Here is a 72,089-nt window from a genome sequence, read left to right as displayed (position 1 = left end):
AATTATTGAAATAAACATACCAGTTGTAAAATATGGTAGGAAATCGACAATTGATGAGAATAGGATGAGTTTGAAACCAAGTAAGGATGCACAGTGGTTTAGGTGAGTTTGAGAGGTTAGGGTTCGTAAAGTGTGAAAAGTTTCAAGAACTCCTATTTATACTTAGAACCCAGTGATCCCACTGCCTTACCTGAGTGCGGTCGCAAACTTTTGTCGCGGACCGCACTCTTTACCTTTCTATAGATCTACCTCAGATGCACGGGCGCGGTCTACGAAAAACTGGCCGCACAATTTGTACGGACCGCGAAAATTTGAACACGGCTGCGAACTCTGAAGGAATTTTGACAGGTCAACTTCAGAGAGTTGGCATTTTTCCCATTTCAGCTATGCGACCGCGTGCAGAATTGTGTGTCCGCGAAGTGCTCATGCGGTCCGCGAAATTTTGAGGGCGGTCCGCGAAAGTTCACCACTTAGCCAAATATTTTCCTTGTCAATTTCCTGCACTACACAACCAATTCCTACATACACTTCACAACCAGTTAGTCCAAAACAATGTCTAATCTACGAAGAAAATTAAAAGAAAGAAAAACACATGGGTTACCTCCCAAGAAGCGCCTGATTTAACGTCGCGGCATGACGCATGTTACCATCATCATTTGAAATGGATCAATGCCAAAACGTGGCTATAATCAATCTTGCCAAGTTAGTGCTTCACTCGGTGCCCATTAACTATAAAGATCTCACCATTCTTGTTTTTCAAATCTAGAGCACCGAAAGGAGTCACATGTACCACTTCGAAAGGACCACTCCACTTCGACTTGAGCTTTCCCGGAAATATCCGTAACGAGAGTTGAATAGAAGAACCAAGTCACCTTCCTTGAATTCTTTGTTCTGGATATACTTATCATGTAAGTACTTCATCTTGTCCTTATACAAGGACGAGCTGGAATAAGCATGGAACCGGAAGTCACCAAGTACATTTAGTTGCTCTACTCGGAGATTGACAGCTATATCCCATTCAAGGTTCAGTTTCTTCAGCGCCCACATGCCCTTGTATTCTAATTCAACCGGAAGATGACATGCTTTCCCAATACCAACCAGTGCGAAGACATAACAATTGGAGTCTTGTAAGTTGTTCTATAGGCCCATAAAGCATCGTCAATTTTCCTTGACCAATCAGTCTGGTTTGCATTGACAGTCTTGGATAGAATGCTCTTGATCTCCCTGTTGGAGACTTCAACATGTACGCTTGCCTGGGGATGATAGGGGGTTGACACCTTATAATTGACACCATACTTGGAAGGTAAATTGTCAAAGGCTTTGTTGCAAAAATAAGAACCCTATCACTAATGATATCCCTTGGGGTGCCGAACCTTGTGAAGATATTTTTCTTTAAGAAAGCCACTACACTCCATGCCTCATTGTTGGGCAAAGCCACAACTTCAACCCATTTGGAAACATAATCCACAGCAACAAGAATATAAGTGTTCCCACATGAACTCACAAATGGCCCCATAAAGTCGATGCCCCACACATCGAAAATATCAATCTCAAGGATGGTGGTGAGAGGCATTCATTCTTCTTGGAAATTCCACCGGCTCTTTGGCACTCATCACAATGCCTAACGAGCTCGCTAGCGCCTTTGTACAAGGTAGGCCAATAGAATCCACAGCTTAGGACCTTTGTAGTAGTTCTCGCCCCACCATGGTGACCACCATAGGGCGAGGAATGGCAAGATTCAAGAATACTCAATTACTCTTTTTCCGGAACATTTCTACGAATAACACCATCATTGCAAACTTTGAAAAGATATGGCTCGTCCCAATAATAATCCAAGCAACCCCATTTGAGCTTCTTCCTTTGGTTAGAAGAGAGCTTATTCGGGACAATGCCGGTCATAACAAAGTTAGCCACATCGGTGAACCAAGGTATCCCGATCAAAGACACAGAGAGGAGTTGTTCATCCAGAAATGAATCATTAATCTCGAGGCCATCATGGGGCGTCCCCTCCTCTTCCAAGCGGGACAAGTAGTCTGCCACTTGATTCTCACTCCCTTTTCGATCTATGATTTCAAGGTCAAACTCTTGTAGAAGAAGAACCCATCTCATCAACTTAGCCTTAGAGTCCTTTTTACTCATCAAATAACGAAGTGCCATGTGATCGGTGTGCACAGTCACTTTGGTACCCATGAGGTACAGGAGGAACTTTTCCATGGCGAAGACAATGGCTAATAGCTCTTTCTCAGTCACCGTATAGTTGACTTGGGCATCATTCATTGTTTTGATTGCATAATAGACTAGATGAAATATCTTGTTGATTCATTGCCCCAATACTGCTCCTACCGCAATGTCGCTAGCATCACACATGAGCTCAAATGGTAAGCTCCAATTGGGTGCGATAATGATGGGAGTGGTAGTCAACCTATACTTGAGTAGATCAAAAGCTTTCATGAAATCATCATTGAACACAAACTTGGCATCTTTTTCCAACAACTTGCACAAGGGGTTCACCACTTTTTACAAATCCTTGATGAACCTACATTAAAACCCCGCGTGATCAAGAAAGCTCCTCACTCCCTTGACGGAAGTCGGAGGAGGGAGTTTTGATATCACTTAAATTTTTGTTTTGTCCACTTGAATACCGTTCTTGGAGATCTTATGGCCAAGGACAATGCCTTCATCTACCATAAAGTGTCACTTCTCCTAATTAAGCACTAAGTTGGTCTCTTCACATCGGGCCAACACGTTATCAAGATTATCTAAGAATTCTTCAAAGGAATCCCCCACAACACTAAAATCATCCATGAACACCTCGAGGAAGTCCTCTACCATATCCGTAAATATTTCCATTATGCACCGCTGAAAAGTAGCTGGTACATTACACAAACCAAACGGCATCCTTGAGAACGCAAATGTGCCATACGGACAAGTGAAGGTGGTTTTCTCTTGGTCTTCAGGTGTAATAAGAATCTGGTTATATCCGGAATACCCATCCAAAAAGCAATAATAAGCACGTCCAGCAAGTCTATCCAATATTTGGTCAAGAAATGGCAATGGAAAATGGTCTTTTAGGGTCACTTTGTTCAGCTTCCTATAATCCATACATACCCTCCAACCGGTGACAGTTCTTGTGGGGATTAATTCATTTCTATTATTTGTGATCACATTCATGCCCCCCTTCTTTGGGACACATTGTACCGGCGAAGTTCATGAACTATCATAAATAGGGTACACAACCCCTGCATCTAGCCACTTGATGATCTCTTTCTTGACTACCTCTTGCATGGCCTCGTTCAACCTCCTTTGATGTTCCACGGAGGGTTTGGCATCTTCCTCCAATATGATTTTATGCATGAAAAAGGCAGGGCTTATATCCCGAATATCCGCCAATGTCCAACCTATTGCCTTCTTTCTTCTTTGAAGCACCGCAAGGGTAGAATCTACCTACATGTTAGTTAAGCACAAAGAGAGAATAACAGGTAATGTGGAACAAGGGCCTAAGAACTCATAGCTGAGGTGTGAAGGCAAGGGCTTCAACTCCAATGTGGGTGGCTCCTCGATTGAGGGCTTTGTTGGTGGAGTCTTCCAATTCTCAAGGTCGAAGGAAAGTTTTCGTGGTCCATATGTGTAGGATCCCAGTCCTTGCAAAGCATTTGCACATTCTATCAAGCCTTCCTTCTCATCCTCATCATTATTCAACAACACAACTTCCAAAGGGTCTTTCACATTAATCATAGCACTTGTGTCATCAACAATTACCTCAGTCACAAGATCCACAAACGAACATACTTCGTTGCTATTAGGCTGCCTCATTGATTTGCACACGTGGAACACAAGGTTTTCATCTCCCACCCGGAAGGTGAGCTCCCCAGCTTCCACATCAACTAAGGCCTTCCCTGTAGTTAGGAAATGTCTCCCCAATATGATTGGCACCTCATAGTCAACCTCACAGTCAAGTATCACAAAATCTACACGAAGTATAAACTTATCGACCCGAACTAGTACATCATCAATTATCCCCAATGGACTCTTCATTGTTCGGTCCGCCATTTTCAACCTCATGGAATTAGGTCTTGGTTTCCCAATCCCAATGTCTTGAACACAGAATATGGCATCAAATTAATGTTCGCTCCCAAATCACACAAGGCTTTGGCGAAATCGGCACTACCAATAGTGCATGGAATTGTAAAGGCACCAGGATCTTCTAGCTTTGGAGCCATGGAATGCACAATGGCAACTCACTTGTTGTGTCATTTTGATCGTCTCACACTTCAGTGACCTCTTCTTTGTTACCAAGTCCTTCATGAACTTGGCATATCCCGACATTTGTTCTAGAGCTTCAACCAAAGGCACATTTATGGACAAACTTTTCATCATATCAATGAATTTATTGAATTGGTTCTCATTGTTTTGATTTGCGAGCCTTTGAGGATATGGTGGAGGAGGCCTTGGCAAAGGAGCCTTGGCTTTGGGCACTACCAGATCCGGTATGTCTATCACGTGTTCCCTAAACAGGTTCACATTATCTTGTATCTTCTCTACGTTTTCATCAATGTCTATACTCACTTTATCATTCACATTCTCATCATTTCTTGGCTCATCCTCTTCTTGCACAACCACATCATCATTCATGATCTTTCTTGGATTGGAGGTACTAGCAACTCCACCTCTACCACTTCTTGTAGTCACCGCCATAGCATGGCCCGTATTGTTTCCACCCTTTGGGTTTACTACCGTATCACTTGGTAGTGCCCTCTTAGGGAGAGTATTCAAGGCTTGAGAAATTTTACCCATTTGGACTTCCAAGTTGCGGATAGAAGTGTTGTGGGAGGCTATTTGGGCATCGGAGTCGGCGTTTCTTTCCATCATTTGCTTGAACATACTTTTTATCCGTCCCATCTCATTGTTGGAAGAACTTTGCCCTTGTGGTGTATATGGAGGTGGGTTGTTGGGTTGTTGATACATCATGGGCCTTTGAAAGCCCGACCCCCGGTTCCCTTGATTATTATTGTTCCAACCCCCTTGGTTTCCATTGCCTCCCCAATTACTATTATTGTTGCCACCCCAATTGCCTTGGTAATTTCCTTGATTCCCCCAATTTTGATTGTTGTTCCCCCAATTGTTCGAATTGTTGTTGTTGCCACTATTCCAATTCCATTGGCCTTGGTTGCCCCAATTTTGATTGTTTCCCTGTGATCTCCACTATTGTTGATTTGCAGCATTGCTCCGTTGACCTTGGTAATTGTTCACATATTGAACCTCTTCACTTTGATCGTCATAAGAGTCATCTTGGTTGTACCCACTACCACTTTGCTAAAATTGATCCTGATTGTGTTGAACTTGTTGACCTCTTTGTCTTCTCTTGTTAACCATTACATTCACTCCTTCCATGGCATTTACTTGCTTTGGCCCCTAAACATGCTGAAGTTGTGCCTTGGCTAACTGATTCATGGTAGTTGTCAACTCTACTATGGCTTGTCCGTGATCATGAAGTTCCTTGTGAAGGTGGATAACATTAGGGTCACCCTGAGGAACGTTGGCCCGACTTTGCCAAGCTGAAGAGGTGTCCTCCATCTCATCTAATATTTCACATGCTTCTGAATATGGTGTGTTCATGAAGTTATCCCATGCGAGCTGATTCACCACACACTAGTTAGTTGGTTGATACCCCTATAAAAGGTTTGCTGGATCATTGCTTTAGTCATATCATTGTTGGGGCATTCTTTGACCATTGTCCGGTACCGGTCCCAAATCTCATGTAACGGTTCATTTGGCTCTTGTTTAAAAGCAAGGATTTCATCTCTCAATGTTGCCATATGTCCCGGAGAAAAAGAACTTTGTTATGAACTTCTCGTCCAACTCATCCCAAGTGGTGATGGAATGGTTGGGTAGCCTCTCAAGCCAATCTAAAGCCTTCCCTCTAAGTGAGAAAGGGAAAAACCTTAACCTCAAAGCGTCCTCAGATACATTCATCTGCTTGCTCCCCCAGCATGTGTCTACAAAACCTTTGAGAAGCTTATATGCTTTCTGATGTGGAGCTTCGGTGAAGAAACCCCTTTGTTCCAATAAAGTAAACATGACATTGGTTATTTGAAAATTGCCCGCCCGAATCCGGGACGGGACAATTGCACTTGCGTAGCCTTCATTGGGCAACACCCGGTGTGCTTCCCTTGGAGGAGGTGGGGGAGGGTTTGGAACGTTGTCATGAGGCGGGCGGCCTCTTCTTTGTACTTGAGGTTCAATATGAACCTCATCCACTTTATTTTCATCTACCTCCTCCCCCTAACGAATATGCCAGAGGGCCTCGTTAAGAGCCATTTGGTACCTAAAAGCAATTGACACATAAAATTAGAAAAACGGAAGGAAAGAAGAATAAAACACACAAATAGTTAGATATATAGCTAAGACTGTCTAACTCCCCGGCAACGACGCCAAATATTGATCGGGTCCAAGCCTGCACTACTATTGAGTAGCGAGGATGGTCGATGCAGTTTTACCCAATAAGGTCGGGATCGAATCCACAGGGAGTTAATTAATTTGGAATTAGGTTTAATTGATCGGGTCCAAGCCTGCACTACTATTGTATGCAATGATTAAAGCTAAGTACAATGTTTTTTTTATGTTGGTTTTCAAGTGTTTAAAAGGACTAGGGTAGTGACTTCTGCCTAGGTGGATATCTAACGGGTAGCAACAATCTAGGGCAAGCTTGATTAATTTGGGGTCGTAATATAGCTATCACACCCAAGTACTCACTTTATACCTCTCGATAGTTTGAGTAATTTTGCCCAATTTGGCTTTCTCAAGTCCAAATGGGTATTCATGCAAGTCACGTGATATTAGCTCAAATCGGGTATTACTATATCTAGGTTTAACCCTTTGATTGGGGCTATCAATTTCTTGAGTTCACCCCAATTCCTTGTTAGCCTAGTTTTCCTAGACTTAGTCCCTCTTTCTCAAGAAGAGCCTAAGTCACAAAGGCATGAATCAGTGTTTGCAATCACTAATTCTACAATTCTAGCATGAACTAGGCTAAATATCACTAACCCATAAACATTCAAGCCCTAAAATTCAGTACCCATTAAATACCCACACTAGAGTTGGGCCACAACCCTAGCTAAGGGTCTAGCTACTCATAGAAATAGCAAAAATCAAAGATGAAAAGAAGATAAAAATCATAATACTAGATTAAAAGATGAAAATCTAATATTATAAGGTGAATCTAATATAAATTGCCCAAAAAGGGAAGTTCCAGTCGTCTCACGTGCTCAGCTAATACACCCCACCCTAAAAATGACAAAACGTTCTATTTATACTAAGCTAAAAATTTTGGACAAAAATACCCCTACGGAGGTTATGCGGGCGCATAATTCTGACTGTGGTCGCACTCTTGCTTTAGCGGCCGCATAATTCTGATCGCGGTCCGCATTCTTTAATTCTGGATCTGGGTTGAGCATGGTTTCACGGACCGTGTAATTTCCATCGCAGTCGCGTATGAGACTTTCGCGGCCGCATAATCTTGACGCGGACCGCACTTCTTGTTTCCGCTTAAAATTTAAGCTCTCTGAATCTTCCTTTCGCGGACCTTGAAATAGTGCTCGCGACCGCGTTGTAGCTTTAGCGGCCGTACAATATTTGTGCGGTCCGCGTTTCACATCTTTTGGCCCAGTCTTATTTTTTGTTCAATTTTTGACTCCTTTATGTGTTGATTATGACTCATTTGGCTCATTTTAAACAATCCCTGCAATCAAGCATATTACATTAGTTTTCGGGAATACCTTCATGCATTTTTGGCCCTAAACACAAGTAAAAGAGAGAAAATAATAGGTTAAAATCCCTACTTATCACTTGGCTAATTGAGTATGTAGTTGCTTATGACTCAGAGTGGACTATGAAATTCTCGTATTTTTCATATAATGGCATGGTATATGCGATGTGTTATGTGGAATTGAGACTTACATGAGCGGGATCACAGTTCTGTTTGGAAGGGAAGGTCATAAAATTCGTAGGCAGCATGGACGGTTTCAGATGACTAGGTAAATGATATTACTATTTGGTATGGCTTGATGAGAGTATACATTTCAAAAGGGCAATGCATTTTGATATATGGATACTTCACTGGTACTGCGACACTCTTATGGTTGATCGACTGATGATATTCAAACTTTGCTATATTGAACGGAAGAATTTTAGAAGTATTCCTCCTCGGATGATCGTGTATGAGAGATTGTTTAGACATTCGGGCGGTGGAGATGGAATCGGAAATGGTGATTCGTGTGTTCTATAGATTTGGAGACTGGGAGTTCTCAGGAGAAGACTGTTTCATGGTTGTGGACTATGAAGTCATGGCCGAAGCTATCCAGATGATAGTATGTGTTATGATTCAGTCAATTGTAGGCTTTCAGAGGTTTATTTATCTATTTGTGGGTGCCCAGAGTTAATTTGGGGGTCAATTGGTAGTCCCAATTAGGATGTGTATTCTACACCGAGTTGGATGGTTTGGCTCCATAATGCTATTATTGAGGGATGTGTCATTTGGTTATTGCTGAGCTTATTCGTGTTCTAGAATTTTCTATGAGTTACTCTTCTATGCTACGAGGAGTTGGGATTCGTTGGTTCTAGGCACACATAGTGCGATTCTGTTGTGGTCTTATAGCGGAATTTGTGCGAGATGAGTAGTTAGGTATTGCATGATTGATTGCGTATTGGTTATGTCCTTTCGAGTTTTGGGTGGCATTATATCATTGGCTTCTCCGTGGTTAAGTTAATGCACTTTGGGTACTTGATGTCGAATTGTGTGTGGTTATTGATTTTGAGCATAGTGGCTCGAGATGTCTCATATGGGCCAGTATTTGGATGGGGTCGCGCATTACGGCATAGTTATGTTGAGATATGATCCTTTGTGTTAGATTCGTGTGTTATGATTCTACGGTGTGTGATGGGTTCTTAGCATCACATTGTGGTGTTACAAGTTGAGCTTGCGGGACGGTTCTCTTGTTTGAGTCATTTTCGTGATTGAGTACATTTGGATTGTTGTTTATTAGTGCATGGATTGCACGGTTTGTGGATCTGAGTAGTATGGGTATTGCGTGTCAGTAGAGTAGTTGGTATCCGATAATATGGAGTCCTTGGATCTAGGATGGGTGCTATCGGATTTGATTGCGGTATATTTGGAAGGATAATATCGGAAGTCGGCTTAGGAATTGACTATAGTTCTTGTTGAAAGAGAGGGAGCTCCAAAGCTTGTTGATTTGATGAATGATTATGAGACTCTACATGCTCTTTCATTATCGGCGGTGTACGAAGGTTTTAGAAAGGTTTTGTTAGGTATAAGGTTTATTACCGGGATTGGGTTGTTCTGAGCAGTTACTGTGATCAGAGATTTTGCTATGGGTATTTGAGTTAGGTGGTATATCCTGTGATTGTAGCTTGGGTGATGGTTGCGGTTCAGACTTATACAGCATGTAGGTTGCGAGATTCAGATCTTATAAGAAATTTCGAATGCTGGAAAATTGGATTATAAGGCTTATGGACTAGGTTGAATTGAGAAATTTCAGTTATGTTATGTTATCGGACCTAAATGGGATAGGGTGATATGGGATCACCCCCGGGTATGTGCATGGTAAGGTTATACGGTGGTTTGATGGCATTGAGAACAACTCTGGACACGTTCGAGGATGAATATATGTTTAAGTGGGGGAGAATGTAACGACCCAACCGGTCGTTTTGAGCATTTGCACTTCGCTCGGTAGTTTACGGGCATGATTAGCTCCGTCTGATGTATTTTGATTTGTGTGAATCGTCGGTTTTGGTTTTCAGGTTATTGGGGACTGATTTGAAAGAATGATTCTCAACTAGGGAGCTTTAAATTTGAGAGAGTTGACCAAGTTTGACTTTTTAGCATTTTACCTCGGATTAGAATCTTGATGGTTCCGTTAGCTCCGTTGGGTGATTTTGGACTTAGGAGCGCGTTCGGATTGTGATTTGGAGGTCCGTGGTTGAATTTGGTTCGAAATGGCGAAAGTTGAAATTTTAGAAAGTTTGACCGGGAGTGGACTTTTTGATATCGTGGTTGGATTCCGATTCTAAAAGTTAGAGCAGGTCCGTAACGTTGAATGTGACTTGTGTGCAAAACTTGAGGTCAATCGGACGTGATTTGATAGGTTTCGGCATCGGTTATGGAAATTAAAGTTCAAAGTTCATAGATTTCGGTTTGAGATGTGATTCGTCGTTTTGATGTTGTTATGTGTGTTTTGAGGCCTCGAGTAGGTCTGTATTGTGTTATAAAACTTGTTGGTATGTTTGGACGGGGTCCCGAGGGGCTCGGGCGTGTTTCAGATTGATTTCAAATCATTTTCTTTAATGTTCCTTTGCTGGTTCTGGTGTGACCGCACCTGCGGCTCGTTTGCGCAGGTGTGATGGTCACAGAAGCGATGAAGGGGTCGCAGGAGCGGAAATATTGCTGGGAGCAGGGTTCCGCAGAAGCGGAGATTGCTTCGCATCTGCGAAGGCGCAGATGCGATGAGTTGAGCGCAGAAGCGGTTGGCAGCGCAAAAGCGACATTTGGGCGCGCACCTGCGAGTTCACAGATGCGGGTATTTTACCACAGGTGCGAAGGCATGCTCCAATGCTTCTCCGCAGAAGCGTGATTTTCGTCGCAAAAGCGACGCCGCAGAAGCGGCTAATGTGTCGTAGGTGCGAAAGTGCTGGGCAGAATGATAAATACAAGGGTTCGCGATTTTGGCTTCATTTTAATATTTCCAAGCTCGGATTGAGGTACGTTTTGAAGCAAATGTCACCATATGAATTGGGGTAAGTGTTCTCTACTCGGTTTAGGTTATATTTCATGAATATACCTTCGTTTTGGTAATTGGATTGTGAATTTAAAGAGGAAATTGGGGATTTTGGCCTAAAGTTTCATAATATGAATTTTTGAGTTTTGAACATCGAATCAGAGTCGGATTTGAGTGAAACTAGTATGGTTGGACTCGTAATTGAATGGTTTGTTGAATTTTGGATATTTTTCAAGTTCTGAGGTGCGGGCCAGTGTTGGGCTTTTGGCTGATTTTAGGCTTTTGATTCAAGATTTGATTTTTTTCGATTGGGATTAGTTCCTTTAGCATTGTTTGATGTATTTGAGTTGGTTTTGGTTAGTTTCGAGCTGTTCGGAGGTCGGAACGCGCGGGATGGCATTTTGGAGCATCGTTTGGCTTGTTCGGTGTTGGAATTGGCTTGTTCGAGTTAAGTAACTCTTCTAAACTTAGTGGTGAGGGCATGAAATCCCGAAATACGTGTTGTGTGGTTGGTATTGAGGTTACGCACAAGCTAGGTGAAGGGCGTGTGGGCGTGCACCAAGTGATTTGGGACTCTGTTGTTTTCATGGCATTGTATAGTAGTCCTATTTTGTTAATATCTGTGTTTTCACCATATGATAAAGTAATTGAATTGTCAAATATGCTAGATATCATGTTAGGCTTTATGCCGATACTGTTGGGACCCATAATGGTCGTTTCTTGATGTCATCTCACTGATTTCATTGATATTTCGTACTTAGTCATATTCATGCATTCATATCATATCTCAGTCTCAGTTATTATTTATTGATACATCATATCATTGTTGTGGGGCTAGTTTCATGACATTGTGAGCCCGTGAGTGAGACTGGAGAGATTGATGACTGAGTGAGGCCGAGAGCTTGATTATGAGTGACAGCTATGGGATCGGGCTGCACGCCGCAGCATGCTATATTGATTTATGCCTGGATTTGGCTTATGATAGCGCTTGGGTTGTAGGAGCCCATCCGGAGTCTGCACACTCCACAGTGAGCGCGGTTGATTATATTGAAGTATGGATCTTCCCTAGACATGGATCTTGTCCGAAGCATGGAGCCGGATTGGCCTTCCTCGGTGGGGTGGATCTTCTCCATGGGGCCGGATTGGCCTTCCTCGGTACTGAGTGACTGATAGTCAGTGATGTATATATTACCCGATGGATCTTCCCTGGGCCGTAAGGACCATATACAGTACCGAGTGGTTAAGCATGATGAGTGAAAAGTGTGAAACAGTGAGATTGAGTACTCTCAGAGTGTGAGTACATGATTCATCTCTGAGATACATGGCATTGGCATGCACACATGACATGCAGGCATAAAGATGCATTTTCCTCCTGCTGTATAGTATCACGTCATTTATGACTTCTCATACATTTTTACATATGGGCACAGATAGGCATCTTACACTAGCTATATGAAAGGAAATATGGAACACCTTATTTATTGTTGAAAGGATTTTTGGGAAAAATCACAGTTTTCAAACTTACTCGTATTTTGGCTTTTTCGGTAAAAGATTTGGATTTTTTACTGATATACTTGAAAAGAAATGCCTATTTTTCTGGAACTTAGAACGAACTGAGCTCTTTTATTTCTGAGATACCCATTTGTTACTTGTACTATGTTGTTATGAACTGTTGTGGAATATTAGTATTGGACCCGACCCCTTTTTGTTAGCTCGTCACTACCTTCAACCTAAGGTTAGGTTTGTTACTTATTGAGTAAATGGGGTCGGTTATACTCATACTACACTTCTGCACCTTGCGTGCATATGTTGGTTGTTGATATTGTTGTCTTTGATGGGACATGGATTGAAGATGTATCTGTGTCCTGGTTGTAGCTGTCTCTTATTTGTGGTAGCCTTAGATCTATAAAACCCTATTTATGTACTATTCAAACAGACTATATATTTATTTCCTTTCAGCTGTGTAAACTTTATTCTTAGAAGCCCATGATTTGTACTACCAGTCCTTGGAAAATGTATAAGATTCAGATAATTTCTTTTGATTAACTGTCCTGTTAAATATTATTGAAATTGGATAGTTATTAGTTGGCTTACCTAGTGGATTGGGTTAGGTGCCATCACGACTAGTGAATTTTGGTTCGTGACACTGAGATTCAGGAACCTCTTTCTCAGATTGTTCCTCTCCCCGGTCGCCTCATCAACACTTGCAGTCACACAAACAGTGCCAGTCTGAGATTCAGGAACCTTTTCTTTCTCAGATTCTGCCTCCATCTCCCCTGCCGCCTCCTCTGCAGTCTCACCAATAGTGCCATCATGCGCTACATCTGGTGTGAAAGTTACTTCAGCAACAAATATGTTAACTTTCACACCAGAAGGTTCTTTCATGATATTGGCACCTAACTGATATGTTGCATCGAGCATAATGTTGTTACGATGATGCGCACTGGTATCTCCTTGAGAATGTGGAACATCTTTGCCTTCACTTCCACTGACCTATTTTTTAAAAAAATAATCGAATTATCAAAAATAACAAAGAAAAGAAAAAAGGAAAGTGCAGAATGCACAACTAAACACATCTTACAACCATCCATGTCAAAATCTTCATTGCCACCAAATTCCATATTGCTCGCAAAATCTTTATTGTCTTGACGACTACCGGTGTCTTCCTCTAGATGTGCACCATATTTGTCTTTGCTTGTACCAAACTATTTTTAAAAAAAGGATACAATAAGTTAACTAAAAAAATAAAAGGAAATGCACAATGGAAACGAAACACATACCTTGAAATTTATCAACTCAAAGACTTCCTTGAATTTATCAAAGACATATTCCATGAAGGACTTTAACTGCTTATGGAGCTACAAAAGGAAACAAATAAGAAAAATAATAGACATTGGGTATACATTTTTAACAAAACTTTCAAAAAATATATATATAAAAAACCAATACAAACATGTTTAACATCAACTTTCAACTTCTGCAACTCATAGTCATAATCAACAAATTGGACACCCCGCACCTTTTTTGGTGGGACAGGCTCCTTAATCTGTTTCGGGGGTGGCGTGACAAAATCATCACTATCATCGCTAGGAAGTTTTCCCATGTTACGTGATGTCAAATATTTTCGATACTCATCGTTAACTTCAACAAGCAAAGTAAATCTCCTTAGCTCTTCAGTTGTAGGAGAAATATTTTTAAACTGCAAATGTAACAAAAAGTGCTTCAGTCCTAGATGTATCAAAGATGTATAAAAACTGTATATTTGATGTATCACAATAAATTACAGTGTATCATATATGTATAACCCATCAATACATAAAAGCTGGCACCTTATTCCCTATGTTGTTGAAGAAACCAGTAGAGAAGTCCTCACGTGTTGGCATGTCTGTCATTTCCCAATTCAATATGCGTGGTGTATGATCTCCAACGCGAACATCAAACTTTTGATCAACTACAGTGCAACATTCATAGAACCACACATGTAGTGCAAGAGGAAATCCACCAATCCTATAAAACTCAGACTTTCCCCTCAACCTGTCCCTCACCAACTTCATTAAAGCTCGAAACACAATCTTACCCCAAAGAAAGGACACATACTCACCACGCTCGACAAGATGGAAATTGCGTTTACTTATAAATGTCTTCTGAGCCTGAGTGGACATTAAAAATGTGTTTATGAAATAAATGATTACAATCTTAATTGCGTCTTCATCAGACTGCCATTTTTTCTTCTCAAAACAATCAATAAGTGACTTCTTTGACACCGCTTCAAAATCAGGAAAATAAGTATCCACCAACATATTGGGTCCACTGAAGTTACCCTCAACATATTCATTGCCACAAAGTTTAAACCACTTATAACACTAAATTCCCGAAGACCAAAATGTAAAACACACTCGTCATTCAATTTCATATAAAATTGATCACACTTATCTTGAACCAACTCCCTAAACATTAAAGAACGAATAAGTTCTACATGGATAGCAACTCGAGGTAAATTAAGGAAATAGCCAAAATAGCTTTCCCTAAACATCCGAAACTGGACATCAGTCAACTATGACTGTAAAACTGATACGATGTCCACATTAGTGTATGATGTCCAATGAGTATCAGGAAAAGGCTCACCAACTGGAATATAAAGCTTCCAAGGCTACAAATAAATGACACGAATTTAAAACAAACAAATACAAACTAAATCCAATTTTAAAAGAAGATTCAACAATAGAAAAAAATATAACTGAAATTGTATGTACCTTACAAACTTTGTCAGGAATTTTAACTTTTTCTGCCTTCTGAACCTTACTTTTTTTTTATTTGACATCCAAATTCACTTCTTCTTCCACGACACGTTTTCTCTTACCTTCAACATTATCCACTCTAACCCTTTTGCTCTTCTTTTTCTCAGATTGTCCAACAACATCCTTTCGAGATTCTAACACTTTAACACTGTTGGAACGATTTTGTCTTCCCATATTTCGTTCATCAATCGATTTTTCAACTAAAATCGGGGTTGAATGAGGTGATAAACTCATCGACCTAGTCTCTCTTCTCATGTTGCTCGATTATTCAATTGAAACCGACTTTGAATAAGGTGATGAACTCATCGAACGAGTTTGTCTTGTCATATTGCTCTGTTTCACAATTGAAACTAGGTTCAATGAGAAAAAAGATTTTAAAAAATTATACGAACAAACAATTGCAAAATTTTGTGAAGAAATTGAGACAAACTCGACCAAAACTAACAAAATCGTCTATAACAGATACATACGATGAACTCTAACTAAACAATTCGGTCGCAAAAGCCTAAAAAAAAAAGCAACATCGCTTCTCCAAAAATACACGCACGAAAAAATATACAAAATAAGAGATTTTCTACTCCTAATTACCTGGAATCAGAAGAAAATAACCGCAAATGTTTCTTATTTTGTCGTCAATTTCAGCAATTTTAGTTCAATTTAGCAAAAAATCGCATATATATATATAGAGAGAGAGAGAGAGTGTGTGAAAACTCGGTGTCTATATTACAAAAATAACGGATACAACATTAATTGAAAATATTTGAGCCCAAAATGACATTTGGGCCTTTTTTTTAGTAGATTGAATTGACACCATGTGACAACATGTAACATGAATTGGAAAATGTTTAGCCTTAGATTACATTTGGCAAAAGGCAGCCCCAAATATTAGTATTATATAGCCAAATTCTTAAAAAAACTACTTCCCTATTTATTCTCTCTCCCTGTAACCTCCTCTCTACCTCTGAAACACGACATATTCTGAACTCTAATTCTTAACATCCAATACATCTAATTGCCTTAATAGGACCGTTCGATAGAGGGTGACGACATAACCGGCTTTGATGAAGAAGCACAAAAGGTGATCAAGCCGACTTGTTGAAGGATTAGTGGTTCTTGATGTTGCCCCGATTGTGGGTGTTCCCGGACTTGACAAAACGACATTAGCAAGAATAATCTGTACAATTCTCAGATCTCTTATGAATTTTTCACTAGCATATGGGTTTGCGTTGGTCAAGAAAAATAAATGATATCTTTCTAGGATTTTGGTGGCCAGAACTTCGTTCAGTTTTAGAAACTTCATTCATTTTTCTTCCCACCTTTTTTTTTAAAAAAATTAAAAAATTAGTTCCAATTCTCGTCCTGCACACACACACACACACACACACACACACATATATATATATATATATATCTTTCGACACCACTAGAAATTATATTTATACACCGAAATATACAGAGAAGAAAAATAAATTTTTGATATACATATTAATATACAAAGAAAGATTTTTTTTTTTTGATATACATAAAAAAAGAAAAAGAAGATGTGATATACATTTCGGCATACACATTATTTGATGTGTTATACAATGTGATATACAAATAATATAATTATTTTTATATTATTTACTTGGATATAGAGACAACAATAAATTATAGACAACTATATTTATAATTTCATATTTTAGATATACCAAGAAGGAAAATAAAATTTTGATATACATAAAGAAGATAAAGTTATAATATATATTTTGATATACACATATATACATTTAGTGGCTACCTTATGCCAATATCTATAACTAGGACTTTTTTTGCTAATTTGAAGGACATTTTGGGTAATTTTCCCTCCAAACACCAGCAAAATGAAAGGTAGAGAGTACAGTAAATGTGATAAAGCTAAAGGTAGAATCATCTGACATCCGTGCCAGTTGCCACCGACACCCCTCACTTCCATTTTCCTAAATTCACACTCCAAACACAAAGACCCCCCAAACTCTTCAATCCATTTGACAGAGAAAATGGCAATTTCAGACAAAGTAACAGGAAATTTAACAACGTTGTACCTAGCAATGATAGGTGCAATGAAAGCCTACGGGTTAATGACCGGTCGAAACTTCAGTGGTTGTTTTGTGCTAATTTTTTCGACAGCTGCAGTTGTTGTGGTCTTGATTGCAAGTCTAACGTGGGATATATCTCTCAAGGCTAGAAATGCTATGACTCGTGATGATCATCCTCAGGTTTATCAACATGGTCATGAATTTTGTCGAGGTGGCATCTGTTGGCACGGCGTCGCCGTCAGTTCCCCGGCGTCTCAAGTCCGGTTTCAGCTTCCTCAGAACCACATCTAAACAAATTCAGAATTTAACTAAACGATGTGAGTTTTGAATTGAAAATGTCGGCTCTGAAATATCTATTTAATATATATTGTATACATAAAATCTGTCAAAGAGAGTAGAATGTAAATTTGCAGAGTGGTGAAAAGATGTTATTGTAGCAGCACTACTTCCTTTTTTTTCCTCATGATATATAGCAGTAGTACTAGTTCAATGAAAAAAAGTACTCGTAGTAATTAATATGTTTTTTTTAGTTGTTTATTAGCCATGGAATTGTTAGAAGATAATTCTTATATCTCAAAAATAAAATATAACATATTCGTTGTCATTTACTACCCATGATTAATAGCCATTATTATAATATGATAACTAACTTTTTATTAGCATTCATACCAAATCATCTATAATTAGCTATTAATGGTTTTGAATTAGTTTGGTCAAATTATCATTATCCGTTGCTTTGAAAGTTACAAAACCATAAACTTTGTTTTGTAACAGTCTTTCTCATTAATTCTTAATCATTCAATGCTATAGACGTTGGAGCATTTCAGCAAGGATGATTATTTTCTTATCTATAAAATCCCAAGTTCCTTTTGCTTTCAAGAGAGGAAAAAACTAAGAGTAAAACCTTTTGCTATATATATATTTTATTTTTTTTAATTTTTTTCAGTGCTGGGTTTTATTTTGTTAATCTTTGTTGTTTCTGCTCCTAGTTATACTAGAAGAGCTTGTTGAATCCAGGGGATACGTCTAATTTTATTTATCACGATGTGACGAAATATCCTTAAAGACAGTGTTCTTGACACGCCTCAAGCTAAACCTTTTATTCTCCATAATCATCCAATTTTTTCCAACAATCTTAAGGATATTTTTTTCACGATGCTATGGAGAATATCAATTTTGGAATCTCGAGAGATAGATGATAGACGAACAAATATTATTATTATTATTATATTTGTATCATATATCGTTGTTGCTGGTTATACTTTGGCATGCACTCTTGACAAATTGTTATTTCAATTTCGTACACTATTGCATTATGAAGATCAAAATGCACCACAAAATTAAGGTACGCTTTTTCTAGTATTTGAATGTGCCTAAGCCTACAGAAATGTAGACTTTTATTGTTATCCATTTTTGAAAATCTTGATAGCTCTAAGACAAGTGGGTTTAAATTGATTCTTCAATTTCAACAAATTTGAGTTTTGAATTTGGAGGGTTATAAATAAAAGCACAATTAATTTATATACCTAAATCGTATAAGTTCTTTGCTAATTTTATGAGAATGAAAGAGTGAATAATTTACTATACATGATAATCATTCATGTCAAACAGAATTTGACAAATCTTTTTTATGGAGGGGAATATGATGATTAATGTGTTAGATTTTGTAAATCCCTTCTCATCATATTTGAATGTTTTACATATATTTGTTAAAGCATCTCACAATATATTTAACAGCTTTTTAAGATCTTGAATTTTGATGAATTTGCATTTATTCAAATATAACATAACTAGTTTTATTTGAGTCATGAGAATATCAATTTGGTCCTCTAAATAAAGTTATTTAAAATAATTTATAAGTGACACATTAGCTACTCTAAGGTGCTATGAGGTCTTGATCCTTTTGTATGAAAAATAATTAATGTGAGTAAACTACTACGATGATGTGATGTAGTCAGAAATTGTCACGACCCGAAATTCTCACCTTCGAACCGTGATGGCACCTAACATTTCACATGTTAGGCAAGCCAACGTTAGAATAATATTATCTATTTTTTTTTAAATAATTTTTAAATTTATTAATAACAAAGAACAAATGCGGAAGTAAAGTCTAAAATATAGTGAATAATCCATAAAAATAACGGTGTCTAAATACCATCCCAGAATTGGTGTCACAAGTGCACGAGCTTCTAGAATAATACAAATAAGGGTCTGAATAAAATAAAGTTGTCTGAAAATAATTACACAGCTAAAATAAAATAGACGGGGACTTCAGAACTGCGGACGCCATGCAGTTATACCTCAAGTCTCCTCTAGTAGCTGAAATCCGAGCAAGTCTATGGTACGCCGCTGGGACCAACTCCGAAATCTGCACAAGAAGTGTAGAGTGTAGTATTAGTACAACCGACCCCATGTACTGGTAAGTGCTGAGCCTTACCTCGACGAAGTAGTGACGAGGCTAAGGCGGGTCACTTACAATACTTGTACGCCATATTAGCAACAACAACAATAATAGAAATAAATCAGGTAACTCATTTATAATAATTGAAGCCAACTCAGCAGTCATAACCAATTATTCTTTCCATCAATTCAGTTGCAGCGTGCAACCCGCTCTCACAATATATTCACGTTCAATTCTGTTGCAGCGTGCAACCCGCTCTCACAATATATTTATTTTTAATCAAGTTTGTTGCGGCGTGCAACCCGATCCTCCAATATAGACTTTTAATAAGTCTGTTGCGGCGTGCAACCCGATCCTCCAATATAGACTTTTAATAAGTCTGTTGCGGCGTGCAACCCGATCCTCCAATATAGACTTTTAATAAGTCTGTTGCGGCGTGCAACTCGATCTTCCAATATAGACTTTTAATAAGTCTGTTGCGGCGTGTAACCCGATCCTGCAATATAGACTTTTAATAAGTCTGTTGCGGCGTGCAACCCGATCCTCCTATATATTCATTATAATCAATCATGTTGCGGCGTGCAACCCGCTCCTCCAACATATTCATTTACCAATTCTTATAAAAGAAATTTTCTCAATAAATGTAACAATTAATATAAAATTATAAGACAACAAGTATACAATAATTATTGTTTAATTATGAAGCAAACAATGACAAATAACAAATTATTATGGAAATCAGGGAGCAAATAGGCAGTTTAATATTTAATATGCTAAATGTCAAATAATAATTAAGGCACATAATTCAAATAATATGTAACAATTAATGCAGGAATTTAAGAATTAATATTTGACAAAAAATAAGAGAGAAATAATTATTATAATATTTAATTTATGATTTTTCAAGTAAGCAGGCAAACAATTAATTTGACGACGTATAGACACTCGTCACCTCGCCTGTACGTCGTTCACATGTAATTCACATAACAAATAATTAAAGGGTTCTATTCTCTCAAGTTAAGGTTAACCAAGACACTTACCTCGCTTTGCAATTTTCAATCAATTATTCAACCACAACTTTTCTTTTAAATTTGCCTCCAGAAACTTCAAATCTATTCACAAACAATTCGATATATTCAATACGAATCATAAGAATTAATTACATATGAATTTAAAAAAAATTCAGATAAAAATCTGAAATTCATTAAAATATTCGGCAGTGGGACCCATTTAAAATCCCGGAAAAACTCGTGAAATCCGAACACCCGTTCCGATACGAGTTCAACCATACAAAATTTGTCCAATTCCGATATCAAATGGACCTTCAAATCTTAATTTTTCGTTTTTGAAAGATATTTTTAAAAAATCTAATTTTTCTTCCATAAATTCTCGGATTCATGATATAAACGAGTATGAAATCATGAAATATAATCAATATAGGAGAAGAAATACTTACCCCAATGTTTTCCCGTAAAAATCGCCCAAAAATCGCCTCTCGAGGTTTTAGGTTTTGAAGATTTGGGAAATGAATCAAAAATTCCGTCCAAAAGTCATTTTGTTCAGCTGCACGTGTCGCAATTGCGACCCGAGCTTCGCAAATGCGAAGAAAGACTCGCAATTGCGATGCCCTTCACAATCCCGCTTCTTTCGCAAATGCGAAGATTATGTCGCATTTGCGACAATTGGCCCTTCGCAATTGCGAAGATAAACTCGCAATTGCGAGAACTGCTGGCCTAGGCTTTCTTCGCAATTGCGATAAAAATCTCGCAATTGCCATACCTTCTTGGTTCGCATTTGCGATGCCTGATCTCGCAATTGCGAGATCAGAGGCCTGCAACAGGTTCAGTTATACCAGCAAAATTTTCTAAGTTCAAAACATCATGTGGCATATCCGAAACTCACCCGAGCTCCTCGGAACCTTATCTAAATATCCCAACAAGTCCCGTAACATCGTACGGACTTACTCGGGGTCTCAAATCACATCAAATAATATTGTAATTGTAATTCATACCTCGATTCGGACTTTGAGTTTTTTAAACTTTTTAATTTGCAAACCTCGTGCCAAAACATATTAAGTGAATCCGAAATGACTTCAAATTTGGCACACAAGTCATAAATGATATAACGGAGCTGTTTAAATTTCCAGAATCGGATTCCGACTCCGATATCAAAAGTTAACCCCGTGGTCAAACTTGGAATCTTTAGCCTTTAAATTGCTAGTTCCGTTAAATGGTCATAATTTGAGCTAGGGACCTCCAAATTAAATTTCGGGTATACGCGCAAGTCCCAAATCACGATACGGAGCTACCAGAACTGTTAAAATACTGATCCGGGTCAGTTTGCTAAAAATATTGACCAAAGTCAACTCAGTTGAGTTTTAAAGCTTTATTTCATATTTTAATCCATTTTTCACATGAAAACTTTCCGGAAAATTTTATGGATTGTGCACGCAAGTAGAGTAATGATAAATGGTGCTTTTTGAGGTGTTAGAACACATAATTACTTATTAAAGTTAAAGATGATATTTTGGGTCATCATAGAAATAGTACATGAGATAAGACCTTCATATTTTTTTGCATATAACAATGTAGCTAAATAGAAGAGAAATCTTCGGGGTGAAGATATAGTGTTAGCTTGTTATTTATTAAGTAGAACTCTTTATGAGTTGTGAAAAGATTTTCTCCTTATCCTGAAATTTTTGGAAATGTGGGAATCTGTGGTGTTCAGAGTTATATAGCCTGATCCTAAGAATGAAAAACTTCGGGAAAAAAAATGTTGTTAAAATTATAATGAAGCCATACAAAATTGAGATATTTTGTGGCAATAATTTGTATTGAAAAAGAAAAAGAAAAAAATTGCCTCTGAAAAGTTAGTTGACTTTTGGTCTCAAAGCCATTTGGGTGATGAGAAATTATTGAATTATGACTTCTTACTAATTTGAGATATTTTTGTAGAAGTTAAAGTTACTTTTATGTTTAGAAAATTTTACCATTGGTATTTGAATATGAAAGATACCAAACGAAAATAAATTCTTATATGTGTTGAAAGATGATTCAAAAGGCACTTGTATAGAAGTCAAGTTTCATTTCAATTGAGATGATTTTATACCTTACTCGAGAAATACTATGAGTTAGTATTATGTATGTGAATTTTTCATTATATTAGAAGGATAGAATGATGATAGTGAATCTCTGATTCAGATGTAAAAAATTCACTAGTGATTGTGTGATCACCTTTTGGTGGGGTGTTACGATATTAAAATTGCCTGGCAATGAGGCTGATTAAGCAACCTCTTGGTGAGTATTCCACTAGGAATTAAACCGACAATATTTGTGTTGATGAATTGTGATTGTCAATGTGCAATGTTCCATTAGTAATTAAACCGACAATTGTGTCGATGAATTGTGATTACCAAGGCGCAATAGCCATTGTAAGAAAATAAATCTTTCAATGGCAAGAGTAGACACATTCTCTTCAGACATAATGTGATAAAGCAATTGCTTAGATAGAAATTTTTATTCATATTATGTGTAGACAAAAGAGGATTTGGCCAATCCTTTGACCTATAAGTGAAACATCGAGGGGTTGAGACTTTCGCCGATTTGAGATGTATCAACAATGATGGTAATTCAACCTATGTGATTGGAGATCCCATGAAATAGGTTCATATGGGTAATAACAAGTCATTAGTTGATCAAATACGCACTATCAAATTATGTCTCTGCCTATGGTGTATGTGTATATAGTGCAAGACTGCAAGGACTGTGAGGCTGAGTTATTAATCTCTTAATCCAATAATCCATAGCTTTTTATAGGTAGTGTATTGTGCTGCAGAATACACTTGATGGATGGACCTTTATGAGTGTGGAGTGGAGCCACTCCTATGAAATTTATGGCAAAATTTCTAGAGCACTCATGAAAACCAGGCGCGCGCATTGCCTATTAGCGCAAAATCGCGATAAACAACAAAGTGTGTGCGGGTATAATGTGATAGATAAGACATTAAACTTACAAAAGAATTCTTGGTTCATAGAAGTTTTGAACTTCACCAATTATTCTGTAAGTTTAATCTTATTTTATCTAGGTCTGGTTCATAGTCCAAGAGACACCAGATTCGATGCATTATGCTCATGTGTGAAAACCCAACGAAACTTCTTATTTTGTTATATTCATTAGAATTATTTTTGAGATATGTGGGGGATTGTTAGAAGATAATTCTTATATCTCAAAAATAAAATATAACATATTCATTATCATTTACTACCCATGATTAATAGCCAATATTATAACTGACTTTTTATTAGCATTCATACCAAATTATCTATAATTAGCTATTAATGGTTTTGAATTTATTTGGTCAAATTATCATTATCCGTTGCTTTGAAAGTTACAAAACCATAAACTTTGTTTTGTAACAGTCTTTCTCATTAATTCTTAATCATTCAATGCTATAGACGTTGGAGCATTTCAGCAAGGATGATTATTTTCTTATCTATAAAATCCCAAGTTCCTTTTGCTTTCAAGAGAGGAAAAAACTAAGAGTAAAACCTTTTGCTATATATATATTTTATTTTTTTATATATATATATATTTCAGTGCTGGGTTTTATTTTATTAATTTTTGTTGTTTCTGCTCCTAGTTATACTAGAAGAGTTTGTTGAATCTTGGGGGATACGCCTAATTTTATTTATCACGGTGTGATGAAATATCCATAAGAACAGTGTCCTTGACACGCCTCAAGTTAAACATTTTATTCTCCATAATCATCCAATTTTTTTCAACAGGAATTTCATCTACTCAAATGAAAAGTGTAAAAAGTCACCAGCAAGAGAAATTGGCATGGTTATATATTATGGGATATCAGCAACAGTTCTAGCGAAGAAGGATGTAACATAAGTGGATGAACTCTAGACTTGAATTGTACGGCACCATAATTGATACTCTATCAAGTAGTATCAACTACTGTCACAGAATTATATAGTCATAACCACACCAAATATTTACTTCATAGTCAAAAATTATAATGAGAATACAAATTAAATTTATTGATTTGAAATTTTCTGCTTACCAATTACCACTGATATACAGCTGAAAAGAGGTAAGCGCAACGTTTATGGCTGAATCTAGGCTTCAATAACATTAGATTGAGGCGGGTTTTCGGACCGATGTTATAAATTTTATCACGAATTTTAGTTAAATATGGACCAAAACTATAAAACTAGGATTTTTTTTTAATCTAATGTAAATGCAGATTCGTTTGGCAAAAAGACGGTCTACTTTTGCGTTGTGTTGCCTCAAAATTTTGTGTAATATTAGCAATTAGTTACTTTTTTTACCCTTGCTATTACCATTTAACCATGATTAAAAAAAACTATTAGACTTTAGCTATTAAACGTGATTTTACACTAGCAAAGGCTCAAAAATCAGAAATCATTCTTAGGGCTTCGAACTCTAGTATTGATTGATGAAATTGTATTTTGTGATTTAGCTGGGGGCAAAAATGTTAATTTAGTCGGATCGGTGGCTACGTTGCCAATGCATTTGAAAATGCGGCCAAACTCCAATAGAGGTGGATTATGGGTTTGGTTGGTTTGATTTGGTTAAATTCTGAATATCTAAGGTTTTGAAATTTTATGGAACATAATTTTAAGGAAAAATTGTATGTCAGGATTACTTCTTCAAAAGTATTTTCCTATTAGTTTCCATGACATCTGGTCCCGAATAGCATATCTTTTATTCCAGAAAAAAATAACAAACATGATCATTATTTCAAATTAAACTTTGAAAACATTTCTAGATACTCATAATGTGGAGTAAAGGGAACACTAACTATATTTATCAAACACAAGATGCTTGATGATATAGACGAACAACGGAATGGTATATCAACCATATCTTCTGACGTTTCGAATATAGAAGATGTCACATCCACTAACTAAACAAGTTAAACAAAAAAAATTAAGCAGCAATATTTATTTCATTTCAAGAATTGAATTTTTTTATTTTTCAACAAAGTCAGAGCAATGAGCAATTTCTCTCTCTTTGAAACCGCTAGATAAAGATAGTGCGAAAAAAATATTAGTATTAAAGAATTGTTGCGGAAGCCAAATGTATATAGTGTGAATGAGTCACAATTACTATACCAAAAATTATGACAACCACTAAATAATAAACAAGACAATAAGATAACAATAAAAGAACACCAGAATTTACGAGGTTCGGCCAATTTTGCCTACTTTCTCGGATACAATCAATATTTTATTCCATTCCAAAATTACAAGTTAAATAATACTAAAGAGAGAAGATACAAATGCCTTAAGAAGATAAAAAGGCAAATGAGAGGTATGTCTAAATCCTAAACATTAGGCCTCCTTTTATAGGGTGAAATTCCCATTCAAAATTGTCATCCACCGATGTGGGACTTTTGACAATTTTAACAAATCTCCACCTTGGCAAAATTCCACATCTTCAATTTTCTCTCAATAACAAATTTTGGTTGTGTCTTCATCTTCAATCTTTAGTGTTCAACAATGTTGATCAAATCCAAACAATGTTGAAACTTGACCGCAGTCACCACTTTTGTCAGCATATCAGCAGGGTTCTCCGTAGTATGAATTTTCTTCACCGTGACTCCACCTTCTTCTATGATTTCTCGTACGAAATGATACCGAACATCAATGTGCTTTGTCCTTGCATGATAAACTTGGTTCTTCGCTAATTGAATAGCACTTTGACTATCACAAAAAATTATAATATTTTTTTTGTTCAATACCAAGCTCCTTTAGCAACCCCTGAAGCCAAATTGCCTCCTTCACAGCCTCTGTAATAGCCATGTACTCTGCCTCTGTTGTAGACAAAGCAACTGTTGACTGCAAAGTAGACTTCCAACTAACTGGTGCCTTTGCAAAAGTAAACACATAACCAGTAGTTGACCTTCGTTTGTCCAGATCACCCGTAAAATCTGAGTCACAATATCCAACTACAGACCGATTGCCTTCCTGCTCAAAAACTAACCCAACATCTACAGTACTATGAATATACCGTAGAATCCATTTCACAGCTTGCCAATGCTCCTTTCCTGGATTATGCATATATCTGCTAATAACTCCAACGGCTTGTGAAATGTCAGGTCTCGTACAAACCATTGCATACATCAAGCTACCAACAGCATTTGCGTATGGTACCCTTGACATATACTCCTGTTCAGTTTTATCCTTTGGCGACATAGTAGTACTTAGCTTAAAATGGGGAGCAAGTGGCGTACTAATTGGCTTAGTCTTCTTATCTATGCCAAAACGCTGTAGTACTCTCTTCAAATATTCTTTCTGAGATAAACAGAGTTTCTTTGAATGTCTATCTCTTATTATCTCCATGCCAAGAATTTTTTTTGCCTCACCCAGATCCTTCATCTCGAACTCCTCCTTCAGTTGAATCTTCAACTTATCAATTTCTTCCGAATTCTTGGAAGTTATCAACATATCATCAACATATAGGAGAAGATATACAAAGGAACCATCATTAAGTTTGCGCAAATACACACAATGATCGTATTTGCTTCTCTTGTACCCTTGCCGCAACATAAATATGTCAAATCGCTTGTACCATTGTCTAGAAGATTGTTTCAATTCGTACAATAATTTTTCAAGTTTGCATACCATATTTTCTTTTCCAGCAACTTTGAATCCTTCTGGCTGATTCATGCAAATTTCCTCCTCCAAGTTTTCATGTAAAAACGCAGTTTTTACATCCATCTGAACTAGTTCCAAATTCAACTGTGCTACCAAAGCCAACATAATTCTAATGGAGGAATGTTTTACAACTGGAGAAAATACTTCATTGTAATCAATTCCCTCCTTTTGAGTATATCCTTTGGCCACCAATCTTGCTTTGTAGCGAACATCTTCTTGGTTAGGAAATCCTTCTTTCTTTGCAAATACCCATTTGCACCCAATTGCTTTCTTTCCCTTCGGGAGATTGGCCAATTTCTATGTATGATTCTGATGAAGGGACTGTATTTCTTCATTCATGGCAATCCTCCACTTATCTTCTTCTGAACTTTGGATTGCATTTTTATAAGTGATAGGAACACCATCAGCTACAATTGAGGTTGCACAAGCAACCGTCTCTATGAGACGAACAGGTTTCGTTATTGTCCTTTTTGGCCTGTTGGTTGCTATTGATTCAAGTTGTTGTCGAGGTTCCTGAGTTGGAATCTCCCTCTCTACTGGCTCTTCTTCCAGAGGGTAATCTTCATGAGTTTCCTCCTCTGCTTCTTGTGTAGGAAAAATAAATTTTCCCTCAAACTCCACCTGCTTTGACGCACCACCAGTTTGTTTGACATCTTCAACTGTCACCTTATCTGTTATGGCAGATTCATCAAAGGTAACATCTCTGCTGAATATAATATTCCTTGTCTCTGGACACCATAAGCGGTGTCCTTTGACTCCAGAAGTAATCCCCATAAATATAGCCTTCTTTGCTCTCGGATCCAATTTTGACTCTTTCACATGATAGTATGCAATTGAGCCAAACACGTGCAAAGAGTCATAATCTACAGCAGGTTTTCCATACCATTTTTCAAATGGTGTCTTGCCATCAATAGCAGCAGATGGTAGACGATTAATGAGGTGGCATGCATATGTAATTGCCTCAGCCCAAAATTCTTTGCCCAAGCCAGTATTGGACAACATACACCGTACCTTCTCCAGTAAAGTCCGGTTCATACGTTCTGCCACTCCATTCTGTTGTGGTGTATGTCTGACAGTGAAGTGTCGGACGATGCCATCATTTTCACAGACCTTATTGAAATGATCATTTTTGTATTCACCTCCATTGTCTGTGCGAATACACTTGATCCTCATGCCTGTTTGATTCTCCACCATCGTTTTCCATTTGAGAAAAATTTTCAACACTCCATCTTTCCTCTTCATTGTATACACCCACACTCTTCGAAAACAATCATCAACAAAGGTTACAAAATAGTGCTTTCCACCCAATGAAGGTGTTTTGGAAGAACCCCAAACATCAGAGTGTACATAATCCAAAATGCCTTTAGTATTAGGATCGCTGTACCAAATTTAACCCTTGTCTGTTTCCCTTTGACACAATGCTCGCAAAACTCCAAGTTGCAAGTCTTTACGCCTTTTAACAATCCTTGATTAGATAGAGCTTTCAAGGATTTCCCTCCAGCATGTCCCAAGCGCATGTGCCATAGCCTGGTTGCTTCTGCCTCTTTGTTATCACTTGATGTCACTGTTGCTGTCCCAATAACTGTACTACCACGATAGCAGTACATGTTATTGTTCTTCCGATTGGCCTTCATTACCACTAGTGCACCGGAGCATATTCTCATCACTCCATTTTCTACAATGATTTTGAACCCTTTTGATTCTAGGGCTCCCACAGAGATGAGATTCTTCTTCAAACCCGGTACATATCGAACATCTGTTAATGTTCTGATCATTCCATCATGGCTCCTTAATCTTATTGAACCAATGCCATATGAGGTAAGAGGGCTGTTATCCGCTGTGTGGATGACTCCATATTCTCCTTCTTGAAAATTCACGAACCAGTCCTTGTTGGGACACATATGATAGCTACAAGCCGAGTCCATCAACCATATGTCTGATGATGTTGATAACTCTGTTGTAACTAATGAGAAGTCTGAATCATCACAATCAGCTACATTTGAATCCATAATGGCCTTTCCATTGTTATTTCTAGCCTTATTCTTCAACTTCGGACAGTTTTTCTTCCAATGCCCCTTTTCTCGACAAAAGGCACATTCATCTTTGCTGGGTCTAGATCTCGACTTGGATCTTCCCTTCTTAGTCCTCATTTGATTTTGAGGACGACCCCTCACAATTAGTGCTTCTCCTTCTCTGCCCTTCTGTTTTTCTCCCTTTCTTTGTTCATAGCTGTACAAAGCCGAACAAACTTCTCTGAGAGAAATTTCGTCATTTCCATGGAGTAGAGTAGTTTCAAGGTGCTCGTACTCATTAGGAAGTGACCCCAACAACATCAAGGCCAAGTCACCATCATCAAAAGTTGCATCCATATTTTGCAAATCTGTGACCAACTTATTGAAACTGGTGATATGTTCATTCATTGTGGTACCAGGAACATAGGTGAAGCGAAATAGTCTCTTCTTCATGTATAATTTATTTTGACTGTTTTTCTTCAAAAATTTATCCTCCAGTGCTTTCCATAATTTACTTGCAGAAGTTTCCTTTGTGTATGGATATTTCTGCTCTCTAGCAAGGTAAGATCAAATGGTACCGCAAGTAATACGATTGATAATTTTCCAATCTTCTTCTCCAATAACATCTGGCTTCTTTTCTTCAATGGCAAGATCTAGCCCTTGTTGAAAAAGAACATCCAGAACCTCGCCTTGCCACATCCCAAAATGTCCTGACCCGTCAAAAATTTTTACCGCAAATTTCGCATTTGACACAATTCTTGTCATAAGCGAAGATGCCAACGATGACGTATTATTGTACTTGATGTAGATTCTTCTTGTTTACTGTCTCCCATTTTGACACAAATATTATTTAGTAGCTGACGACACAAATCAAGATTATTTCCTTTCTGGTGTGGAAGATCAGACTAAGCTGCAACCACAGAGCATACTCAGACAGAACCTTGACTCAGTTACCAAGATAGATCTTTTCTGATGTGGAAGATCAGACTATGCTGTAACCACAGAGCATACTTAGACAGTATCTTGGCTCTGATACCAATTGTTGCGGAAGCCAAATGTATATAGTGTGAATGAGTCACAACTACTATACCAAAAATTATGACAACCACTAAATAATAAACAAGACAATAAGACAACAATAAAAGAACACCAGAATTTACGAGGTTCGGCCAATTTTGCCTACTTCCTCGGACACAATCAATATTTTATTCCACTCCAAAATTACAAGTGAAATAATACTAAAGAGAGAAGATACAAATGCCTTAAGAAGATAAAAAGGCAAATGAGAGGTGTGTCTAAATCCTAAATATTAGGCCTCCTTTTATAGGGTGAAATTCCCATTCAAAATTGTCATCCACCAATGTGGGACTTTTGATAATTTCAACAAGAATATCTATTAGCATTTACAAAAACAACGATTGCCCATTTTCAACCGCAGAAGTGTTTGGTGCTAAAGAGATGATAAAAATTTACGAAAAATTATCAAAATATTATAATACTAGTATTAGCACCCGCGCGGACACTAACCATATCAAATATTTGAATTATATATAAATAATCTTAAAACTTAAACGTTCTCGATAAATATAGATAATAATTTGATATTAATTAAGAAACACTACATGAAAAAGATTAACCATTTCTCAAATCTTCTAGTTATAATTCTATTTTTCTTTTTTTGATACAATTCTCATTGGTGTTATTGGATCCTAAAAATAGTCAGGAAGCAAAATAATAACTCATATTTATGGAAAACAATCAAAGGTTGAGACTATGAAAGATTCTTTGGATACTACTTGGCTCCTTTACTATTGCTTGAACTCTTATTTGGTGTGTTGATATCTTTTAAAAAATATTTCTATTTTAAAATTTCAGTTTCTAAAATTTTATTTTTCAATAATAATTATTTTTATAATAATATAAGTGAAAATATTATCCTTAATTCAAAATTCATTTTAGTCGGCTATCTAAAAATTTAAAAAATTCTTTAGCCAGTGAAACTTTTTTCCCAGTATGACTCTATTTTGATATTTGACATTAACCATGTTAAATATCTGAGTTATTTGAATTATACGTAAATAACCTTAAAATTTAAACCTTCTAGATAATTATAGATACTCGTTAGATATTAATTAAGAAACACTACATGAAAAAAGACTAACAATTTTCTCAAATCTCGTAGTGATAATTTTATTTTTGCATCATTCTCATTGGTGTCATTGGAACCTAAAAATAGCCATAAAGCCAAATAATAACTCGTATTTATGGCAAAGCACAAAGGTTGACATAATATGAACGATTCTTTGGTTACGACGTGACTCTTTTACTACAACGTGAACTCTTATTTGGTATGTTGTTATCTTTCAAAAAATATTTCTATTTTAAAATTTCAATTTCTAATATTTTATATATATTTCAATAATGATTATCTTTATAATGATGCAAGTGAATATATTATCCTTAATTTAAAATTTACCTTAATCAACGTACTATCTAAAAATTTAAATAATTCTTTAGCTGGTGAAATTTTATTTTAGTATGACTCCATTTTGAGTTTATAGATATCTCTAGCCACATATTTTGAATTTTGAATATCCTATGTATACAGAGTTTTTGTTCTTTGAATAATTAAATGTTAAATTAGTTAATTATTATTATATAATATTGCATATATTGTGTTAAAATTGCCAAGTAGTTTTTTCTCGATACTATACTTGGCTTAACCTCAATGCAAACTACTCAAATTGCATTTAAATTTAAATTCAAATATCATATCAGTTTATTAGTAATAGTGGTTTTTTAAAATCGACACACAATGTAAATTAAAAAAAACTAAGATATCCTTATCTTATAATCTATGTATTTGAGTTGAAAATAATATTTGAAATCGATGAGATCGGCTTCCAAATTTTTTATACTCAACAAAGATGAAACAAAAGAAGAAATTCGTTGTCATCTCTTATTTCTTGTTTTAGATTTTTCATACATTTTGTTCTATATTTGTTTTCTTTTATCTTATTTTTTATGTCTTTCTTTATTTTGTTACAAAAATAATAATTTATTTCACTATAAAAGGATGAGTTTTAATAAAAATTGTCTACATAAGAACTTTATTTATATTTTTAGTCTTTGATTGAATTTATTTCATATTTTTCTTTTGGTTTTATCTAATCAACCTAAATAGGTACTCACCCAACCACTTAAATTAAAAAATTGAAGGGTGTATAATTTATATATAATCCATATATAATATGTGTATAAGCGTGTGTTCTCGGTATATCATCTATGTATATTAGCTATATGAAGTAAACAATAAATCTGGCCGGATATTTATGTAAATATTCCATAAGATTTCGGTTTCTTGATTTTATCCATGATATGACTTCTATTATAATAATTTTAAAAACTCTCTACTAAAATTCAAAAATATCTTATATTTTTATTCTTAAAATAAATTATATTTTAAAATATAATCTCATTTCGAATAATTTGTTTACATTTTTTTAAAAAATATTTTACATCATACCAATTTTTTTTTTTAGAAATATACTTTTGTTACACTTGAAAATCGGTATAGAAACTATCAATTAGAAACCAATATCCCTCTTGTCGAGAAAAAAAAATCTTTCACATAATCTAATGATTCAAAACTAATATTCTTTAACGAAAAAAATATTATACCCTTATAATATTAGATTGATTGCAGCTAAATGAAGAGGTTTCAGCTTATACCCTTAAATTCCTAAACGGTGCTAAATTAAAATTAATAATAGCAATTGTATAGCCACAGTTGTGTTATTTGTTTGATGTCCATTTGTACAAATTGACTCTTCAAAGTAACATTCTTCAAAAAGAAAAAGAAAAACAATTTTTTTTTAATATTGACTAATTTTGTGATGTTTCTTTCTTCAGCATGTAGGTTTACTTCATTATATATGTAAGTAAACTTTTATTCGATTTTAAAACTCTTTTTTGTTATCTGGATGAACATAGACGTGTACCCTATATATTACATTTATTTTTTTAAAAATTGCTTTATTCAAATCTAGCTATAGTGTTTTAAAGAACTATAAGTATATAGTTTTAAATGTGAAAGAGTTTTATAGTTATATGGAGTAGTTTTTTTTTTCTTTTTTGCCAGAGCCGAAGTAGTATTTAAATAATTAGATAAGATAACAAAAGTTCCTAACATGATTGCATATGATCATTAACCGAATTAAGTATGATAACATGATAAAAAAAGATAAATTTTATTTTTAATTTAAATTCTAATTTATAAATAATTTCTTTTTTATTTTAATTCAAATTTAAAAACTTTATCTATAAATTTAAAATATCTTTTAATTCATATTCAGCTTTTTTTAGATATATATGTATTTGACTAACATAGTTAAATATAGAATAAAGTTACCATATACTATTGATATTTATTAGCTTGCCATATATATATATATATATATATATATATATATATATATATATATATATATATATATATATATATAGAGAGAGAGAGAGAGAGAGAGAGAGAGAGAGAGAGAGAGAGAGAGAGAGAGAGAGAGAGAGAGAGAGAGAGATTTGGCTAATGCCTCTGGTTTAAGCACAACTTGAGAAGAACAAGCATCACTAAAAATTACAATAAGATGGTAAGTAGTCTTCTATTTTTAACGAGAATTTTCAAGTTCTAGTCATAGAAATAAAGTTGCTTCTGATAGAAAATGCTTTACTCCTAATATTGATGCTACCAAGTCAATCTGAATTAGCCGTATCCATCCCAAAATGGATATCGAACACCAAATTAGTAAATAAATAAATAAATAAATAAAAAAAGAGAAGGACGATGCTAGAGCACAAGGCTTCTGCTAAAGAGCATTCCAGGACATAAAACCATATTCTGAAGTGAAATAATCGACAAAAAGACAAAGGTGCAGCAGTCAATTTTAGAGAAGAAACAAGAAAAAAAACCTTTAACTATCAATTTTTTGTGAGTTACCTATTTAAATTATAGGGTGTCCCAAAACTTTTCTAAACTATTTTTTCCTTCATATTAAAAACTCTGGTTGCTTACCTAGTATAATATGTGTAATAACTTGCCAAAAAGCGTGCGCAGACTAAAAAAATGTCATCAAAATAGCCCACATGACAGTGTATAATGACTAATTAGTCATACACTTTTAAATTTTTTTTAAAAAAATAATTTTCTTCCTCATTTGCTTCATTTTCACCTTTTTTCTTCATTTTTTACATTTCTTCCTCACTTTGTCATATTTCCTCTTCAATTTTCCATATAGATTTCCTCTGAAAATTTTTCAACTCTCTTGTTCTTCTAAAATTGTTTGTTCTTTTTTTTAGTCTTCTTTTATTTCTTACCCATATTATTGAAATAACACATATTTAAATCTTCTTATTAAACTCAATACTTTGTAGAGAATAAAGTTGAATTTCTTGGACCTTGTTTGTATAATTTAGAATTAGAAAATGCAGTCATTGGCCGATTGGTTTCTTGTTTATGGAATGCTAGTTTGTGTAATCTTGTTTCTATAATATAAAAAGGTTTTTTTTAGAAGTGCAACACTATTTGCCTTCATTTTTTTGCTGCAAAATGAATATAAATAAAGACTTGTTCAATTGGAATCTAACATACCACAACTACAATTAAAGCTAAACCTAACACATTTGTATTTGGATTTGGCAAAAAATGCTCAGAATCAGTATCTGAAAGTAATATACAACGAGTAGTTAGCTTTGTCAAAAACTTAATACAAACTAAAGTTAATATAGTTAATCAGACACATCTTAAGAATTCAACGAGGAGATTTTAATATAGAGGGAAATATAGTTTAAGGGGATTTTGGGGACAACGAATAGTTTGGAAAAATTTTAGGCTGAGTTAAATAGCCACGTGTAGTGCCACATGGTACATTTTTAATAAATTAAGAATGTATACCAGACACATCTCTAAGAATTCAACCGAAGGGTTTTAATATAAATGAGGATATAATTTGGGGAGTTTTGGGGTAAGTAACTCACAACAAATTAATAGTTTAAGAGAATTTTATGGTATTAATTCAATTGATTTCCTTGTAAATTGATTTTCACTAGGTAACAACCACAAAGTGACAAGAAGGCAGCGGCACACTGTTTATTCTTTAGTCCAAAGTCCAAACCTCAAAATTGCATAAAATCACCATTCACAGCTATAGTCAACCAACTCGGACAGAGAACCTTTCCCTTATTTTTATGCACACTTGTTTTGACCGCACGCCTAATTCCCTAGCCTACTGAGAGGTCATTCAAACCACGCTAATACAGTATTATGTTCGGCTAGCCATTCTATTGAAAACGTGTGAATTATCTTATGTAGAATTTGTATGATTAAAAAGTATATTTCTCATTTATTTGTCTTTTAGATTTACAACACATTTTCAACATGTCAAAATTATTTACTTTGGACAGAGTCAAATAGAGACTTATGCTTACACTGTTTTGATATTTCGGCCCCTCAACTTCATGGAATTTAATTTAGACATTTCAATTCATTTAAAATGAATACTTTAAATCCCTCTTGTTTCGTGTTCGCTGAATTGGACGTAGTGGGTGATATATATATTTTTTAGGTCATAGTGGGTGAGTTTTTGTTTTTTCAACTAACAAAAAGAAAATAAAATAAATTAATTTTAAAAAATTATTTTAACAGAATCATTCTTCCTGGAAACTCTTACGCGTGTGGCACGATTAATTTAAATAAATCATGTGTTTTACGGAAACCACTAACCATTATCTTATCTTCCCAACTAATAAAAATGAAATCACAATTACTAGTACTTTTCTAGAACATCTTTCTACTTTAAATTTGATCCAAGCAAATGAAAATCTACGTTTACTTGGATTAGTTCAATATTCGTAGATTTTGTTTTGCTTAGAAAATCATAATCTCTTAGAATATTTTCCGTAGTAATTGTCAATTGAACCAATTTTGGGTTTTCTCCCATTTTTCTGCCAATTATTTGTAAAAATTCGATTTTTGGAGGATATGGGGTCGTATTTCGATAGGTGGGAGAAAGATCCGTTTTTTTCTGCTGCAGAAGAGGTTCAAGAATCTGCTGATAGGTAATTTAACATTTCCTTTGTAATTTCCTTTTCCTGAAAAATTTCTAATTTGTTTTGTAGTTTTTTTAAACCCCTAAAATTCATTGAAAGACAATTTTTTTAATAGTATTGGAAAAATGAAATGAGCTCTAATAGAGTGGAAAGGATATATGTGATGTTTAATTGATTTTTATTATTTTGGTATGTTTAGGTTAGTTTTATTAGAGTTAGTATTAGATTTTAGTTATAAATATGTTCTGTGTGAATTTTTCTGTGAGTAGTGGTGCAAAGATTGAAGCCTTTCTTGGTTTTTCATTTGTGGGGTTTTGCCATGTTCATTGATATATTTGTTTAATTTCCTTTTAAAGGATGGAGTCAACTTATAGAACATGGATTCATGCATTGAAGGATACTTCTGGTCGTTGGAATTCGGATGAGCTATGCAGAGACCTAAGGACTACCCTTGGCACTGCTAAATGGCAGGTACTACCCTTCCCCCGCCCCCAAATAAAAAGCACATCAATCCCAAATTAGTTGGGGTTGGCTATATGGATCCTTTATATTCCACCCTAGGACAAAGGCCTGAAAAGAAATGATTGATTTACATGTATACTCTCATATGAGGTGTAATTGTCGAATGTAATAGAAAGATTAAAGCTGAATTTTTGGTTGTTAATGCAGTTGGAGGAATTTGAACGGGCAGTTAGTTCGAGCTATGATAATGCTTCAACTGATGATGCTAAAGAAAGGCACCGTGAGTTTGTTATTGCAATAGACAATCAAATTAAGAAAGTAGAGAAGAGTCTAAATGAATCAGCTACTTCACAAGGAGATCAATGGGTGCGCTTAGATGAGAGGGAACTCAATGAACTGGCTGCGTTTCTCTCAGGACCGCCGGCCTCTTCCTCTTTTGCAGAGAAAAACTCTGTAAAAGTTCATGAAGCAGAGCAGAAACCAGCATTGTGGGAAGAGGATTGTAAGCAAGGAATGCCAGAGTATTCAAAGAGTTCGTCTCATTTAGTGGACGCGGGTCACATTGAGGATGAGAAGTTCTCAGGGCACAGGAAGACAGCAAGTGCTTGTGCTGACGTTGGTGCTTGGAAGATCGCAGTTGCTGATGACATTTACGGCAAACAACCTGCACCATCCACTCGCAAGATCCCCAGTATTCAAGGGCTGTTGAATTGCATGGAATCTGCAACGAAGTTGAAGTGGTCGAAGAATGGTTACAGGAAGTTGAAATTCAATCCCGATGATGACCAAGAAGCTGATAGTACATTGCCGCAGTCTCAGCCATTGACAAGGGTGTGTATTTTTTTCTGCAGTATCCGGCATGGATGACTCCCTCTGTCCTATTTTATGTGACATAATTTGACTCTCTTTTTCAAGATTTAACAATTTATGTTAATATTAACACTAGTGGATTCAAATTTGAAAATGAAACTTGAACAATTAAAAACTAGATTAAGAATTCTATCTATAATAAGGACTATAGTAAAACTATTGAATATAAAATTTCTAACGAATCATGATCAAAATCATATAGTTTTACCTTTTGAGGTCAAATAAATTTGAATAAAGGGATTTGATTTGTTAATCTTCTAAATACTTTTATATTTACTTCATCAATTAATGATGTCCTTTAATTCTTACTTAAATCTGATTTTTCAATAAAGGGCATCAACACATGTTATGAGAGGAGTAAGATTTGCCTTGATGGATGCGATGAAAATTATGAGAAGCAACTCAATGGTTGGTATGGAGCAGTGCAACGACAGCTGCAACGGTCTCAGTATTATATGAAATATAATCGACCTGTTCAAATGCTTTCTTCTGTGGTTCTTCTAATTTTCTTGATTGGTGAGTCTGCTAACTTAAGCTTGTTTATCCATAATTACCTTATCTTTCCGTCGTAGAAAAAACCTAAAATTTTATTTTGAGTTTTCACAATTTTGAAAGAAAAATTTACCTTATAAAAACAAGCAATAATTGTTGATAGACATGGTTGGATTTTCTTAATTGTAGGAATGTATTTCTATTGCTACACTACATGAAGCTTTCCAGAGTTCATTCTGTTGATTCTATAGTTTCACGGCTGTTGTGGTTTTCTTTTTTGATCTCTTTAAATTTGAAAAATTGTTGATAGACATGGTTGAGTTTTCTTAATTGTAGGAATGTATTTCTGTTGCTACACTAGATGAAGCTTTTTCTGTGCAATTGATGTCTTTTTAGTTTTCTTTTTCTTTATTTTTGTTTGGGCTTTCTGTTCCTTTGTTCAACCCCCCCCCCCCCCTCTCTCTCTTGTGTGTGTGTGTGGGTGGGGGGGGGGGTGTGTTCCCTTCATTATTCTGTAAGGATTGCAGATTCTGCAACTATCAACAAACTTCCAATCTATCCGATAAAATGGATAACCTAGGAAGTCTGGTTCCATATATGGTTTTTGCTTGCGGTGATGATTCTTCTAATTTTCTTTCTTTCTTTCTTTCTTTCTTTATTCTGGTACATGGTAATTTGTTACATAAGATATGGAGTACCATCTTGGTACCTTTTTAATAAACTTTTACCTTATCAAAAAAAAAAAAAAAGATACGGAGAAGCGAAAATATAAGAAATTACTAGTGGCACCTCAATACAGTTTGTTGGCTGCAGAAAAGTGTTATTCCCCTCAAATAAATCTCTTTCTCTTGTTTACTTTTTGACATAAAAGCTTGACTAAAAACTACAGCAGATTTGTTGTTCTTTGTATTTCCCATGACCTATTTTATATGCTATTGATGTTGTCCCAACTATAGTGGTTCTGCCCTTCCCTGGACCTGTGCATAGCCAGAGCGAAGTGCACCGAGCTACCCTTTTAGTGACTTATCATGTCTATGTTAAGATCAACAGTTTTTTTATGTCTACCTCCACAATTTCCAATAGTACTACTTGTCTATGACACTGTTCGTACCAGCCTAACTATTTTATGCTTTGCATTTATTTGAGCAAAAGATATCAGGATGGGGAAGAGCTCAGAGATCAGTCTTTATTTTCTCTTTCCTTTCACCTATGTTGCTCAAACTCTCCGAAAATGTCACCGGCTGTGTGTCGTATCCTCCAAAAGTAGTGCATTTTTTGAGGATCCAACACGGTGCAACAACATTTTGGAGAGTCCGCGCAAAATAGCCTTTCACAACAAATGGGAGTTTTTTTGCAAGAACAAACATTCAATTGGATAATCACTGTAGACTCGGGAATTTTGCATATTCTTTAATTTGGAGTTGGCAAATAGAAATTTTTGTTTGTCAGGATGCAGTCAGTAGAGACTTTTCCCTCACTTTTTCTGGGTGAATACTTTCTTTGGTTCCAATCTGTCATTCCTATCTTCTCCTCCAGACAGTAATGGGGATCAGAAGTTTTTTATGCAAGAAGGTAATTTGCTCCTTGTAGCCTAGGTATACAAGTCCTGCAGAAAGAGCCAGCAGTTAACACTATGCATTGTGAGGTTTCTCAGGTAAGTTTTAGGAATAGAGGAAGGAGTTGAAAGTGAAACATTGATAACCTTTTACTTGAAATTGTGCTGTTGCACCTAGAAGAGAACTAATTGTGCCTTTCATCTATTGTAATCCACTGTATTGGCAGCAACAGGTGTCATCACCACTTTTTACTTTGCAAATCCATAGTTGAGCTTCCCCCCCCAAACCCCCCGGTGATGCGGAGGGATTGCAATCTCCAAAGTCTTCATTTAGTTTAGCCATTGCAGCTGCCATATCTATTGACACAGAAAACCTGAGCAAAAATTGCCAGCGTCTACTACCTCATAGATCAACCTCATATCATCACTATCAAATTTATGCAAACATGTATAAAACACATGTTTACAGAAGTGTTGTGTACTGTGTACTACTGTACAATCTTCTTGATTCAACTCCTCTTTCTCTCTCACTCTCTCTCCCCAAATTAAGGATCAGTTGGTGAACCTTAGTGTAGATTTTAAGGCTAGTATTTTTTACATCATCAAGACATGGAGGTTATAGGTTTGGAATTTGAAGCACATAGAGCCACAACTGGGCACATTTAACTCTTCCTACTACACAATGAGGGATTGTGGTCACCTTCTGGTTGGGTCTTGATTCATCCACCCCATTTTGCTCCCTTGTATTAAGTTGGTAGAAAGAAGTTAAAGTAGCTCATTGTTATCTTGTTTAACTATTAGCTCTTTGTTATGGTCTTGTTTAAGTCAATATCTCATTAGGGGGCATCTTGGGAATATCTTTGTTTTGTATTTGGTGAATGGAGAATGTTATTGGATAATGTTAACATTATGCTTCTCCAGGACGCACTCATGGGATATCATGAGAAGTCCACAGTAGATATTGCAATATATTGGTATCTTAATTTGCTTGACTACTCAGGAATAGATTACCCCTCTTACTGATAGGACAAGGAGCCATATTTCCTTTTTGGTTTGTTTTCCAAAATTTTCATAGGTTTTAAGGTAGAACTATGTTGTTATACGTCGGATAAAGCTGAAAGATTCATGTTCCTTCCATTTAATGTGGTGGTGTGTTGAGCTCTCTTTATGTATATCTTGAAATACTTAGCCTTATGCTTGTTGATGATTGTGTTACGCATTGCTAGTGTAGTTTCGTAGGACCCCATGGCTCAGTCAAAATTGTGCTTGAGTTGTTTCTACTTGTTGGGTACTCAGATAATTTTTTCCTTCTTGCTGCAGTTCTATTAGCATTCCATATTTGAGTGATGAGCCTTTGTTCCTGCAAAAGAAGAAAGTGTGTAGGGTTGAAAAGATCAAGGAACAATTGCCTATCAGCTGTTTTGGCAAGGTAGGTGATTTTTCGAGTCATATGAAGCTGAAGCTGATTGCACAAGAATTGTCGCCATAATACCTTAACCTCTGTCCTCCCCGTTTAGGTTCCATTGGTGGTGGCTAAATGCTGTTGTAATATAAGATGAATCCTGTGGACTGCAGATAATGTTGTTCCAATCTTGCATCCACAGAAATGAACCATTTCAGGTCTATTTGACCTGCTAAATCTTGTATAGTGTGCAAATGCTCATGATTTTACTTGTTAGTCTAAGCTTCCGCTTCTTTTTCTTGTCCAGGCTTCTCTCACCATTCTTTTGTCGGTTGCAGTAACACTTCATTTGGTATGATGGATAAACGAAAATAATCTTGGGATAAAAATTTTGTACTGCCTTATCCCTTATTTGGTTACTAATTCTGGGATAAGTTAAAGTTATCCCATGATTAAAAATAACACCGGGATAACTTATACATTCTAGAGGGTAGAATAGTATCCTCAAAATAAAATAGTAAAATTAACAATCCAGGATTAATATAACATACCAAACAGTCAATAAGAACTAATTCTAGGATAACTATTTCCAGTATAATTAATTCCAACATAACTTGTTTTCAAACCAAACAACCCTGTAATTAATTTTGTGAGGAGGGGGGCAGGTGGATTGGAGGGTTGGTTCTCTTTAATGTATAGGGGCAGCATGGAATAGATCCATCTTACTTTTGCACTAGTCCAATTATTGGCTCTCTGGTCCTGTTTTTCGCTTGGGCATTTGTAGTTTTGATTAATTAGAAGTGATTGAAATGAAAACATTATGAGCAGGATTTTCTCAATCGGCCTTTGACCCTTCAATACGCGGCATCAAAGTAGCAACTACTTGTATCTGGCTACATTATTTGACGATGAATATATCATATCTTGCTTTGGATGTTATGGTCGAGAAGACCAGCTATGATAAAGGAAGTAATAATATGAACTCACTATCGTAGACGAGCTAAGACTAGAAATGCAAATAACTTTCTGATTACGAGCGCATTTTTTTCCCTTCCTAATTACTAGTATATTAATAACTTTTTCCTTCTTGTTTTTCGCTTTTCCTAAAGTAAAACTTTTACATATAAACGCAAGTTTGTATGCCGTTTTTACTATTCAATAGGAGTAATTACTAGTGCCCTTTCTATTTTTTAAGGGCAGGAGTTTCAACCATTGCCAAGAAAAAAAGAAAGAAAAACAAATCATTAAACCAACTGTAGTCAGCTTGGTGAGATTGTCAATGGCCAATTTATGAGATCAAATTTAAGGAATAAGTGAATGCCGATCAATTTTCTAGAGTAATTAATTAAAAACTAATAACTGGAGTAAATCTGAGTAGTCTAGCATTCAGAAAGACTGAGTGAGAAGAGGTAACAAACAATTCATCAGCTTATATCCAATCGTTATTTATAGGGGTGCCAATGAATCTTTAAAAAACCGTCTAAACCGACCGAACTGAATCGTACCGAACCGATTATTAGGTTTGTTTTAATAAAATCGTAGGTTTTTATATAAATTATAACCATACCGAATAATAGGGTAGGTTTTTAATTTTATAAAAATAAACGAAAAAATACCGAACCATATCAAATAACTTTTTATATATAAAAATATATTTTATATACTAAGTTTAAAACTAACAAAACATTAAGTTCTTTTTTTGGGTCTTGAAATTATAAAAATGGCTACAAGTGACCAAATAATTAATATCCAAAGTCTCAACTTTCAAACCTATTCTACTACTCATATCGAAACTAAATTAGTTCTAACATCTTGAGTAACAAGCACTAGGTATTCCAGCTATCTTCAGTAGCAAGCCACAAAGTATTGGATATCTTTCCTCCCGTGTGATTTTGATTTCTTTTGTTGGATACTAATCTTTTAATAAGCTCTATTCTTGAATCCCAACTTGATTAGTATCTTTCCACCCATATGACTTATATTTCTCTTATCATTGCTTAATTTATTTTACGCTACCATACAACAATGTGATGAATCTATCTTTCATGTTCCTTTGATCATCACTTTTAAAATATTAAAAATGTCTAGAGAGTTTTGTCAAAGTTCTATGCAAGTAAACATTATCACATTCTAACTTCGATTAGCGACTTTTGCGTGATATTTTTTTATAAAAAGTCGAAAAATTAACCAAACTGTAACGATATCGAAGAGAAACCAAGATAATTGGGACAGTTTCAAAAATTTTAATTTTTGTTATACAAAATGGAATAACCGAAAATTTGGTACAACAACATATCCAGTATAATCCCACATTGTGGGGTTTGGGGAGGATAAAGTATACACAAACCTTACCTTTACCTTATGGAGGTAGAGATATTATTTCCGAAAGACCCTCGCCTTAAGAAAACAAGATAAGAACACGAGAACAGTAATAAGAAGGTCATGTCGGAAATACTAAAGGTAAGAACATTAATAACAAAAAATAAAGCATTGATATAACCAAACAAGGGGAACAACATATATTACTAGACACCACGAATAAGTAAACACTAAAATGATAATACTAGTATTGGTATGTAAAACAAAAAACAAACAACCAAAACAAACATAACAGATACAGAGTCCGGAACTCGACGACCTACTAACCCTCAACCCTAATCTTCGACCTCCATAATTTTCTATCCAGGGTCATGTCCTCGGTAAGTTAGAGGTATACCATGTCCTGTCTAATCACTTTTTCCCAATACTTCTTCGGCCTACCTCTTCCTTTCTTATACCCACAATAGCCAACCTCTCACATCTTCTGACCGAAGTATTTGTGTGTCTCCTCTTTACATGCCCATACCACCTTAACCTCGCTTCCCTCATCTTTTCGTCCACAGAAACCACTCACACTTTATCCCGAATAACTTCGTTCCTAATCATATCTTTCCTACTATGTCCACTCATCCACCTTAGCATTCTCATCTCCGATACTTTCATCTTCTAAGCATGATAACTCTTAACTGACCAACATTCCGCCCCATACAACATAGCTGGTCTAACAACCACTCAATAGAACTTACCCCTTAAGTTTTGGTGGCACATTCTTATATGATTTCATCTACCCACTCCAATACGATGTGTGACGTCATCCTCAATCTCAACATTCGCTTGGATTATTGACTCAAGATCTTTGAAACTCTCTCTTTTAGGGTTGACTTGCTTATCAATCTTCACTTCCAAATTTACCTACGGCACAAATTTTATAAAGTAATGGTCGAATCGAACCATTGACGCTCCTAATTATTTAGATCATTATTCCAACCCCCGCTTATTTTCGTATATTACACCAACTTCCCTACATGTTTCCATCAAATCAAATCCGACGCCGCACAATTTTCAATTCAGGTTTGCAGCAAGCTCGAACTTCAGCAAACAACGACCAAGCTCCTCTATGGCCTCTCTCTTCCAGAAATTTCAAGAGGTACCCTCATCCCCTCCTCCCCCCCCCCCCGCGTCTGTCGCTCAACTTAGACTTCTTTCCTTCATTTGATGTGCTGTTCAAATGTGTAAACTTGGAACTGGATATGTAATTTTATTGGATACTAAAAGGTTCATATGTAAGAGTTTTAAATTTTTAATCTATGTTGGGTTTTTGGGTTCTTCCTCCCTCCCAAAAAGACTTTTTTTAATTTGGAGAGTTAAAAAAGCATTTTTTGACTAAGATTTTTACAAATGCTTTTAACTATTGAAGATTGTGATTTATAATGCTTTTCCTAGTTCAACGATTCTAAAATATGGTATGTACTTATTGTAATGAATATTAATGCAATTCATATCTTGATAAAATTCTGGAACAAATTTTAGGCTGTTAAAGTTCTTGCAAAAAGCCCCACATTTGCTAAAGATCCAAGGCATCTTCAGTTTGAAGCTGATATAAACCGTCTCTTCCTTTACTCTAGGTAAGAATCATTTTACATACTAAAAAAAAAGGTAATGCTGCTATATAGGATGCTTTTTATTTTTAAGGATTGAAGTTATCCATTGCGAAGATTTTCTTACACTATAAGTGTATTTTGACCTCTTAGAGAAGATTGCTTCCCATCTTTTTAAACGTACCAATTAGTGTTTGTAAAAGAGTTACTTGAAGTTGCCTTTTAAGTGACCTGATGGTGTAAATCTTTTTTACGCTATGCATGTGCATCAAACTTATACTCTTCGTGTAAACAGACTGGTGACAAATACAACTTGGTGTATTATCTATAATTCGGTCAATAAACTAAGGTAGGCTAATTTAGGTTTTATCTGCACTCTTTGAAATTTACTGCAAAAACATAGCTTTAGCATTGATGTTTGTACCAAGAATTGGCAGATCTAAGCTGTTCAATTGGCTGTAATTATTTGCACTTTTCCTTGTAAAACCATTTTCTATGAGTAATTGACCGACCAGGTTGCGCTCTTTCATGTCTATCGAAAACAACCTCTCTACCTGCACAAGGTAGGGGTAAGGCTGCGTACACACTGCCCTCCTCAGACCCCACCTGGGGGATTACACTGGGTTTGTTGTTGTTGTTGTCGCTTAGCTCTTTCATGTAAATACAATTCTACAGGCTATTCAGTTTTTTATTTGTAATTTAAATATGCACTTTATGAGATTGAAATGGATTTGTTTTAACATGTGCAAAGGAAAGGTTTTGTTAGGATATTTTATATTTTTTTCTGGTCATTTCATCTTTTGTTTGAATGACGGAAGTTAAAATTTTTCTGTTGAGTAAGGTTTTGTGTCCGTGCTATCAAACTTGTGAGGAGCTGGTTGGGTATTTTGATGAATGTTTTGCTGCTTTCAGTTCTTAGGAGCTAGGACATTACTTGAGTCATCAACCAGCAATCCATGTTCTACATTTTCCTTTTTGTTTCTTTTTTAGATAACTGTATTCAACACTAGTTGCAATATTGACTGGTCCAAAGAAAAGGGGGGGGAGGGGTTGCGGAAATTGCATTGTATTATTGTCATCTAAGGCTCTTGTCTATCTCGGATCAGTTGAAACTGTAAGCTGTAACTAACTTCTTTTATGGCTGAATCGCTTATGAAACATATGATAGTAAAAATTGCATACATCTTTTCTGCAAGTTTTATCCTTGCCATGATAAACTTCACTTTTCAGTTACAATCGTTTGGGAAAGGATGCCATTGAAGCTGATGCTGAGGAGATTATTGACATGGCTGGCAAGGCCTCCTTAGCTGATCAACACAAGCAGGTCCAAGATAATGTGCATAACCAGATTACAAACTTTTGCAATTATATGGATCACATATTACTCCCTGATCTTAATGTCAAGGACAAACAGGACACATCATCTTCCGAAAATAGTCCTTCTCCTCGTCGCAGTGGGCTAGGCCTTGCTATTGGTAGGACTGCTCCATTAAAGGACCACATCGGTAAGAATCTTGAGCTGAAGTTTCCGCAGCACCTTTTATATTTGTCGCTTTTCTAAAATTTGTTTAGAATTTTCATTAGTTCCCAACTTTAGCAACGTGTTGGCAACCCTTTATGTCCTGCTTTTGTTATGTTATGTTGTATTATGAAGGTGAATTCTAACTCCTCGCCATATTGTTGGTTGTTAACTATTTTGCTTACCAAAAATAGAATTGAAACAAATATTATGTTAATGGTGTTTCCTAGGACTTTTGGAATTCTTTAACTAAAAACTTTTGTCTTAACATTTTGGTAGGGACATAAGAGTCCATGTCCTGGAAAATTGGACCCATAGGTAATTGTAGGACGGTTCTCATGGATTGCGTTCAATATAAGCCCTTGGAAAGTGGGGTATAACATAGAATTATAGTTGTAGAAACTTTTTTGTGGTCTCACATAGATTATATTTAAGCTTTTTGGTCAACTTGGATAAAGATTTTCTTTCTCACTGCTAGTTTTGATGACTTTGATTAGCTGCATTGCCCCTGGATTTTGATTACTGATATGTTTTCAGCACAGCTATACCTGAAACCAAGCCATTAACGCGCATAGAGGTTTCACAGAGTTTAAAGAATCTTATGGGCTACACTCTGGAGGTCAAACCGTCGCGAATTCCACATGAGGATGCTGGGCAAGGTTTATTCTTACATGGTGAAGCTGACGTTGGTGCTGTGCTAGCACTCTATCCTGGTGTAATCTACTCCCCCGCATATTACCGCTATATTCCTGGATATCCAAGAGTTGATGCCCAAAATTCGTATTTGATCACACGGTATGATGGAACTGTGATAAATGCGCAGCCCTGGGGTGCTGGTGGTGAATCTCGGGAAATATGGAATGGTTCGTCCCTTCCTGAACCTAAGTACAACATGCAAGTTGATGAAAAGGGTTCTGAGCGAATTTGGAGAATGCTCAGTAAACCATTGGATGGAACACGTCTAGGTGGCAACCATGAAGTTTTGGAAAGGAGAAACCCTCTAGCCTTTGCTCACTTTGCCAACCACCCAGCCAAGGACATGGTCCCCAATGTTATGATATGCCCTTATGACTTTCCCCTCCCGGAGAAACACATGAGACCCTATATACCAAATATTTCGTTCGGAAATGGTGAAGAAGCAAGCATGAAAAGATTTGGCTCCTTTTGGTTCAAGTGGAAGTCCGGCAAGAATGGATCAGATGTCCCTGTTCTAAAGACGCTTGTTCTTGTGGCAACTAGAGCAATTTGTAATGAAGAGATTCTCCTGAACTACAGATTGAGCAACTCAAAGCGAAGACCGTCATGGTACACTCCAGTAGATGAGGAAGAAGATCGAAGGAGGTGGAGCTAAGATGATAATGATGAATGGTGCGTGTTGAAGTGTACCAACCATGAAAGCAAATGCTTTTGTATACACGAAGCCGAGAAGGCAGTGAGGATATTTATTTTGGTGACTACCATCTGGTTCCCTTTTAGTTTAGTCTTTTTGAAAGGTTTGCTTGTATAACCTGTTCAGAAAATATTCTACTGAGTTGGGCAACATAGTTATTGTGCTTTGCACTAACGGTGAATACTGATTTTTACATGAGTTACAGAATAAACGTAAAAGGAATCCATCATTCTGATTGCTTTTGAAAGTTAAGCGCCTTCATTTTCTTGTTAAATGTTGGATAATTGTTCCTGCTTCTGTGATTATATATATTTCTTAATGATTGGTAACTCACTGATCTACTCTACAGCCACAAAAAATTGATGGGAATGTTGATCTGGTGCAGTCATCAAAACTTTGTTATACACTAAGAATTTCTTTGTTCATTCTTCATCGCCTCCTATGAGTGGTCAAACATGGTCAGCTTCAATTACATTTTGAACATACATGGCGAGTCATAACCACTATAACAGTGAGCTCTTGTTTGATGAATGCTGATGCATGCACATACGCGAGGATCAACTTCAATGCATTCATAAAAAGAAATTGAGCGATATTTGTATTCAAGTTTTGCATATAATATCTACAAGTGGATTAGTGTTTTCTCTTTTCATTTTTCCGTTATTAGCAACTATGGGCTCGTTTGGTACAAGGGATTGGTACGAGGGATAAGAGATAGTTATCCCAGGATTGTAGTGTTATTTTTATCCCTATGGGAGGGTTGGGTAACAATCGCGGGATAACTAATCCCGAGATAACTTATTTCCCAACCAAACGTCCCCTAAAAGTTTGGGATTGCAACGTAGTAGTAGTCGTGTATTAGCAACTAAGAAGAGATAAGCTACTACAGGAAGCCTGCCCTCTGCAATACTTATTGAAATGAAAGTAGTAGTGTTGTTTTTCTGTGTTTATTAGTTTTGTTTGAAAAGAAAGCTCAGGGAAGAAACTTGATTACAACTGAGCAAGAAGGTTAACAATATATTTTGTCGTGGCATACATCTTGCTAGCAATGGTATAGCCTTAGGCATAGTGAGTCCAGGTCCTCCAGTCATGTCAACCAGCTCTTCACTTGTTCTCTCCCATTCAAAACACTGAATAAGTGATCCCAATGCCAAACTAGCTACATGCATTGCCAAATTCTCACCTGGACATCCTCTCCTTCCATATCCAAATGGCATTAGCCTGAACCCATCTCGTTGCCCTTTGATATCGATAAACCTCTCAGGCTTAAACTCATTTGGCCCTTCCCATGTCTTAGTATCATTCTGTATTGCCCACATATTCACCAGCAACATTGTCCCACGGGGGACACGAAAACCTCCAACGACACACTCATCCGAGGACTCATGTGGCACAAGAATCGGGACAACTGGGTACATTCGGAGAGTTTCGTTTATGATCCCATGGAGATAAGGGAGTTGAGCAAGGTCTGAGTCATCAAGTAATCTTGGTGACTGTCCTATGTGAGTGTCTATTTCGTTTTGAGCTTTCTTTAGTGCCTCAGGATTGTTCAGAAGAAGTGATAATGCCCACTCCATTGTGCTAGCTGTAGTATCTGTCCCTGCTGATAACATGACTTGTCCCATGCCCCTTATCACTTCATCTGTGTAATAATCAGGTTCTGAATCTTGGAGTGATAGAAGAACATCAATCATGGTGTTCTTCTTTTGCTCACAAGAAGATCCCTTTCTGTTGTTCTTGTGCTCTTCAATCAAATCTTGCATGAAGTTGTCCCTCTTCTCCTGCAATAGCTTCAGCTTATCTTCAAGTTTGTTTGCTCCTATCCAGTTAAGAAGTGGCACAAAATCTCCTATATTTGTTGCACCACTCAATTGGAAAGTTTCTGCAACAATCTCTTTAAAGCTCCTAGATTCCTCCACAGCAGAACCACCATAGTATCGTTTCCCAGCAATCATCATCATCAGAATGTTCAGTGTCATCTCAAAGAAAGCCGCTTTCATATCCACTGTGTAAGAAGCTCCGTCATTGGTTTTACCCCTAACGAGTCGTTGAAGCAGCGATCGAACCTCAACTCTATAGATGTCAGCGAACATTTGAATTCTCTGAGTGGACAAGATTTCATGAGTAGCAATCCGTCTTAGGTTGCGCCAATGTTGGCCATAGGAGGCCCAAACAAGGCTGGTATAATTGTAACCAAGATGTTTTCCAGCAAGCAACCTTGGACGGTTAGCAAAGACGACGTCGTTTTTGGTGAAACATTCCTCTGCAAGAGAAGGGGAAGAGACAAGGAGGACATGGCGCGATCCAAATCGGAGGAAAAGCAAAGGACCATGTTTTTCTGAGATCTTAGCCAATGTTTTAATCAGTGGTTTCTTGAAGAGATATAGATGGCCTATTATGGGTAAAGAAATAAATGGACTTGGTGGGAGATTATGGAATTTTCTAAGGAAATGGTTCTTTAGCAAGTAAAGGAAAGTGAAGATGAGGATGTAGTATGAAATTTCCATGATTGATGCAGACACAATCAAAGAAGACTTTGCAGTAACTATAAGTACCGTTTGGTTTTGCCAAAATAAATTTGGGTTTTATTTGTCAAACACATATTTGGCCATAGATTTTGCCTACATTTTGACAAAATCCCAAATCCCAAATCTCAAAACCAGCTCAATAGCTTGTTTTGGGCCAAAATATCATTATTATATTTTTAAAAAATTGCCCCAAACTTTTATATTTTATAAAAGAGCTCACCATTTATTATTTTATAACAATGTTGTTTCGTCTTCTTGGTCACCTAATAATGTATCATGTAGTTCATTATAAAAATGATAATTTTGTATCAAATTTATTTATGTTCAGGATTATGGTTTGCGACAATATAATGAATGTTATTGATAATGATATTGTTGGGTATTTGTGATAGTTTTTAGAACTTGTGGGTATAAGTCATGTTTCATGTTTTTCCAAAATAAATTTGGGAAATATGTTTTGAAAATTAATGTCCAAACATATTTTCATCTTCAAACCAAACTTCACCCAAATCAAATTTTTCACAACAAATTTGGAAATCTATGGCCGAACGCTAGCTAAATAACAAGAATACTCAACTTTGCTTATTGGATTCCCTATTTGATGGGTTTTTAGACTAACTTAGTTTCTGGTTCGAGGCTTAATTCTTGTCCAGGAATTGAATAAGGCCAAAGTTAGGCTGATAATTTATGGAGTGCAGTTCTGATGCAGGAAGCCTTTAGTTTATACTATGTGTAGTTAGCAGCATATTTGACATTTCATCTTTGGACGGCTAGGTGCCACTTATATGTAACAATTATGGTTGATGATAATTTGTTGTTGAGTTTAATTTTTGTGCGCAGATAATATGTATAACTTTTTTATACAATCAAGTCCATATAATAACTTTATAAATGACATGTTATAACAAGTTAGAATGCAGGGTAAAAGTAAATTAATGTATATAAGCTATGCTTGTCTGCAGTGGTCCCGGAACAATTGTAGTCCGTCAATTAAGATTCCTTTCTTGTCATAGGAATGAATGAAATTTTGGCCTTTACTCTTGTACTTCAACTTACTAGGTATGTTATGGGCGTCATGTCCTATGTCACAATGCCCCAGTTGCTTGTTTTCTAATTTCTGTTACAGTTTCTCATTACCAAAATTGACATGCTACTTGACATCTCAGAATCTTTTCATAACCAGACGTTATATTAAATAAATTAATTTGTAAAACGGACTGCCGGTACTGGAATTTCCAAATACATGACCTAACAAGAAATACTTTCCTGGGTACTGCAATTATTGTTTTTGACCCTATACTTCAATTGGTTTAATTAAATAATCTTACTAAAATCCTGATGACCAATTGGAGAAGTGGTTTTCTTTATGTAACAATGTTGTACGGACAATTCCTCAATATCTTGTTCATTCTCAAAAGAATATATCTTTGTGCATCTTGGTTAACAGAGAGGCCCCTTATATTTACCTTGTATGTGCCCATACAGTGACAATACTAAAAAGCTCACCAATAAGTATTGCATCTTTAGAATTGTAAATCTCCCATGGGCTAATATGACTAAATATGACTTAGAAAGAATAATCCATCCCCTACCACAGCAGGGGTAAAAAAAACAGGCCAAACTTCTAACCCGTTCGCTTCCACAAACGACAACCTGTATTTCAAATAACTGGTCATCTCTCTAGGAATCATTAATTTTTCTATATGATTCTACAGTTTACTGTTTACAAACCTATGGAATTGCTAACAGTTCATAGGTACTGATTACACATGTCCACAACTTTATTAAAAATTTCCAGAAAATTGAAAAATCTCACAAAATGTTCCTGTTTAAGAAATGATCAACTTTCTAACTTTATGAATTGGCCTTCTGCACACCGGGCACACCTTACTTTCAACATCCATGATCCTGCAGGAAACTACTGATCTTATGAGAATCCTCAAAACTTCTTTTATCTGTGAGGAATTGGACTCTGTGAAAAGAATAATTTACCTCTGAGCACATTCTTGACAAGTTGCACAATGACCACAAGGAACAAAGAAGCAGTTTCTTGGATTGTCATAGCAAATAACACATATTTTCCCATCATACAAATCCTCTGAAGAGCTTGATCTTCCAGAATTTGCATCTTCTGCATATGTTCCATAAGTTGATCCTAAATCCTTATGTGGCAACATTGGATCGGTCTCGGTTATTATTCTTGTTACTGATGTTTCTTCTGCATAGCTTTCATCATCACAAGCTCCCAAAGATTTCAGTATAAAGCAAATTATTATTACAGCTACTCCTGCCACACATTATTAGGTAAGGCCAACATTTTAACAACTAGTCAAATTCTTGATCTTACTAACTTTTAATATAACATAATGGTAATTATCTTGAGACTTTAATTGCCTGAGAGATTACCTAAAATTCCAACATAAGTGACAAGACGGGCAATGTAAGATATTGCAACAGATACTCCAGACAGGTCATACTGCAGCGGACACATCGTTCATTAAGCTCTTAAATTTCACTAAACGATGTCTTACATTCTTGATGTTTTAAAGAAAAGTTTGGACTTACAGTATCAGGTGTTGCAAGAACAACGTATTGGGTGGAAGGGTATGACAGATCGAGGCGACAAGGTCCATTGTTTGTCGAACAAATACTCTTTGCTTTCTTTATGTTGTAAATTGTTGGTGAAATGTTCACATTCATGAGCAGTGTGACACCTTTGGAATTTTGATTTATGATGCCAATGTTGTACCTGTCATCTTCCTCAATTCTATATGCAGCTTCTATAACAAAAGAAAGCAAGAGGAATGTTTACTCTAGCCAAGTGTGTATAAGTTGCGCACTTCATTTTTTTATTTGTTACTCTCTTGGTTCCAACTTACATGCCACTTTCCATTTGGGAACGTCTATTTGACACCATTTTATTTCCATACAATTTTCAAGATCTAAAATTCATCAAACTATTCATACTTTAATTCTCATGTAACGTTGGCTCTCTTTTTCAACTGCTTCTTTAATATTCTCTTCCATTATCCTAAATACATTATATAAATGTAAATTAGCTTCTTAAGCTCCTTGCCAAGTCAAACACCATCGCAACAACCCAGTGAAATCCTACAAGTGGGGTCTGGGGAGGGTAGTGTATACGCAAACCTTACCCTTACTCCGGAGGAGTAGAGGTTGTTTCCGATAGACCCTCGGCACAATAAGATGAAACGAGATAGTGTAGTAGTAACAACAAAAGAATCCAGAAAGATAATACCAGTAACATAATAACCAGAAAATAGAGAAAAAAGTAATAACACTAAACAATAACACTGGCACGAAGTACTACAAACACCATCACATAATGTGAAAATGAGATAGTACATAGTTACAGAAAGCATATACTTGTGTAACTTTAAGCTGTTACCAACTTACCATATGTTGTTCCATTTGAAATATCAAATCTAGCAGAGTTTGTTGACAGCAATTTTTCATGCTTTCGCTCTCCTGTTGAAGACAAAAATGACATACTTATTATTGGCATATCCAATCTTCGACTTCATAACGTATACCAAACTCTTGGTACCTTTCATTAAAGACACTTCAAGTTGACTCAAAATACTGCTTTGAGCTTGCCATTTTATTCTGATTCTTGAACCTTTGTTCAGCCACAGAGAAAACCCCTGTATACAAATTACCTTATAAAATCAGTGACTTTTAAACATACCCTTTAAATGGATGATAACAAAGCACAAGATTAGTTCATGCAAACCTTCCGACTGTATGATCCAACAAGCACAGATTTCGACGAGCTCCATTTGGCTTCTACACTTAATTCAGGCTTCTCTGAGAACCCATAAAGGGAAATTCCTGTCTTGTCATCATCTCTTACTTCAACTTGCTTCACGAACAGAGAACTCACCCTAAGTAATCGCGATGAGTCAGGTCCAAGAACCATGTCACAATCGCCATAAAGCCCATATCTTATGCTAAGCAACACTGAAATAGAAAAAAACAAAATGAGTGTGCATTAGAAAGGAATTTACTGAAGAGACAAAAGCATAAAAAATTGGATATTATATGCCACAAATACATATAGAAAGAAGGGCGAGCAAACGAGTCAATTTCTCTTGCCACATCCAACAATGATAGCAATAACGATAATGCTAATGATGCATTAGAAGAGGGTAATCCCCTCTGTGAAAAATGAAACTTGAAGCTGCAGAAGGTGGCATGGAAGATTATTGATTGATAAGGGAATCATCAAATGCTGATAACTCCAAATTATAGGAGGAAAAAGAGAATGGCTAGCTAATTAATATGGCTGATTCACCTTTCCTTTTTTGCGCAACTAACTGTTCTATGTAAGAAAGGTAGGTATTACGAATGTTAGGTATTAGTAGTTCTATCAGAATTCTAGTTGAGAACTGTACTTTACATTCAACATTATAAAGGACCATTACTTCTTTTTTCTTTACTAATAGTCATTTTCAGAATATAAACAAACACGAGTCCCCGTTATCACTTTTCTATTTCAAAGGAATTTGAATGAATTCAAGTTTGCCAAATATAAGCTAATGAAAAAAGTAAAGGTTTACAATTTAGAGGATAGACAAGATTTTGGCACAAATTGCTTTTTGCTCCATTCTATGAGCTTAACAAAGAAAAAAAAAACGACTTTTGACGCATAAACTAAATATATATGACTTAACAAAGGCACCATCTAGAATCTTTTGATTTTAGATATGTGAGGTTATTTCTATAAAGCATATCTTTTTTTTTGGTAACTATCTTTTGTATTAATCACCTTTGAATCTTTACAAAGCCATAGCTAACTAAAACAAAAACACAGCTAGCTATCTAAATGATACTAACATTAATTCTGGCCTATACAAACCATTGTCTAAACTGGACTTAGAAAATAAAACTTTGCATAAGGTCTTAACTCTCATTGATACTCTCACATGACAAATATATGCAATTTCTTTCGCGATTGTCTCCCAGTTTTGATACTTATTTTCAAAGATCCTTTGGTTCCTCTCCATCCATATAGCATAAACGCATTCAACATATACCATTTTGAATATTTGAGCCTTCTGTGATTTACCTCTGGCACTTTGGATAGCCCAAGCTAGGTGATGTTCCCAGGTTTGTGTAACCTTCTCCTTTCTTTGCAGCCACTGCTGTAATCTGTTCCATAAGGACTTAGAGAATTCACATTCAGCAACATATGCTCCCTTGTTTGCACATGCTTTTGGCATAGTATACATTTCAGATCAACTGTTAGACCCATGCCACTAGTTTATCAGTTGTTGATAATCTTCCTTGTAGTTCCAGCCACATGGTAAATTTAGCGTAATTAGGCCTAGCATCATTTCTAAACATGAGACACTTCCAAGGCACCTGCATAGAGATAGGAAGTAATTGCTTGTACACTGTGCTGATCATGCTTCTGTAAGTTCTAACATGTTGTAGCAGTCCCAGGTTCTCCTTGGCTTCCAAAAGCTTCCTAATGATCCAACATGCCTATGAGGGGATTGTAATGTCCCTCAGTTATTGACCTTTAATATCATAAGTGTGAATCCATCTGATCCATATTTTATCCTGTTTATGTTCAGTGTCCAACATGTTTTGATTTGGGCAGCTTTGTTCCACAATTTGATGTTGATGAGGTTCAGGCCTCCCATCGACTTAGGAGTGCAAACCTTATCCTGGGCTAATAAAGCTTTTTTCGTGATTGTGTTGCTTCCGGACCAAACAAAGCTCCTACATTAAGCATATATAGTTTTTAGCACCTTAGCAGGTATTAAAAACAATTGAGCCTAGTAAGTCTGAATTCCAAAGAGCACTGATTTGACCAGCTGTGTTCTGCCAGCATAGGATATGTTTTTAGCAGTCCATGATGTTATTCTGGCTGTGATCTTCTCTATAAGGGGTTGCCATTAGTGCGAGCTTCTTTGTGGATAAAGGGACCCCAAGGTACTTGAAAGGGAGAGTACCTTGTACAAACCCCAGGTGGATTAGTATGCTGCCCTTATCTTCCTAATTGACTCCACCAAAGTAAACACAACTTTTGCCAATATTAGCATGCAGACTTGATGCTCCAGAGAATTGACTGAAGCACTTGTGTAGAGCAGTAATAGAGGATAAGTTTCCTTTGACAAAAAGGAGCAGGTCATCTGCAAAGCTAAGGTGTGTGATTCCTAGCTTTGCACATCTTGGGTGGAACTGAAAAGTTTTATTATCTTTCAGCTCATTGAGCTTCCTGCTTAAGTACTCCATAGCTATTGCAAACATGAATGGAGATATTAGGTCCCCTTGTCGAAGACCTCTTGTAGCATTGAAGGGTTCACTAGGTTCTCCATTTATCAACACAGTATAATTAAACGTTTGAACACACTCCATGACTCATGCCACAAATTTATCAGGAAAATCTAACTCCACAAGGGCCTGCCTCAAGAATGGCCATTCAACAGAATCATAGGCTTTTTGTAGGTCAATTTTAATCATGCACATGGGGGATACATTTTTCCTAGTGTAGGACTTAATGAGCTCATGAGCAATGATGATGTTGTCAGCTATTTTTCTGCCAGGAATAAAACCTGCCTGGGCTTCATAAATGATGTCTGTTATCACAGCTTGCAATCTAAAAGCTATTATCTTAGCTATCATTTTGTATAAGACATTGCAATATGCAATGGGTCTAAACTCCTTCACTGAAGTTGGATTAGCAATCTTTGGAATCAGAGTAATGACAGTACAATTTATTGCCTTGTACAACTTTCCAGTTTTGAAGAACTCTTTGATGGCTTCCACTACCTCTGCCTTCACTATGTGCCATACTTTCTTGAAGAATTAGGCATTATACCCATCCACTCCTGGTGATTTATCATTCCCTATCGAGGATAAATCTTCAAATATCTCATGTTCAGTTACCTCTGCACATAGACTGAGTTTTTGTTGATGTGAGATAATTGACCCTCTCCTTATCGTGTCCCTGTTGACTGCAGGTAATGTTTGAGCAGCGCTGAGCCCATCAGTTCTTTGTAAAAGCTCACTATTTCCTCCTCTATGCCCTCAGGTTCAGACAGCTTCTTGTTAGTGAGAGATGTGAGCTCTAGTATCTGTTTCTTTTGAGCAACTAACTGTTCTATGTAAGAAAGGTGGGTATTATGAATGTTAGGTAGTGGTAGTTCTACCAGAATTCTAGTTGAGAACTGTACTTTACATTCAATATTAAAAAGGACCATGATGTAAACTAAGAGTCCACCAAACTGTATAGAGAACCATCAGTTCTCACATAACATACACAACAGTAAGTAAATAATACAACAGTATTTTACGTAAAAAACTCCCAGCTCACGGGATTAAAAACCACGACCTACGCTCATAGGATTTCAACTTCACTAACCGAAAAACTTTAGATTACAACCTATTGTAACCTAGGGATTAAACTCTTAATCCCTCTCCTACTTGCAATAACTCTATTGCAAACCTCTTTGTAATAACTGTATTACAAAGCTCACCACTTTGACTAACTCTAGTCAAACACAAACACAAGGTTTATGGTTTACAAAAATATCCTACGAGATGCTTCTAGCTAAGCTGAGTAGGAATTACAAATGGATAACATTAACAAAGATACAACAATACTAAGGATACACGATAAACTCAGTGCTGGAATCTGGTCCTTTGTTCTGTTACTACTTTGATCTTCAAGCCTTGGAGAGAATGAAGACGGCTGCACACTTGAGAGGAAATTAATGTTTTAGGGTTTGCAAGTCTGTGTAATCCGTTGCCTCATATTGGTAATATATAAGTGAGGTCAGTGGGATGATGTAAGCAAGTATCTGGTACATAACATGCTTCAAAAAGCGACTGTTGTACTGTTGCGTGTGTAGTGCAACAGTGCAACAACTTTAACAGCTGTAAAGAATTGACTTATACCGTGTCCGTAGGAACTGATAGCCATCAGTTCCCTCCGTTGTTCCTTTGACTGATATCATTGTAACTTGTACCAAACCTGTGACTTGTTGTTCCGAGCACTTTGAGGCTTTGTATCAAGTTCCCTATCTGGTTCGCATATAAAGTTTGTTAAATCATCAAAACACAAAGGCATGTACCTTATTAATTTCTCCCTTTTTAATGATGACAAACTTAGAATTGAAGCTCCCCCTGAAAATCAGATCTCCATATGATTCCCCCTGCAGATTAGTTATATTCCCCCTGAGGACCTGTTTCTCCCCTTCAATTTTTCTTTCCCCTTTTGGCATCATAAAAAGAATTTATGCAAGTAAATGCAAAAAGAAGTCCAGCGAAGTTAACTCATACCACTTGTGTGCACACAATATAACTAAGAACAGAGCACAAGACTATAACATGCATAGCAAAAGACTGAGATGCTCATTGATTAATTAGAGAAGAAAAACATAGGCAGTAATACCATTATTACAAAACATCCACACAATAAACAAACTGAAAGTACCCTAGTCATAAAAACAACAAGCCAAAACAGGACACTGGGACTAAAACAAGTACGAATAAACTGGACACTGATAAGTGGACCGTTTAAGGGGAATTGGAAGAGGGAATGAAGGGGCAAGGGCTTTGAGAAGAGCATCCACTCGAGCATTTGCAGACCAATGCTCATTTATCAACTACTCTTTCAGGTTCTGAACATGTTTCCTCAGGTCTGTATTTTCAGCCGTCAAGCGAGCAACCTCTACACCCTCTGTCCTTCAAGAATGTAATTCCTAGCTTTCAGCCTCCTTATTTCCTTGTTAGTAGCAGTCTGAACGTCAATCAACTAAGAAATCATAGAATTGCTGCCAACTCCCCCTTCTTGTTGATACACTCGCACTCCTCCAAGGTAGTCATTGAGAATGTTTTCTTTCAAGTTCCCACAGATTCTCTTCCCAAAGGAACTTTGAAATATTCAAACACTCTAGTGAGTAGGAACCCATAAGGCAAACCATGGTTCCTATCCTTGAAGTCTGCCACCTTTTCTATATATTCAATCATGATTCCAGGCAGGTTGATAGTAGTGTATCCATTCAATTCTTCTAGGAAGAACAAGTCCGCTATTGAAGTAATGGAACATCTTTCCACGCGAGGGAGCAGGACCTTGTTCACCATCTCAAACATGAGATGGTATTCCGGAAGCAGGGCCTTCTTGTGCACCCGTTCCCTCTCTGAACAACCTGAGGTTTTAGAATGACCTTCCTAAAATCGGAGGAACGGGTCCCTTCAATAGACGAGAGCCCCTCAGTGGGCACACCTAAGATACTCCCCGGTACAGCTTCATCCATCACAAAATCCAAATATTGACCTTCATGCAGATATTGTCATCTTTCACAGTGAACATATCCTCGTAGAAACTGCGAACTTCCTCTTCATAGACTTTGGGACTCTGAATGGTAAAGAGATGAGTCCACTTCTGAAACTCACAAATTTCAACCAGCTGTCTCATGCCTGACGTATCAAGAATGTTAGCATCAAACACTCTGCCCCACAACACTTTTTGCTTCTTCAGCTTTTCTCTTCTGTCAACTTCAGACACTTCCACCTTGGCAATCTTGGAGGAACCAGGTTCCTCATTATCACTTGTCTTTCTCTTCTAAAATTTCTTATTCTCAACACTTTTATCCTTCCTCTGAGACTTACTTTTCTCACCAGACTCATTCTGTTCAACACCCTTCTCTTTATCAATCTCAACACCTTTCACAGACGACCCTTTATTGGACTTCATAATCACAGACTTCTTAGAAGATTTACGAACAAGGGAAGCAGGTTCCTCATTCACCTCTTCGTCCTCAACATCCACAGTATTGGCCAGAGGCAGATCCTCCTCATTCAGTAGTTTTCCCCCTTTTACCAATCTTCTTCTTTTCTTTTTCTCCTTATTCCTTTTCAAAGCATTTTCAAGGGCTTCTTTTTTCTGCTGCCTAGTAGTGGGTATTTTAAGAATGGGCCCTTTGGAGACTGCCCTACCACTTCTAGCAGCTATAACCTATGTTACATGCATATCATCATAATCCTCCTCACTTTCATCATCTTCTTCTTCAAATAAAGGCTTCATCTCAGGAATCACAAAATCTAATGGAACTACATCTAGATGAGGGGAAGGGAGAGGGTCAGTACTGTCTAACGGCTTTTTAGTGGAGCATGGAGTTTCATCCCAAGTAGGAGCAGAGGGAGAAGGTCCCACTATTGGCTCCTCTATAGTACTAACTTGTACTAAGTCACTTGAAGGCACTTGTTCTCCACTTCCATCCCCATTCCCTTTTTCTCCCCCCCGAGTCTCAACACGCACATCATCAGGCACTTACTCCCCAACCAAACTCCCTTTAGTAGCAATAAGCAACATGTTCTCTATTGCTTTCTTTTCACTTACATCCAATAATGTAGAATCAGTAGAGGCGAGAGAGGCGTTATCTGACGTTGATACAATATTTAGATCAAAAGTTGGAGCAGAAGGAGTAGTAGACACACCAGATGCTTCACCAAGACCAGTAATAGGCTCTTGGGCTACAGTTGCCTCCTCAACCCGCTGACTCAAAACCTCCGTTCCCTCTTCTCCGTCTACCAGTCCATTTTCTGCCATTTCTTTATATAGTAGAGGGAGAGGTTGTCGCGACAGACATCTTGGGTGTTTGATTTTTTCGGCTACGGTGGAACCAGAACTCGATGAAGTCAGAGAAGAGACAGTGAGTGGTGGTTGGTCGGAGATGAGGGTTTCACTGGGTGAAGGTTGAGACTCAGATTCAGGCTGTTGTGCTTTGTGAGATGAAGACATAGTAGGAATGACAGTGGTGACTTTAGGAGACTCTGTTGAGAAGACATGGTAATTGTATAGAGCAAAGACACAAGAAAGAGGGTTTTTTGAGAGAAGAGGAAAGTTGGCTTTGATGTTGACAGTTGTGAGAGAGATATGTCTTTTGGAGTTATCTAGAAGGAAGGAAGGACCGATTACAATTGGATGCAACGGACTGGGTAGTCGGGTCGATTTGTAACGGGTGTGATGTTTGGGCTTAAAAGGTGTGGGAAAAAGGGCGGACACATTTTAATAACGTGACACTTTTAACAATTTAAAATGTGTACGAGTGTAAGAGGAACTACTAACCTAAGTCAAAGGAACCAGGTCCCCTGACTGATTTTTGCAAATATGAACCTTATCCTTCTACCAAATTGCAATGTCATTAGATGCTTGTTTTTCATGTAATTGCCATGCGTTTTTACCTGTAACGGTATAGAATTTAGTTAAAAGTTACCAGAAAACACTTTTTAGCAGTTGATCTTGCCATTCCTTCATAGCCAGTCACTGAGGAACCAGGTTCTCAGTTTAATTTGATTAGTCCCAACTCCAGTTGATTCTTTTCAAAATGCTATATGCTTAATGCTTTGGTGAAGATATCAACTACCTGGTCCTCTATTTGCAAAACTTCATGCAGATAAGACCCTTTTCAACTTTGTCCCTGAGGAAATGATATCGCACATCAATGTGCTTTATCCTCTTATGTTGAACCGGGTTCTTTGCCATATTGAGAGCACTTGTGTTATCACACAATAGTGGCACATAGTCAGAGAACACACCAAAATCTTATAATTGTTGCTTGATCCACAATAATTGCGCACAACAGGAAGCAGCTGCCACATATTCAACTTTTGTAATGGTGAGGGCTACAAAATTTTATTTCTTTTTACCCCATGAAATCAAGCACGACCCCAAAAAATGTGCCATCCCAGATGTACTCTTTCTATCCACCAAATAACCAACATAATTTGCATCAGCATGCCCAATTTAGTCAAAATTATCTCTTGAGGGGTAATAGATGACCAGGTCCTGTGTTCCTTTGAGATACCTCAGAATTCTCTTAGCAGCTTTCAGATGAGATTCTTTTGGACTTAATTAGAATCTAGTACATAACGCCACATTAAACACAATGTTAGGTCTACTGGTTGTAAGATACAAGAGTGAACCAACGATGCCCCTATAAATAGTCTCATTCATATGGGAACCAGGTTCGTCCATGTCTAGACGAGTGGATGTGGCGATAGGAGGATCAATGGTCTTTGAACTTTCTATCTCAAACCTCTTTAGAAGCTATTTAATGTATTTATGCTAACTTATCATCGTTCCCCTAGAGGTTTGCTTAACTTTCAATCCTAGGAAAAAGTTCAGTTCCCCCATCATACTCATCTCAAACTCGCTTCCCATAAGTTTGACAAACTCCTCACATAAGGAATCATTTGTTGCACCAAATATGATGTCGTCAACATAAACTTGCACAATTAGCAGGTTCCTCCCTCTTTTCTTCAGAAAAGGAATTTTGTCAACTTTCCCTCTAGTAAAACCATTTTCTAGAAGGAACATGGACAACCTTTCATACCATGCATGATGGGCCTGTTTTAAACCATATAGTGCCTTGTCGAGCTTGAATACATGTTCAGGATGCTCATGACATTCAAATCTAGGTGGTTGTTTGACAAAGATTTCTTCCTTTAAATATCCATTCAGAAATGCACTCTTGACATCCATTTGGATCAATTTGAATTCCATATTAGATGCAAAAGCAATGAGAATTCTGATGGCTTCCATTCGTACAACTGGAGCAAAAGTCTCATCATAGCCAATTCCTTCTTCTTGATTATAGCCTTGAACCACCAACCTGGCCTTGTTTCTTGTTGTATTTCCAAACTCATCAAGCTTGTTTTTGAACATCCACTTGGTTCTAATAACAGTTCTATCTAAAAGTCGGGGAACCAGGTGCCACACACTATTCCTCTCAAATTGATGGAGTTCATATTGCATAGCACCAATCTAATCAACGTCTTCCAATTCTTCCTAGATATTTTTGGGCTCAATTTAAGACAGGAAAGCTGAGAAAGCAAACATGTTTCTTATCTTTGATCTAGTCTGAATTCCTAAATCCAGAGGGGTAATTACATTCTGGAGAGGATGTGAGCTTTTGTGCTTCCAGTTAGACACTTGAGTCTCATGGTGAGAAGACACAGGTTCCACCGTGTGGGATCCATCATTAGCATCCATGGAAGAGTGAGTGCCACTTCTTTGCTCAGCATCAGGAGTGCCTCACACTGCATCAGCAACGCTGTTTTCTGCTTCAGTTACTGTAATGGAGGAACCAGGTTCCTCTGAATCAGCTGAAGGTTCTGTTTCATCTTCTTCATTAGACTCATTGACCTGACTCGTCAGATCTGCCTTCCCTAGCCATATCAATGACTTCTCCAGGAACCTTTGAATGCTCTTCGTCTTGATCATTCTTATCATTAGAATATTTCCCACTTGAGTGGTGTGATTCATCAAAGATTACTTGTATGCTTTCTTCTACACATTGGGTTCTTTTGTCGTAGACCTTGTATGCTTTGCTTTGTGAAGAATATCCAAGAAAAATCCCTTTATCACTTTTGGCATCAAATTTTCTCAGTGCTTCCTTACCATTATTGAGAACAAAACATTTGCAACCAAATGTTCTCAGGTAAGTCAGCTTGGGTTTTCTCCCGTTTAGTAATTCATACGGGTCTTGTTTAGGAGGGACCTGGTCATGCACCTATTTATTAGATAGCAGGAAGTGTTCACTGCCTCAGCCCAAAAGCTCTTTGGTATATCACTATCAATTAGCATTGTCCTTATCATGTCTTCAAGAGTCTTATTTTTCCTCTCCATAACACTATTTTGTTGGGGTGTTCTAGGAGCTGAAAAATTATGACTTATACCATTTTTAGCACAGAATTCGTCAAATTTTGCATTGTCGAACTCAATTCCATGATCAGATCTTATGCTTACAACATTATGGCCCATCTTCACTTGAATCTGCTTCACAAAGACAGCAAAGACTGGAAAAGTTTCATCCTTGGTTCAAAGGAACAAGGTCCATGTGAATTTGGAGTAGTCATCTACAATGACAAAGATGTACTTCTTTCCTTCTCTGTTGCGCATCCTCATAGGTCCACACAGATCCATATGGAGAAGATCCAGTGGCCTTGAAGTGATTACTTCCTTCTTTGGCTTGAAGGAGGACCTGACTTGATTTTCTTTTACACATGCATCACACACCTTGTGGTCTTTGAACTTTGACTGTGGCAGCACACAAACCAGGTCCTTCTTGACTAGCCTGTTCAATAATGAGAAGCTTCCATGTCCCAATATTTTGTGCCACAGTTCAGCATCATTATCAATAGCACTCAAACATGTAAGATCCCCACTGTTTGGAGACTCAAAGTCAGCAACATAGATGTTTTTGAATCTTTTCGCCACCAGAACCACTTCACCAGTTACAGGATTTGTGACTGTGCAAGACTTTGATCAGAACTCCACTTTGTTTCCTTTGTCACAGATTTGAGAGACACTCAGGCTGTATTTCAGGCCATTCACATAATACACATTCTCAATTGAGTGAGTGAGTGTCTTCCCAATTTTTTTATCTCCCAGAATGTATCCCTTTTTTCCATTGCCAAAGGACACATTCCCACCTTGTAGGCTTTGAGTGAAAGGAAATCTTTAGTACTTCCAGTCATGTGTTTAGATTAGCCGCTATCCATGTAGCATTTTTGACTGCTTCCTTTCACTATTCCCTGCACAAGGAGATCAAAGATTAGACTTAGGAACCCAAACAAGTTTGGGCCCCTTGTATTGAAGAAAAGGGCGAATTAAACTTCTTCTTGTCCAATCAGGCATCGCACGTTTTTTATTCAAGGGACCAGGTTCCTTAGCAGTAGATACTTTTTTAATGAAAACTTTATTTTTCTGTTGGGATTAAAATCTAGCTTTACAGGAATCTTTGAAATGACCAGTGTTACCACAATTAGTGCAAAGTCAGTTATCAGGTACAGTAACATACTTGCTATATGGGTTGTAAGGAGACTTTTGCTTTTGGAACTCAATTCCCTGCATGTTCCCTCCGTTACTTTTATACATGGAGGTGATTGTGTCAGAGGACCAGGTCCACTTCAGATATTTATCTAGATCCTTTTTAACCCTGCTTAGATCTTTCTGAAGTTGTCTATTTATTTCAAGTTCAGCACACATACTCAATTTTACCTTTTTGAGTTCATTTTCAAGCTTAAGGTATGCCTCACTCGCCACTTCCTTTCCTTTTAAAGAGTTAATATAATTTTCTATTAAAGTTTTTACAGAAATTTTGTCCCTTTTTAATTCCTCTATTGTTTCCTTTAGATCCACAACTACTACCAACAAGTCATCTCTCTCATGTTCTACTTTTTCAATTTTCTCACTCAGAACATCATTTTCATTCTTTAAATCCTCAATGGTTTCTTTTAAATCAACAACTACGACCAATAAATCATCTCTTTCATGCTCTACCTATCCTAATTCCTTAGTTAAAGCATTTTTATCATTGATAAGGTTATGGTAAGCATCAATCGGGACATTAGCTAAAGATACAAGCTTCTTTTGAGAGTAAGATTTTAAATTTCTTTGAACGTCTAGAAAGTTTACCTCATCTTCATTCTCATCAGATTTTGCCATCAGGGCAAAAATGGAGTCATATTCTGCTGATTCATTTTCAACCGCCATCATGGAGGTGTCACCTTGTTCATCATCGCCCTCAGATTCACTAGAGGAATATCCACGTGTAGCAAGAGCTTGTTTCATAACATTATCAGCGACATCTTTTCTCTTGAATTTCCTATTAGGAACCAGGTTCCTCTTGGTCGTCTTGTCTGTGTTGTGCTTGTAATGGTTCTATTTGTGGAGAGGACAGTCTTTGATGAACTGTCTTGGATTCCCGCATTTGTGATAGCAATCATAGCCTTTTGTTCAGCTAGAGCTGTCCTTTTTTGGAATACATCCATTTCTGCGAATCATTTTTTGAAACCTCAGTGTTAGATAGGCCATGTAAGCATCATCACCACTTGAGTTACTGTTGTCTGCTTTGAGAACCAAGTTCTTATCCTTTTTGGGTTCTTTTCTTTCATGGTCCTTCTTCTTCTTCTTCTTCTTCTTCTTCTTCTTCTTCTTCTTCTTCTTCTTCTTCATTTCATAGGTCTTCAGATTTCCAATGAGTTCATCAATCGTCAGCTTTTGTAGATCTTTTGCCTCCGTGATAGCATTGACTTTGCTCTCCCAAGAACCAGGTAACACACTGAGTATTTCTATCACAAGTTTGTTCCTTGGAATGATCTATCCTAGAGAATGGAGCTCATTGATAATGGAAGTGAAACGAGTATGCATGTCCTGAATGGACTCATCATCCTTCATCTTGAGGAGTTCATACTCAGTGGTGAGCATGTCAATCTTTAACTGCTTGACTTGAGTTTTTCCTTCATGTGCGGTTTGGAGAGCCTTCCAGATCTCTTTGGAAGATTGACAAGCTGAGATTCTGTTGTACTCGTCTGGTCCAATACCACATACGAGGATCTTCTTTGCTCGGAATTTTTTCTCGATGGCTTTGCGATCGGCATCATTGTACTCCGTCCTTGCTTTTGGGACTATCCCTGCTGTCTCGCCAATGGTCTTCATAGGGACAAAGGGTCCATCACAAAAGACACTCTAAAGCTCTGAATTTTCAGCCATGATAAAACCATGCATTCTTGTCTTCCACCAGCCATAGTATTGTCCATTGAATCTTGGTGGTATGTAGGTTGATTGACTTTCTTCAAAGCTTGGTGGAGCAGTCATTTAGATCATTTCTAGTTGTTAGCTTTATAGAAAGAACCTGCTCTGATACTAATTGATGTAAACTAAGAGTCCACCAAACTGTATAGAGAACCCGGTTCTCTATCAATTTCCACAGAAGACACACACAACAATAAGTAAATAACATAGCAGTATTTTACGTGAAAAACTACCAGCTCACGAGATTAAAAATCACGACCTATACTCGTAGGATTTCAACTTCACTAACCGAACAAATTTAGATTACAACCTATTGTAACCTAGGAATTAAACTCTTAATTCCTCACCTTCTTGCAATAACTCTATTGCAAGCCTCTTTGTAATAACTCCATTACAAAGTTCACCACTTTGACTAACTCTAGTCAAACACAAACACAAAGTTTATGGTTTATAAAGATATCCTACGAGATGCTTCTAACTAAGTTGAGTAGGAATTACAAGTGGATAACATTAACAAAGATACAACAATACTAAGGACACACAATGAACTCAATGCTGGGATCTAGTCATTTGTTCTGTTGCTACTTTATTCATCAAGCCTTAGAGTGAATGAAGGCGACTGCACACTTGAGAGGAAATTAATGTTTTAGGATTTTCAAGTATGTGCAATCCCTTGCCTCATGTTGGTAATATATGAGTGAGGTCATTGGTATGATGTAAGCAAGTATCCGATACATAACATGCTTTAAAAGGTGACTACTACACTGTTGCGTGTGTAGTGCAACAGTGCAACAACTTTAACAACTGTAAAGAGTTGACTTGTATTGTGACCGGAGGAACTGATAGCCATTAGTTCCCTCTGCTATTCCTTTGATTGATATCATTGGAACTTATGCGAGATCTGTGACTTGTTGTTTCAAGCACTTTGAGGCTTTGTATCAGGTTCCTTATCTGGTTCACATATGAAATTTTTTAAATCATCAAAACACAAAGGCACATAACTTATCAGACCAATACTTTTTTCTTTACTAATTATCATTTTCAGAATATAACAAACACGAGCCCCTATATCAATTTTCTATTTCAAAGGAATTTGAATGAATATTAAATTTGCCAAATATGATAATGAAAAAAGTAAAAGGTTTACAATTTAGAGGATAGATAAGATTTTGGCACAAATCACGTTTTGCTCCACTCTATGAGCTTAACAAAGAAAAAAAAAAGACTTTTTGCACGAGTCCCTATCGCGCCCCTTTTTCTCTCGAAAGCGGGTTTCGACATGTGATAACTCTTTTAAAGGGTATTAAAATAGAAGAGTCGTCACCTAACGATTTTTGAGGTGCGCTAGGGCTCCTATTCATGAATGACTCTGTTTGAACTAGTCTGTATTACCAAAGATTGGGTAAGGGCTCAATTTACCTTGAAGAGAAGGTATTAGGCACTCTTTGAGGTCTACAATTGTATGTCCCGACCGAAATTACGTTACGTGAGATTATCGGATTATAAATCTCCTATGTGATAAGGTAAGTGAAGGAAGACAGAAAATATAAGACAAATGTAAAGAAGATTTGTAGAAAAAGGAATTAAACTATATTGGCAAATGATTAGTACAAGTCTTTAGAGGTTACAAGAAACGACCTAATTTTTCTAAGTTAAAAAAAATAAAGGCGCGAACAATAAGCATATAAAGGGGGTTCCTAAGTTTTTTAGCCTAAAGGATCACCCCGTGCAACATAAATAATACTTCGCTACTCCCTTAGGGTAGGGGTTGCTCATATTATTTAGCGGGCACGACTATCATCTCCTACTACCCAATTACTATGTTAAAGTTGTTTACCTAAAGCGTTCTAGTTGAATTCTAAACCGTGTCCTATGCGTGCACTATCTGTCCCATGCCTACGATCTAGGAGGCTTTGGACCTACTATTTGGGTGGTTCTAGACTTTACTTAGGGTGCTCAAAACGATAAAACTAGACGCACATTTAAAACATGTAGGACTACACATAAAGACAATAAATGGCTCAAGTTAGCCTCCACACATAAGCAACAAAAGCACGCTCACTTAGTGGCTTTTTGACCACTTCATGGGCTACCACGTGGGGGCCTTTGTCCCCACTTATTAATTATCCGCAAATCCTTAATTATATGGTTAATCTTTCATTAAACCAATAATTAACCAATTATTCACATAATTAAAAATTATCCCAAATTACTTAAAATATTGCTCATTTTTAGCATACCTTATACACCTCACTATCATGGCCATGTGGTACCTTATAAGGTATTAGTCCATAATGACAGATTTTATATTAGGCAGTAGGCAATTTCAGAATCAAGGCATATTAGAGTCGTTAAGTCCTATAGACATGGATTCTATGTGATCCCAGCTCATGAAACATCTTACGGGCAGTGTTGCTATCAAATTTACAGATTACATATGTTATAAACCTATAGACATGATCTCTAAGTTATTTGTGCCATGGGGCAGCGAAACGCCATTAGAAAACTCGAAATTATTCGTGTTTGGTCCTATATGCATGTTTTCTAAACGAGTAACAGTATCCTATAGGCAGGTTCTCTAATAGTTGGTACTTAAACACAGATTCATCATGCATATTCCTATAGACATGTTGTCTAGGTGAGCAGTGTAATAGGAACAACAGAAGCAGTCGACTAGTTAATTAATTAAAGCCATATAGACATGGTATCTAGATGAGTATTAGCAAAGGCATGTATTAGTGCGATCTCATAGGCATGTTATCTAATAATCATATTGCAATTACATAACTAAGCAAATAGTTATTGACATTTGATTCCTATAGACATGCTGTCTAATGGCGCATAGAAGTAGACATGGGAGCAAGTAAAGCATTTATTCAAACAATATGCTTTTGATAATGTACGGGTATTAGACAAGTTGAGTAGGTGAAGTGTTCAATTTCCTATAGGCATGATTTCTATTAGTGAGTAGAATTAAAGCACATCAAACAAATAGCAAACAAAGCAAATAAGCCATATGGATAAGTTTTCTACCCATTTAGGCGAAAATTAAAGTATACTAATTCCCCAACCATTTGTTTACAAATTATTAAAGACCCAATAAAAGAAAAATAAGCTCAAACATTACAAAATTGAAATGACTACGGGCCTAACAAATAGCGCATGCCCAACAAGAGATAACCCAGTACCGTCTGGGCCTTCAACAGGCTTATCCTTTACACGAGTAGCAAATCCAAACCCAAATTCAACTCAAACATTAGAATGTATCGAATGCACAGCTCAGGCCCACTCTTGGGCCCGTATCAAGCCCAGATATAAGCTCTACTTACTCAGCAGTTTGCAAATTAACAATCTAACTTCATAAACTAACGAATCACATATGACAAACATTTAAATGATTCTGGAACCTACTGACAGCAACTCCCAAGAAAGCATGATTTATAGGAAAATATATTTGCATATCATAAGTAAGAGTGACAGGATTGATTAAACAAAGAACATGAGAACTAGGAGAATCAGTAGGTCTTAATTTCAACATGGTAAGTTTGACATGGCAAACTAACAACACAGGTTCAATCATTCAGCAGGTGATAGCATGCTGAGCATAAACATAACATTAGAAGAGTTGAGGAGATATGCCACTTAGAGTTAACAGGGTAAGCATACCAGATACATACAAGATGAATATGCTAAGCTTTCCAAAGTGAGTTTAGAGGAATTTTAAAACTAGGAATCTAAGTCATGAAGGTCTAATAGAATTATAGTCAGAGAATGGCAATTACACATAGTAAACAAGTAAGTAAGCATGATATATAACAGCCAATAAGAATCCTAGTCATGCTGAGTATAACACAAAGATTCCTAAGTCCAAAAATATAATGGTAGGAAGACACATCAACTTGAGATCAAATAGAATAGACCAACTCCAGAACTTAAGCCAGTCAACCATGCATAATAATAGAAACTAAATGTATTGGGACTCAACTAGAAGCCTATGCAATACTAAAGAGTGCAGGATTGACCAAATACCACATTGAAGCTCTCAATAACAAGGCCACATGTTTGGTTAAAGCAATGAGACAACAATAGAGTTCATATAGATAAGGAAAATAATAAAGCCCACATAAAAGATTCAGTAGAGGGAGACTTATTCATGCTCCAGGCAGGCAGTAATCCCCTAGGAGTTTCAGTGCAAGTATTCAGATTGGAATATGAAAAGGATGCGGTATTAAATAGTGAATGTAAGAAATTAAGGATATATAAACATAAGAACTTCAAAAAAGTATCACAACCTAGAAATCTTCTAAATTCACTACACTGATTGAACACATGCTAACTTATACAAGTTCAGGTGAAGGATTACATGAGAAACTCAAAGCAAAGTTTGACACAGTATCATATTGGCTTTGAAAAAGTCCACATAACATGGATATTCAGAAGCATGAACACAAACAGGGAAGAAACATAATTGCGAAAGTTTGAACACTTACTAATTAATAGATTTAACAAACAAACAGAGGAGAAAACCAAGTGTCAATAACTGCTTGAGTATTAGTAGCAAAGAGAGAACAAATGAGACCCCAAACCCTAATGCATCAGAGTTCACAAGAGCCTCAAATGGGGCCCGAGCAGTGCTCGTACTAGGGTTGTCGATAGAGAGAATTTCGGTGGCCTTGGCTTTCAGCCTACCACAACCAAGAGTGCAGAAAGTATAGAAAAGTAATAGTTGAGAGAGTAACAGTAGTGGTAGCAGTAGGTAAGTCTTAGAGGAGAAATAGGGATGGGGGTTTATGTAGTAGTTAAATAAAATGAGTAAACAAGGAAAGAAAATTAAGCAAACATAAACAAGGAAAGAAAAATATACATGTAATCAATAAAGTAATTGGTGAGGAAAGAAATCAAACTCCAAACCTTAGTAAGGGTTCAAGGCTTAAAATCGGCCAACTAGTGTGAAGAATCAGGCCTTTCTTCATGTATATGGACGAAATACTGTTCAAATCTCAAAGATTAAGGTCGATTCCAGTTTGATCT

The 72,089-nt window shown here is 36.7% G+C and overlaps 6 protein-coding genes across 9 annotated transcripts; 3 read left to right on the top strand and 3 right to left on the bottom strand.

The window, feature by feature from the left end:
* Positions 1–17,106: 17,106 nt before the first annotated feature.
* Positions 17,107–17,436, top strand: LOC107789706 (uncharacterized). Its single transcript, XM_016611560.2, has one exon. The coding sequence runs from the start codon at positions 17,107–17,109 to the stop codon at positions 17,434–17,436; it is 330 nt and encodes a 109-aa protein (XP_016467046.1).
* Positions 17,437–35,965: 18,529 nt separating this feature from the next.
* LOC107804533 (uncharacterized) lies at positions 35,966–41,432 on the top strand. The gene is made up of 5 exons (XM_016628442.2): positions 35,966–36,356; positions 36,704–36,818; positions 37,017–37,640; positions 38,012–38,195; positions 41,047–41,432. Exons 1-5 carry the CDS (start codon positions 36,280–36,282, stop codon positions 41,067–41,069), a joined length of 1,023 nt encoding a protein of 340 aa, XP_016483928.1. The 5' UTR covers positions 35,966–36,279; the 3' UTR covers positions 41,070–41,432.
* A 2,918-nt stretch (positions 41,433–44,350) lies between these two features.
* Positions 44,351–48,201, top strand: LOC107804534 (uncharacterized). Of its 2 annotated transcripts, XM_016628444.2 has the most exons (4): positions 44,416–44,594; positions 44,978–45,072; positions 46,276–46,550; positions 47,107–48,201. In XM_016628444.2, exons 1-4 carry the CDS (start codon positions 44,565–44,567, stop codon positions 47,913–47,915), a joined length of 1,209 nt encoding a protein of 402 aa, XP_016483930.1. In that variant the 5' UTR covers positions 44,416–44,564; the 3' UTR covers positions 47,916–48,201. The 2 variants fall into 2 exon arrangements, with proteins under 2 accessions (XP_016483931.1, XP_016483930.1); XM_016628445.2 differs by lacking the exon at positions 44,978–45,072 and having other exon boundaries at positions 44,351–44,594.
* Positions 48,202–48,869: 668 nt separating this feature from the next.
* LOC107804535 (cytochrome P450 81Q32-like) lies at positions 48,870–50,638 on the bottom strand. Its single transcript, XM_016628446.2, has one exon. It carries the CDS (start codon positions 50,459–50,461, stop codon positions 48,905–48,907), a length of 1,557 nt encoding a protein of 518 aa, XP_016483932.2. The 5' UTR covers positions 50,462–50,638; the 3' UTR covers positions 48,870–48,904.
* Positions 50,639–52,119: 1,481 nt separating this feature from the next.
* Positions 52,120–54,756, bottom strand: LOC107804532 (E3 ubiquitin-protein ligase APD1-like). Of its 3 annotated transcripts, none has more exons than XM_075231039.1 (8): positions 54,558–54,756; positions 54,237–54,463; positions 54,051–54,147; positions 53,900–53,971; positions 53,048–53,262; positions 52,889–52,958; positions 52,475–52,763; positions 52,120–52,390 (listed from the first exon to the last, which is right to left on the bottom strand). In XM_075231039.1, exons 1-8 carry the CDS (start codon positions 54,601–54,603, stop codon positions 52,312–52,314), a joined length of 1,095 nt encoding a protein of 364 aa, XP_075087140.1. In that variant the 5' UTR covers positions 54,604–54,756; the 3' UTR covers positions 52,120–52,311. The 3 variants fall into 3 exon arrangements, with proteins under 3 accessions (XP_075087140.1, XP_016483927.1, XP_075087139.1); XM_016628441.2 differs by having other exon boundaries at positions 52,475–52,769; positions 54,558–54,755; XM_075231038.1 differs by having other exon boundaries at positions 52,475–52,769; positions 53,048–53,259; positions 54,558–54,755.
* Positions 54,757–66,623: 11,867 nt separating this feature from the next.
* On the bottom strand, positions 66,624–66,962 carry LOC142169760 (uncharacterized). The gene has a single exon (XM_075231666.1). It carries the CDS (start codon positions 66,960–66,962, stop codon positions 66,624–66,626), a length of 339 nt encoding a protein of 112 aa, XP_075087767.1.
* Positions 66,963–72,089: the final 5,127 nt, after the last annotated feature.

This window comes from Nicotiana tabacum, chromosome 15 (assembly GCF_000715075.1).
Source record: "Nicotiana tabacum cultivar K326 chromosome 15, ASM71507v2, whole genome shotgun sequence".
NCBI classification, from domain to species: domain Eukaryota; kingdom Viridiplantae; phylum Streptophyta; class Magnoliopsida; order Solanales; family Solanaceae; genus Nicotiana; species Nicotiana tabacum.
This window is presented reverse-complemented; position numbering and strand designations above follow the sequence as displayed.

What these genes read in the sequence shown, in the direction of transcription:
- LOC107789706 (XM_016611560.2), top strand. Translation starts at nt 17,107, where the DNA reads ATGGCAATTTCAGACAAAGTAACAGGAAATTTAACAACGTTGTACCTA.
- LOC107804533 (XM_016628442.2), top strand. Translation starts at nt 36,280, where the DNA reads ATGGGGTCGTATTTCGATAGGTGGGAGAAAGATCCGTTTTTTTCTGCT. An exon ending in TTGGCACTGCTAAATGGCAG is followed by an intron (nt 36,819 to 37,016) that starts GTACTACCCTTC and finishes TTGTTAATGCAG; the next exon opens with TTGGAGGAATTTGAACGGGC. An exon ending in TCTTCTAATTTTCTTGATTG is followed by an intron (nt 38,196 to 41,046) that starts GTGAGTCTGCTA and finishes TTCTTGCTGCAG; the next exon opens with TTCTATTAGCATTCCATATT.
- LOC107804534 (XM_016628444.2), top strand. Translation starts at nt 44,565, where the DNA reads ATGGCCTCTCTCTTCCAGAAATTTCAAGAG. An exon ending in TCTTCCAGAAATTTCAAGAG is followed by an intron (nt 44,595 to 44,977) that starts GTACCCTCATCC and finishes AACAAATTTTAG; the next exon opens with GCTGTTAAAGTTCTTGCAAA. An exon ending in CGTCTCTTCCTTTACTCTAG is followed by an intron (nt 45,073 to 46,275) that starts GTAAGAATCATT and finishes TTCACTTTTCAG; the next exon opens with TTACAATCGTTTGGGAAAGG.
- LOC107804535 (XM_016628446.2), bottom strand. Translation starts at nt 50,461, where the DNA reads ATGGAAATTTCATACTACATCCTCATCTTCACTTTCCTTTACTTGCTA.
- LOC107804532 (XM_016628441.2), bottom strand. Translation starts at nt 54,603, where the DNA reads ATGTGGCAAGAGAAATTGACTCGTTTGCTCGCCCTTCTTTCTATAT. An exon ending in TTGGATCATACAGTCGGAAG is followed by an intron (nt 54,148 to 54,236) that starts GTTTGCATGAAC and finishes ATTTGTATACAG; the next exon opens with GGGTTTTCTCTGTGGCTGAA. An exon ending in CACTTATGTTGGAATTTTAG is followed by an intron (nt 52,770 to 52,888) that starts GTAATCTCTCAG and finishes AATGTGTGGCAG; the next exon opens with GAGTAGCTGTAATAATAATT.
- LOC142169760 (XM_075231666.1), bottom strand. Translation starts at nt 66,962, where the DNA reads ATGAAGACCATTGGCGAGACAGCAGGGATAGTCCCAAAAGCAAGGACG.